This window comes from Papaver somniferum, chromosome 10 (genome assembly GCF_003573695.1).
Source record: "Papaver somniferum cultivar HN1 chromosome 10, ASM357369v1, whole genome shotgun sequence".
In the NCBI taxonomy this organism is placed as follows: Eukaryota; Viridiplantae; Streptophyta; class Magnoliopsida; order Ranunculales; family Papaveraceae; genus Papaver; species Papaver somniferum.
The window spans coordinates 89,425,560-89,497,648 of NC_039367.1; the positions used below are offsets into that span (position 1 = coordinate 89,425,560).

General features: G+C 35.3%; 2 protein-coding genes and 3 non-coding genes across 5 annotated transcripts; all 5 read left to right on the top strand.

Annotated features, from left to right (window-relative positions):
- The first annotated feature begins 16,348 nt into the window (after positions 1–16,348).
- On the top strand, positions 16,349–16,422 carry TRNAK-CUU. Its single transcript has one exon. It is a non-coding gene; the product is annotated as a tRNA-Lys (tRNA).
- Positions 16,423–17,066: 644 nt separating this feature from the next.
- On the top strand, positions 17,067–17,140 carry TRNAK-CUU. The gene has a single exon. It is a non-coding gene; the product is annotated as a tRNA-Lys (tRNA).
- An 11-nt stretch (positions 17,141–17,151) lies between these two features.
- On the top strand, positions 17,152–17,224 carry TRNAK-CUU. The gene has a single exon. It is a non-coding gene; the product is annotated as a tRNA-Lys (tRNA).
- A 1,193-nt stretch (positions 17,225–18,417) lies between these two features.
- LOC113315902 (putative cullin-like protein 2) lies at positions 18,418–19,174 on the top strand. Its single transcript, XM_026564144.1, has 2 exons — positions 18,418–18,717; positions 18,800–19,174. Exons 1-2 carry the CDS (start codon positions 18,418–18,420, stop codon positions 19,172–19,174), a joined length of 675 nt encoding a protein of 224 aa, XP_026419929.1.
- Positions 19,175–23,253: 4,079 nt separating this feature from the next.
- Positions 23,254–24,629, top strand: LOC113315903 (putative disease resistance protein RGA1). The gene is made up of 2 exons (XM_026564145.1): positions 23,254–23,556; positions 23,831–24,629. The coding sequence occupies exons 1-2, from the start codon at positions 23,254–23,256 to the stop codon at positions 23,933–23,935; spliced, it is 408 nt and encodes a 135-aa protein (XP_026419930.1). The 3' UTR covers positions 23,936–24,629.
- The last annotated feature ends 47,460 nt before the right edge of the window (positions 24,630–72,089 follow it).

The window sequence follows — 72,089 nt, forward strand, 5'->3', positions numbered from 1 at the left end:
TAATTAGAGCCATCAAAGACTGGTGGTACGTTAATAGAGATATCACCTCTGTCCATAAAGTCAGATCGCTACAAACACAAACTTGTAAGGTCTTAAACGTGTTTTCCTGCTCTGATACCAATTGAAAAAGTTGGGGTACAACAACCACACCCAATATTTCGCTTAGCAATCTGTATGGAAAAACTCCAATATACTTTCTAGAGAATCAACTACACAGTCAGACTCAATCTAAATAAAAAGTATATCAAAGAGTTTATATCTCAGTCTCTCGATTTGATATATACTCAAGCAAATAGAAATCTGCGAGTCTTTATCAAATACTAGAGAGATAACTTGGATGGTACCAAATATCAATATCCAAGTGTCAATCATTTTAAATCAACAACCAAAAGGTCGGATATTCTAATTGATTGAACAACGCACAACCTGTGATATTTCAATTATATAACAAAATACAATGCGGAAAAGAAATAACACAGACACCAGAATTTTGTTAACTAGGAAACCGCAAATGCAGAAAACCCCCGGGACCTAGTCCAGATTGAACATACACTGTATTAAGCCGCTACAGACACTAGCCTACTCCAAACTAACTTCGGTATGGACTGTAGTTGAACCCCAATCAATCTCACCAGAATTTTATTTCTTTCTTTGTTTGGGATTGTAATAATTTTAGTTTTTTTTTTTTTTTTTTTTTTTCTTGTTTTGTGGGTTTGTAATAATTAGTTTTATTTTTATTTCTTTCTTTATTTGGGCTTGTAATTTATTGTTTGTTAGGCTTGTAGTTTCTTTTAAACTAAAATTTGGGCTTCAAAACCCAACACAAAAAAAAAAAAAAAAAAATTGCTCCTAATTTCAAAAACCAAATTTTTGCTCCCAAAATTAAAACCAAAATTGCTCCCAAATTAAACCAAATTTTTATCTCCCTTTAAAAAAAAAAAAAAAAAAAAAATTATGGGCTTGCTTTTTTCTCAAAGTATGGGCCTTACTTTTTTGTGATTTGTGTGATTATTTCATAAAACAAAGACATGTCTGGATTTTGGTCTGCCTCTGGGAATAAATCTATTAGAGATGCTTACGGGCAAGATTCACCTTATGAGCCTCCCACAGACCATGATGTCAATAGTTATAGGGATTATAATTATGGACCTTTTCAAGGTCATGAGCCTCAATATGCAAACCCGTATAACTATTCACCCATGTATCAACCTAGCCAACCTAATATGCATGTTTGTACCTTTTGTGGTGGTTTAGACCACCCTGATGAATATTGCTATGTTTTGCATGAATTTAGGAAATCTAGGGGATACCATGAAAATCCAAATTATGAAATGCCCACAAATTGTGAGGCTGGTAGTCATTGGGACCATAATCAACCTTTCGAAGGTTGCGATCAATATTTTGTAAACCCTAATGACCATGCACACATGTACCATTCACCACAATTTGAACATGAAGAATTTTGTACTCCCATGAATTTAGACTCCACCGTAGAAGCTCTCAGACTCGTGAGCAAAATTCTGATAGAACTATATCACGCATTCAGGCGAAGTTAGATCAGATTTTGCTTCAACTACAAAAGGAGGAAATTCATGAGGAAATGCATGTTGTCCCTAATAAGTGTCCAGTCCCATTCATCTAAATGATATTGAATATGAACCTGATTTAGAGGAACATGAATCGACTAAGGACACCACCACTTTTAATGAGGACCAATAGGCATGTTACCAGGACCATTGATGATGATGATAATGATATGTTAGAAGAACATGTTTTTGCTGAAAATATTGTGGAACCTTTTGGTTCAATAACATATGGCTTCTCAGCCTCAACCTTCATGAATGTTGTTTCTTCTGATACTCATTGTAATTCATATGATTTTGATTCTAATATGGGGCTTGTACAATTCTTCTGTGAAGATGAACATGACATAGGAATAGTTGAATCTTCTGTAGACACTAATTTTATTATGCATGAGGACGAATTTGATGTGTCTGATTCCTTGCCTAAGTCACAAAATGTTATTTCTTCCGGTGATGATTTGAGTACTTCGAACAATCATGATACTGATTTAGGTCTTGATGTTTTGTTCGATGAATGTGAGCATTTTACCTGTTTCTGATTTAGGAAAGTATGTGTTGGTACTATTGATCGTACCCATGAAAATAATTTAGATGTACCCACTTTCTTACCTAAATCGCAAATTGAGATTATTCCACCCAACCTAGATTTGGTTTGCAACAAAAATTTTAAACCAACTTTTCTGAAAATTCCCAATCTAGGATTGGAACTGTGTGCCTCCCAAGTCCTCTTGGACTATTTTGCTTCAAAATATAACACTTTTAAAGAGCCACAGTTGGAATGCATTTCTTGCCCATCCCGAAAACAGTCCATTATGAGTTAGACCTTTTGAATCCTGAACCCCTAAAATTAAAAGATTTTGTGCTTAAAAGTAAACTGTTGAACAATTTAGGTTTAGGGGTGATTCATTCGGTTTTTCACTCTCACTCCCATTTAAGTCCAATTTTAGTGTTTTGAAACTTTCTATGTTTCAACACTTTGTCTTTTGGGTTGATCCTCAACTCTTTAGACTTTATGTATATAGTGAATTTTTTGTACATAATCCGGTAGGTAGTTTTTGTTTCTTTTCTTTATATCTTACTACCCATGGCGATCGCGGCTGAAATACGTTGGATTCTAACCATGAATAATGGAGTTCGTTTTCTTTCGTCAAATCGGGTATCTCTTCCTTTCTCTCAAACTCAACATGTTTTTCCGATATGTCCAAGTTATGAATATGTTTATCTTTAGAAACATTGAGGACAATGTTTAGTTTAGGTTTAGGGGTGAAAGTAGGTACCACGATATCATGCTATAATTGAAAACAGAACTCCCTCTTTTTGAAAAAAATTAAAAATTAAAAAATGAAAAAATCATAAAAAAATGGAGCTCATTTACCTTGAAATGTTGACTCTTGTGCAAATATGTATTATTATTAGGAGTCTTAGTCTAGATATTTAGGCACCCTGATTCTAGCACAATTCACATAGTGATAAGAAATTTGCACGCGCACGATCTACCAATACATGTATGGCCTCGATCTTCAAGGTGTTTGATAGGAAGTTAGATTGCCAATCACTTTAGAATACTGAATGAGACTTGACTAGCTTGTTCTTTGGTTGGCTGGGATAGAAGTTGGAGGATACGTTAAGAAAAGCAACCATAGAATTTGACCGGATGCATTCGATAAGGGCCACCTCTTGCTAAGAGTCATGTAATTATGTTTTTCTTTTTGTTCATGTATCAAAAGTGTCACTATGTTGTAAAGACCAAAGTTATTAATTTAAAAAAAAAAAATCAAAAAAAAAAAAAAATATCAAGCATTTATTCCATGTTTTGTCATGTTAAAGACAATAGTTCTCTCTTGTTCCAAAAATAAAAGAGAGTAATCAATGTAAATAAGAGTCATGTAAAGAGTCATCTTTTTGTTGTAAATAGTCTTGTAATAAGCAAGGAGGGTGCAGCCATCGATGTATAACGCGGGTAAACTGAAATATCACCAACTCATTGGGTGAACATTCACAATTCTCGTAAAGCCGGACAGCTAGCTTGGCTTAGAATTCGGTTCTTATCCTAAAAACTATCTCTTGGTGATTAGTAGTCATAACTTCAGGTCATTCTAGAAACATGTGTAGATACACTTTACACTCTTATCACGTGTCTTTAGTTGTTATCAGTGCTAGGATTGTGCCTTTGATAGCTAGATTGACATCTCCATTTTGCTGTGAGCTTCTACTGTCTTGCACATGTCACATTTGATGGAATCTGAGCTTATATTTTGACCTAGAACTTTGTAGGTACGTTCTAAGCAAACCTTCACGAGACTTCACTCGTCCACTAGGGACACTTAGTGGTTTAAAAGGCTTAGTGCATACGCTAAATGCATTCGAGAGACCAGCAACAGTGGTATAGGTAGGATTTCCTTAGTTTTGTTTTACTTGAGGACAAGTAAAATTCAGGTTTGGGGGTATTTGATGAGTGCTAAAAAATGTATACTTCTATATATTTTTGTTGGCATTTAACTCATCTTTTGTTCATTAATTCTACATTTTATCCCATATTCTGTATTTTCTTTATTTTCAAGAATAAATATTTTTATTAATTAATTTTGCATTTTTAGGTAATAAATAAAGACTAGATGAGTTGCGGAGCGAAAAGTTCAAAGACACCGAGAAAGCCGGCGGGAACTCTAGAGGAAAAGAAGTGCAGAATGCGGTATAGAAGACTCAAGGATGGAAATGGGCTCACAAAGGAAGAAATTGTTCTTAAAGAAGAAGTGGGCTCAAGATTGTTTAAGCTCAAACCCATTTCCTAAACCCAAACCCATTTTCTAAGCCTAAAATCAATACCCAAACCCGTTTCTCTCCTTCACCGTCAGATTGAATCCATTCCATCATCCAACGGTCGCTCCATCAGAGTCCATGGAGTTTTGATGTTCCTGTCTAACACTATAGCACCAATCTCCATCTCAGACCGTCAGTTTTGATGTATCCCAGATCCAAAGGTCGTTTCATATCCATTTCCATCGAGCCGTTGGATCATTCCTTCATCTTTTCATCCAACATCTTCGCTTCGCTAAACATCAAAATTTGATGAGCCCGATCAACACCATAATCTAAAAAGCCTATACCCAAAACAAACAACGTATAACCCCTAATTCCATCGAGCTTTCCTTCTTCCCACTTTCTTCTTCACTGAACCCTCCATGTCCGCCACCACCAACTCCCTGTTCCCGCTCAACCACCACCACAACCACCACTACTAACTCTCAAATCACTCAACCACTATAACCCATCTCCACCACCATCATTACCATCTATTTAGCCGCCTACTTTCTCAATTTCTACACGTTTCTCTTCCAAAGCCCTAACGTGTAAAATTGATAAATTAGGTCGAGTTAGAAGAGCAAATTGGAGGTGTGGGAAGCATCAGGAGACCATAAGGAAGCATGGGTCGACGTACTCAAGAGTTTTCAGAGATTAGGTAAGGGTCAATTTCACTTTTTGGTGAAACCCTAATTTTCTGATAATTTGGGGATTTTTGGGTTTTTGCTTGCTTGTATAAATAGAAGGTGTTGGGTGTGAAATTGAGGCATGCCTGGATTAGCCAGAGCACATCTCAGGAGGCCTGGACTAGCCAGTGCTCTCCACTGTTAGTCTCAAGTTTAGATTATTTTCAGTATTGTGTTCATCATGTTATAATTTAATAACTAGGGTTTTGATGAAACCCATAATCATATGTTAAGATAATTCATGTTCATGTTGTTGTTCTTGTTGTGCTTCATTGCTTTAGGAATGATAGTTAGCTAATGGATCAAATTAGCCTGTGATCAATTGTACTGTAAGAAGACAGTTGATACTAGGGGTGAGTTAGTGAAGTTGGTTGATAAGTCATCCATTTGAGACCTCTCTGGAGGAAGAAATGTGCTTAATTGATAAAGGAATGACAGTTAGCTAATTGAACCAAATGAGCCTGTGATAGGTTGTGTTGTAAGAAGACAGCTTATACTAGGGGTGAGTTAGGGAGACTAACTGAGAGATCATTCATTGTAGTTTTATCTGGAAAAGAACAAGAACATAATTTGAATAGGCATTGCCTTAGCTTAGGATTATTGGGTGGATTCAAATGCCCTAGTGTTTTTAGTCACTGTCACTAGAAAGATTTAGAAAACAACACCAGCTCCCTCCTTGTCCCTGTGGACTTCCCCTGCTTATTCATTATCTACTATCTGACCCTGTATACTTGCAGGTGTAAATATAACCATAGTTTCAGGTTTAATTCCTTACCTATCATTGGATCGAAAACTTAGTTTGTTACACACAAATGAAATGTCCAATTTTGGGTTTAAGAACCATTCGCAAACATTAACATTTGTTGGTTCAACAATAGTTAACCAAATGGTTATCCATATGATCACTTTCATATCCACCATATTCTTCTTCACCATAACTAGTTCAAATGACTCAAATGAATCATAATATTATTTTTTTTGTTGTAGTAAATAAGATTCGAACTCTAAGACTTGCAAAGATTAAAATTAAAGATTTAATGAAATAATTATTTAAAGCTAGAATTACTGGGTCTAGGATTACACCGAATTCATATCATAAGGTTCAATTATTTATTCTTCAACAATTATAGCTCAATAAACAAAAATATGGACTCTTATTTTTTCCAAGGTAGATTCTCAAAATATTAGTTATAAATCGTAAGCATGGGACATCAAATATTTAAGCAAGCATGACCCATCAAATAAAATAATAACTAATTAAATTAAATCATAAATCAATTAGAATAAGTGCAATAGTCATAAAAAGAATAAAATAAATTCACCCGTGTATGAAATTCGGATTCCTCCGTCGATCTAGTGTTGGGGTTTAGCTACTCATGATGTAGACACTCTCAAAATATTTTTTATATAGCTCAAATGGTGTTTACAATGAAGAAAAGGAGAAAAATAAGATAAACCGGGAATTTGCAATGCTTAGTGGGCGTTACAAACTCACCGTTAAAATGTTCAAATAAGCTCTTACAGAAACTATATTAGGAAATCGTCGTAGAAAAACCGTCTCTAAGCCGAGAACTGTGACAGTTGTAAAACGACAGACCTGTAGCGTCTTCTGTGTTCTTCGTCTTCTACCTCTCTGCAGCAGCAGAGAAGTTTCTGCAACTTCTCCTATTCGTCTGTATCCTCTCCCAACTCTCGATATCCCCTCTCTTACATCCAAGCAACTTATTTATACCCACAAGACCAACAATATCTCCGTGTTAATGCAAATAATCTTCCATTAATCAATATTATCCTCGGCTGCCAGTTAAGGAAATATTTTCTTATTCCCCTCCCTTTCACGCGTTCAATTGCTGCAGACACACTCCACTATACCCGGTTAACATTCAAAAGTGAGTCAACACGCTGTAAACACGCTCAAACTTTCCAAGATAACCCCAACAGAACCCCGTGTATCTTTTCCAATCTGTTTTCTCATTGTCGCACGTTTCATTCCTTTTTTTTCGAAACTAATCCACATACCTTCCCTGTGTAGATGAAACAGGGTCAACAAAATCAACATGGACGAGAAAATCCCTAAAAACACTCAGCAAATCCTCAGGACTTGAATTCAGAAGAACCCGAGTTTCTTTCCTCTATTTTGCCTCCATATCATTATCCATCCCAATTAAGCTCGTTCGAACAGCCATACCATTCTTTTTTGACCCATTCAAGTCTATACAATCAATCCCAGCCATTGAATCTCTTAAGAAAATGTTCAAAAATCGAACCGTAGTTTCCTCAGTTGACTGCAAAACTGTCCTGCCAAAACTTAAAAATCCTGTTTTCTTGAAATCTGATTATCTAGCCAATTCTGGTCGAAACTAAGACTATTACCAGCTCTGTTAATTCAATTAGAGAAAACTCATTTAGTTTCAGCGCTTTAGTCTCATTCAAACAGCACCAAAATCCAAACCCTAATTCTGCTGCCATTGTTCCCGCCAAAAACCATATTTGAAATGGAGAAGATGAAGGGTGCCCCTTAACCTGCTGCTGGGGTGCCGATAATAATTTGGGTGCCCCTTAGTAATTGAGGTTCCCCTTAACCAACAATAAGAGTCCGAATACCACGTGTCCTCCGGGTGCAAATAACATTTTTCAAACCAATTCTCCATAAGAGCTTATTCTTCCAAAAACAACTAAAACAAGTTTATTAGTGATAAAATGAGTTCCAAAAAATGTATTTATGGGTGAAAATGCGTCGCACTTTCGTGCTTATCAAATTTCCCCACACTTACATTTTGCTAGTCCTCGAGCAAATCCGAAAATTGACCCGCTACACAACTGGTCATATAATAAGAGAGAGAGACCCGCTACACAGCTGGTCATAATAATAATTATTATTTTTTTAACCCGCTACACAGCTGGTCATAAAATAAGATAAAGAGACCCGCTACACAGCTGGTCATATAATAAGATAGATAGATAGAGAGAAACCCGCTACACAGCTGGTCATAACATGCAAGAAAAGAGAAAAGACCCGCTACACAGCTGGTCATAACCCTAACAATCATAATTTTTTTTTAAAAAAAAAACCCGCTACACAGCTGGTCATATAATACACCTACAATCCCACAATAGACCTGCTCAACAGCTGATCACTATTTGCAAGAAAATTCCTGAAAAAATAAATTAAAAAAGTTAACCACTCCCCCACACTTAAACATTACATTGTCCTCAATGTAATTGAGTCATCCAACACAAAACTTAAGATGGGAAATTCATAAGATGCAAAAAATAAACGAAAATAAAAAAATAAAATAAAAATACACCTACTGGAATATACAAAAAGGATCCCCATAAACTAACAACCTGAAAATTTGGGGATCAACCCAAAATACAACATTTACAAATGAAAGCTTCACACTTATGTTATAACAATGCGGAGACACTGAAACTATCAAAAACAAAGACTTACCTCCAAACCAAGTTTTTACAACACAAGGAAGTGTGTAAAGAACATAATATGGGGATACTATTGGAACATGAAAATTTTCAATTGGCTCATGCACGGTATTAGAAATAGGCGAATCCGCTGGGTATTTAGATGCAAAGTATTCCAACAATATTTTAGAAGCATACAATCCTAACCCTAAATTAGGTAACTTTTGGAAGTCTAGGGGTCTAGAAACAACCTCTAAGTTGAGTGAATTATCTTGTGAGATAGATTCATCTATGGAATTAGGCAAATCATCTACACAATCATCCACAGGGTCATCTACAAATTTTGTCTGGAACAGAGAGTCACAAGACTGATCATCATCATCATTAAATATTTTTTGGCATTCCAGAATTCTCAATCTTTGTTCCAAACTAGGTGGTGTGTATTTGTAATACTTCTCACATATCATTAGAGGAGATTCTTCACTTACCATTTGTGGAGCAAAAACTCCATACCGTTGCCTATGTTTATATTCACCAAGCGTCATCTCAGATGAGGTTGCTTGATAATTTGAATTTCTACGCTTATATTCCGCTAGCGTCATCTTAGGTGACGTCTCCTTAGAAGAAGTCATCATCTTCAAAAAGTCCCTGAAAAGAAATACAAAAAGAAACGCATAAAAAGAAAAAAAAGAAAATCTAAAATGAAATGAAAATACTGTACAAAATAAAAATAAACCTAAAAATTAATCTAAAAACAAGTCCGCGTCGGCGGCACCAAAATGATAATATTTTTTTGTTGTTGTAGTAAATAAGATTCGAACTCTAAGACTTTTGAAGATTAAAATTAAAGATTTAATGAAATAATTAATTAAAGCGAGAGTTACTGGGTCCAGGATTACACCGAATTCATATCATAAGGTTCAATTATTTATTCTTCGACAATTATAGCTCAATAAACAAAAATATGGACTTTCATTTTTGCCAAGGTAAATTCTCAAAATATTAGTTATAAATCGTAAGCATGAGACATCAAACATTTAAGCAAGCATGACCCATCAAATAAAATAATAACTGATTAAATTAAATCATAAATCAATTAAAATAAGTGCAATAGTCATAAAAAGAATAAAATAAATTCACCCATGTATGAAATTCGGTTTCCTCCGTCGACCCAGTGTTGAGGTTTAGCTACTCATGATGTAGACACTCTCAAAATATTTTTTATATAGCTCAAATGGTATTTACAATGAAGAAAAGGAGAAAAATAAGATAAACCGGGAATTTGCAACGCTTAGTAGGCGGTTACAAACTCACCGTTAAAATGTATGTTCAAAGCAGCTGTTACAGAAACTATATTAGGGAACTGTCGTAGAAAAACTGTCACTAAGCTGAGAACTGTGACAGTTGTAAAACGACAGACCTGCAGCGTCGTCTGTGTTCTTCGTCTTCTACCTCTCTGCAGCAGCAGAGAAGCTTCTGCAACTTCTCCTATTCGTCTGTATCCTCTCCCAACTCTTGATATCCCCTCTCTTACACCCAAGCAACTTATTTATACCCACAGGACCAACAATATCTTCGTGTTAATGCAAATAATCTTCCATTAATCAATATTATCCTCAGCTTCCAGTTAAGGAAATATTTTCTTATTCCCCTCCCTTTCACGCGTTCAATTGATGCAGACACACTCCACTATACTTGGTTAACATTCAAAAGTGAGTCAACACGCTGTAAACACGCTCAAACTTTCCATGAATACCCCAACAGAACCCCGTGTATCTCTTCCAATCTGTTTTCTCATTGTCGCACATTTCATTCCTTTTTTTCCGAAACTAATCCACATACCTTCCCTGTGTAGATGAAACAGGGTCAACAAAATCAACATGGACGAGAAAATCCCTAAAAACACTCAGCAAATCCTCAGGACTTGAATTCAGAAGAACCCGAGTTTCTTTCCTCTATTTTGCCTCCATATCATTATCCATCCCAATTAAGCTCGTTCGAACAGCCATACCATTCTTTTTTGACCCATTCAAGTCTATACAATCAATCCCAGCCATTGAATCTCTTAAGAAGATGTTCAAAAATCGAACCGTAGTTTCCTCAGTTGACTGCAAAACTGTCCTGCCAAAACTTAAAAATCCTGTTTTCTTGAAATCTGATTATCTATCCAATTCTGGTCGAAACTAAGACTATTACCAGCTCTGTTAATTCAATTAGAGAAAACTCATTTAGTTTCAGCGCTTTAGTCTCATTCAAACAGCACCAAAATCCAAACCCTAATTCTGCTGCCATTGTTCCCGCCAAAAACCATATTTGAAATGGAGAAGATGAAGGGTGCCCCTTAACCTGCTGCTGGGGTGCCGATAATAATTTGGGTGCCCCTTAGTAATTGAGGTTCCCCTTAACCAACAATAAGAGTCCGAATACCACGTGTCCTTCGGGTGCAAATAACATTTTTCAAACCAATTCTCCATAAGAGCTTATTCTTCCAAAAACAACTAAAACAAGTTTATTAGTGATAAAATGAGTTCCAACAAATGTATTTATGGGTGAAAATGCGTCGCACTTTCGTGCTTATCAAATTTCCCCACACTTACATTTTGCTAGTCCTCGAGCAAATCCGAAAATTGACCCGCTACACAACTGGTCATATAATAAGAGAGAGAGACCCGCTACACAGCTGGTCATAATAATAATAATTATTATTTTTTTTAACCCGCTACACAGCTGGTCATAAAATAAGATAAAGAGACCCGCTACACAGCTGGTCATATAATAAGATAGATAGATAGAGAGAAACCCGCTACACAGCTGGTCATAACATGCAAGAAAAGAGAAAAGACCCGCTACACAGCTGGTCATAACCCTAACAATCATAATTTTTTTTTAAAAAAAAAAACCCGCTACACAGCTGGTCATAATATAATACACCTACAATCCCACAATAGACCTGCTCAACAGCTGATCACTATTTGCAAGAAAATTCCTGAAAAAAATAAATTAAAAAAGTTAACCACTCCCCCACACTTAAACATTACATTGTCCTCAATGTAATTGAGTCATCCAACACAAAACTTAAGATGGGAAATTCATAAGATGCAAAAAATAAACGAAAATATAAAAAAATAAAATAAAAATACACCTACTGGAATATACAAAAAGGATCCCCATAAACTAACAACCTGAAAATTTGGGGATCAACCCAAAATACAACATTTACAAATGAAAGCTTCACACTTATGTTATAACAATGCGGAGACACTGAAACTATCAAAAACAAAGACTTACCTCCAAACCAAGTTTTTACAACACAAGGAAGTGTGTAAAGAACATAATATGGGGATACTATTGGAACATGAAAATTTTCAATTGGCTCATGCACGGTATTAGAAATAGGCGAATCCGCTGGGTATTTAGATGCAAAGTATTCCAACAATATTTTAGAAGCATACAATCCTAACCCTAAATTAGGTAACTTTTGGAAGTCTAGGGGTCTAGAAACAACCTCTAAGTTGAGTGAATTATCTTGTGAGATAGATTCATCTATGGAATTAGGCAAATCATCTACACAATCATCCACAGGGTCATCTACAAATTTTGTCTGGAACAGAGAGTCACAAGACTGATCATCATCATCATTAAATATTTTTTGGCATTCCAGAATTCTCAATCTTTGTTCCAAACTAGGTGGTGTGTATTTGTAATACTTCTCACATATCATTAGAGGAGATTCTTCACTTACCATTTGTGGAGCAAAAACTCCATACCGTTGCCTATGTTTATATTCACCAAGCGTCATCTCAGATGAGGTTGCTTGATAATTTGAATTTCTACGCTTATATTCCGCTAGCGTCATCTTAGGTGACGTCTCCTTAGAAGAAGTCATCATCTTCAAAAAGTCCCTGAAAAGAAATACAAAAAGAAACGCATAAAAAGAAAAAAAAAGAAAATCTAAAATGAAATGAAAATACTGTACAAAATAAAAATAAACCTAAAAATTAATCTAAAAACAAGTCCGCGTCGGCGACACCAAAATGATAATATTTTTTTGTTGTTGTAGTAAATAAGATTCGAACTCTAAGACTTTTGAAGATTAAAATTAAAGATTTAATGAAATAATTAATTAAAGCGAGAGTTACTGGGTCCAGGATTACACCGAATTCATATCATAAGGTTCAATTATTTATTCTTCAATAAACAAAAATATGGACTTTCATTTTTGCCAAGGTAAATTCTCAAAATATTAGTTATAAATCGTAAGCATGAGACATCAAACATTTAAGCAAGCATGACCCATCAAATAAAATAATAACTGATTAAATTAAATCATAAATCAATTAAAATAAGTGCAATAGTCATAAAAAGAATAAAATAAATTCACCCATGTATGAAATTCGGTTTCCTCCGTCGACCCAGTGTTGAGGTTTAGCTACTCATGATGTAGACACTCTCAAAATATTTTTTATATAGCTCAAATGGTATTTACAATGAAGAAAAGGAGAAAAATAAGATAAACCGGGAATTTGCAACGCTTAGTAGGCGGTTACAAACTCACCGTTAAAATGTATGTTCAAAGCAGCTGTTACAGAAACTATATTAGGGAACTGTCGTAGAAAAACTGTCACTAAGCTGAGAACTGTGACAGTTGTAAAACGACAGACCTGCAGCGTCGTCTGTGTTATTCGTCTTCTACCTCTCTGCATCAGCAGAGAAGCTTCTGCAACTTCTCCTATTCGTCTGTATCCTCTCCCAACTCTTGATATCCCCTCTCTTACACCCAAGCAACTTATTTATACCCACAGGACCAACAATATCTTCGTGTTAATGCAAATAATCTTCCATTAATCAATATTATCCTCAGCTTCCAGTTAAGGAAATATTTTCTTATTCCCCTCCCTTTCACGCGTTCAATTGATGCAGACACACTCCACTATACTCGGTTAACATTCAAAAGTGAGTCAACACGTTGTAAACACGCTCAAACTTTCCATGAATACCCCAACAGAACCCCGTGTATCTCTTCCAATCTGTTTTCTCATTGTCGCACATTTCATTCCTTTTTTTCCGAAACTAATCCACATACCTTCCCTGTGTAGATGAAACAGGGTCAACAAAATCAACATGGACGAGAAAATCCCTAAAAACACTCAACAAATCCTCAGGACTTGAATACAGAAGAACCCGAGTTTCTTTCCTCTGTTTTGCCTCCATATCATTATCCAGCTCAATTAAGCTCGTTCGAACAGCCATACCATTCCTGTTTGACCCATTCAAGTCTATACAGTCAATCCCAGCCATTGAATCTCTTCAGAAGATGTTCAAAAATCGAACTGTAGTTTCCTCAGTTGACTGCAAAACTGTCCCGCCAAAACTTAAAAATCCTGTTTTCTTGAAATATGATTATCTAGACAATTCTGGTCGAAATTAAGACTATTACCAGCTCTGTTAATTCAATTAGAGAAAACCCATTTAGTTTCAGCGCTTTAGTCTCATTCAAACAGCTCTAAAATTCAAACCCTAATTCTGCTGCCATTGTTCCCGCCAAAAACCAGATTTGAAATGGAGAAGATGAAGGGTGCCCCTTAGTAATTTAGGTGCCCCTTAACCAACAATAAGTGTCCGAATAACACGTGTGTTTCGGGTGCAAATAACATTTTTCGAGCCAATTCTCCATAAGAGCTTATTCTTCCAAAAACAATTAAAACAAGTTTATTAGTGACAAAATGAGTTCCAGCAAATGTATTTATGGGTGAAAATGCGTCGCACTTTCGTGCTTATCAACGAACTAGTTAGAGAGTTGTTCAATTGCTTAGACCTTATGTAACTACACAAGATATAATCGAAGCAAAAACGGTTTGATTCACTCCAGTTCATGAACTTTATATCCACGGTTTGCAAAATCATTCCTTAGTTTAAATAAACATGAGTTCAAGAACAACCAATTTTAGATATAACCTACCCAAGTTCGCGGACTGGGTTCGCGGACTTAAGTTCACGGAAGGAGTTCACAAACTCCAGCAGAAGTTCTCGGGTCGAGAAATTCCGCTAGTTTGCGGACTTGGCTCACGCCACATTCCGTTTCTCTTGATCAACAAAGTTCGCAAACTTTGGTTCAAGGAATAAAAACTTATACATATATGTGTTTCCACAACAATCCTTATATCCTACCAACGGTTATGTAATCTAAACTCTCATTTCAATCATTGAAAAATTCTAAGAGGACGTTATGTAGTCGTTATTCACAAACCATTTTTCGTCAGAGCAATTTTCAAAGTGATTGAAACATGACATTCGTCACTAGGTAAAGATGAATTTGGCTAAAGCGAAAGCTTACCAACACATATTTCGATAAATAGATAGGCGAGTTAAACTCGGCTCGAAATAGCAAATGTGTATAATGAAAGGCTATACATCAGCACGACTTTTGTCTCAAGAATAGGAGATAGAATAGATAGACTTTTGAGTGACAGATAAGTTCAAGTCTCCACATACCTTTTAGTCGATGAAGATCCACCAGTTCCTTGAGTAGTCATTCGTCTTGTATGATGATTGGCATGGAGTCTTGAGCTCAACTACACTTTCTATCCTAATCCGAGACCTTTAGATATGTAGGTTAGAAATCAAGACTTGTAGTTTTGATCACTAACATTGACAAACATGCTTGAGATAACAACGCATGCGAGTTCGACCAAGCAATGCTCTAACACTAGGAATTGTCATTCATGTTTCTTTCAGTCTATGCATTTTGTTTTAGTGTATTTCCCATTCTGGTGTGTTTCCCATTTTGTCTTTGTAAGGTGTAGTTCCCTTTATTCATGGAATTTTAGTATCAGTACCTTTTACAATTGGTGGAAATAAATTTGCAAAAAATGCACTAATCCTGTTGCCGCACACTTATCGTGTTTTAAGGACATACTAGGCCGATGTCATATACTTTTCTTCATTACATTATTATGTGGCAGTTATATTACAATGCGAAGAATATTAATATATGTACTCCGTGGTATGTTTATTGAATTGGAAAATAATCGAAGATGAGGATATGGTGTGAAAATTATCGGATTTATTTTCTTACTTATCAGTTCCTTCGAGTTCTGTTAATGTTGCTTTCTTGGAAAAACTATCTTTGATCCACTTGGTGATAGTTGTATTACTCAAATGAATAAATAGACAATCATGAAGTCCCGTGCCGTTATGGCACGGTTAAAGATCTAGTTTAACTAATAAAATAAATAATAAAAAATAAATCCTAAATATAATAATCGGGTTTGGGAGAGAGAAAAGCAGTGGGGTTTTTGCTTCAATTGCTGGAAGTTTTCCTTTCAACTCCAGCTTCCAACGCCAATGATTATGGCACGATCGTCCGGACTTTCATCACACGCACGCTATATGTTTGTTGGTTTTTACATCCATTTTTCATGTTTGTTGAGTCCATAGTGAGATAAAATCAACAAACTTCCAATTTGTTGAGTCCACAGGAACAGATCTAACTTCGTGCCAATTAATCAATTCAATCTTTGCACGTTGATTAGTTTTTTCCTTGTTCTGCGAGATTTCTATATGGAAAGAGAAGGATTTAACTTAAAGAACTAGTATGTTGATAAGTATACAATAATTAGTGGGGAATGCACCCAGTGAAAACTACTGGTATTTGCACTTCATACCAGTACTTCGGTGAAACTATTAGCATTTGCACACAAGGGTGCACTCTCTAAGAATCCACTCGGATATAACTTCAAAGTTTATTTTGCGGGCCGTAAAGCTACAAGGAGTGAAGGAAATTGCCATACTTCGGAGTTTTCAAAGCTGCCAAGTTATTTTTGGTTAAGATGAGTAAATTTTTATTTTTTCACCAAAGCTGGAATAGCTCAGCTGGTTAGAGCGTGTGGCCCTTAACCACAAGGTCACAGGTTCAATCCCTGTTTTTGGTGTTTTTTTTTTCAAATAATTTGGATAACTTTTGTTTTTTCCTTTGCTGTTTTGCAGCTTTGCCTGTGAGTCTATAACTACTGATTCACTGGATCAATATAACAGAAACCCATGTGTAATACATGCGCCTCAGACCGAAGGCATCGAGGCCATCGCCTAAATGTCACATTGCTCATAGAGAGAAAGAACTAGAGAAAAGGATATCTCCTCAAGTATAGATTGTAACCAACAATCTACCCAGATCTGCCGGTGGCTGAATATATAAATCGGTGTCTGAATATGATATGCGATTTTTTGTAAAAGAAAATGTGTCGTCTGGCTGAATATGATTTTTTTAGAAGAGAATGTGCCGTCTATGAGCTCATTTCTGAAACGGAGCTGAATATGAATTTTTTAGAAGAAAGTGTGCGGTCTATGAGCTAAAAGGGAGTGAAGGCAATTGTCATCCCAAAGCCAGTCTCGCACTTTCCAAGATGCCAAAGATCTGTTGCAAGATTGGATGCTGTTTTTACTTTACTGTTTGTTCTACGTTTAGCAGATTTGTGTTTTTTCAATCAAGGAAGCTGGAATAGCTTAGCTGGTTAGAGCGTGTAACCCTTAACCACAAGGTCACAGGTTCAATCCCTGTTTTTAAAAAAAATTTCCCTGTGGAATAGCTCAGCTGGTTAGAGCGTGTGGCTCTTAACCACAAGGTCACAGGTTCAATCCCTGTTTTTAAAAAAAATTTCCCTGTGGAATAGCTCAGCTGGTTAGAGCGTGTGGCTCTTAACCACAAGGTCACAGGTTCAATCCCTGTTTCTAGCGTTTTTTTCCCTGTTTGATCACTCAGCTGGTTAAAACGTGTGGCTGTTAACCACAAGGTCACAGATTCAATCCCTGTTTCTAGCGTTTTTGTTCTAGCGTTTTTTCCCTGTTTGATCAAATTATTTGGTTAATCCACCCTAGTACCCTATTATTTTTGTTATTATTTGGCTAATCCACCCTAGTACCCTACTGTTTTTGTTTGTGAGTCTACGCCTAAGTGTTCCCGCACAGTGGCGGGACTGGAAATTTGGTGTAGGGGTGGCTTTGTGGCTGGACCATTTGTATACACCTGGCTCAAGCGTATTAGATTAGACCTAATTCAACACCTCAACCGAAATAGGTAGTGAAAAACATGGTTATTTGGGATTTTAGGGGTTGCTCAAGCCGAGCAAGCCTGGCTGTAGTTCCGCCCCTATTCCCGCAATTGTCAGATCTTCCGGTGGCTGAATATATAAAGCTGATTATAATTTCTTTTAGGAGAGAGTGTGCCGTCTATGAGCTCATTTCTGAAATTGAGCTGAATATGAATTTTTTAGATGGAAATCTGCCTGCCATCTATGAGCTCAAATATTTTTATGGGATTTAAACTGGGATCTGATATTCTCCTAGTTCTTTTTCTTTCCCTGTACTTAGTTCCGATTTTCTTTCCTTTTCTGTCTACTCTTCTTGTGTAATTTTACTCCTTGTAGATGAGGAGGGCCAAGGGAAATGATTCAGTGGCGCTCTACATAATTTTTTAAGCTATAACTAGATTCGAGTTTGCACATACAATTGGACACTAGCCACTTTTACTGTGGCAATTAGGTGTACCTAAAAGTAACAACAGCTCAGCCAAGCGTGAGTTCTCTCACTTAATTATTGAGCTGTTGTTTAGCCCAGAATGGTTCGAGTACCAAGGAAAACTTAGGAAGTTGGGAGCAACAATCCCGGAACTGCAACGGTTCCACCAAGGCTCAGTTCCGTTCAAAAGTTGAACGTGTCAAGGTTGGGGATACAGTCCCTCGGGTGTGCATACTCTTTTATCGAAAAAGGAATGTCATTCTAAATAGGACTCCCCTTCCTTCCCTATAAAAGCAAGTTCGTGGCCTGAAGTTTTCCTCGTCAGTGTTCTTTTATTATCATCTGTCTTCGGTCTCTTTTTAAAATTCATTCTTAGTCTTTGGAGTTGAGGTATCTTGTGCTCAATGGACAAGATGGAGCTAGATCAGCTGGAAGAAGGATGGGCAACAGTGCAGATGGGGATTACAAAGCTGATTAATATTATTGAAGGTGTTCCTGAATCACCAATGGACTCGGAAACTAGGATGAAGATGTACACAACAGTTTACAATCTGGGATCTCCTCCTTCTGATTATTCTGAAGAGCTTTACAAAAGGTACGAAGGCGTTTTTAATGATTACTTGAGTTCCAAAGTTTTACCAGCTATTCAAGAGAACCGTGACGATGATGTATCAATGTTGGAAGAACTCGTATATAGGTGGGATAATCATAAGGTTATGGTAACTAAGCTTTCTCGAGTTTTCCATTATCTCGATCGCAATTATGTTGTGAGAAAATCACTTCCATCGTTAAAAGGATGCTGGGTTTGGTTGCTTTCGTAAAATTGTCTATGAGGCGATGAAAGTTCGAGTTAAGGATGCTGTTATCACGCTGATTAATCAAGAGCGCGACGGAGAAGAAATCGACCAAACTTTGCTCATGGAAGTTTTAGAGATTTTTCAAAATATGGAATGTTATGTGGATGGTTTCGAAACGGCGTTTTTGGATGACACAGTCGATTATTATACCAAGAAAGTTTCAAATTGGACTCCAGGAGACTATACGGTGAAGGCTGAGGAATGTTTGAAAAAGGAGAAAGATAGGGTCTCTCAATATTTGCGCTACAGTACCAAGGAGAAGCTGTTGAAGGTCGTTCAAGATGTTCTTAATACTGTTTCAACAGTTGCTTGATAAGGAACACTCTTGATGCCATGGACCACTTTAGAGATGACAAGTTGGACCTGGATGATCTCTCGAGGATGTGACGCCATTTTTTGAATTTACCCTTCTTTTGGTTTTCCTTTGCCTTGCTCAATTTACTACTCTATATCTATATCATTGTCAGCACTTTTTTTTTCCTTCATTGTCAGCACTTTAATTATAAAGATTCTTGATTTTTCTGATTAGAGATTTGTTTCCCTATCTATTGCAAGAACGACCATGGAAGGTTACATTAGAAACAACGCTTGGGCTTTGACCACAAATTTTTTTTCCTTGGAAAGTGAATGTAATCTGGTTTGTTCTTAATAACTATAGATCAGCAATGTTAGCCAAACAATGTTGTTAGTCTGTATGCTTTCGTTTGCCTTTGCAGCTTTGCTAGCGAGTCGGTGAACAAGGCAGCCTGAATGCAATATAACTGAAACCCTTTCTTAGTACATGGGCCTATCGCCCAAGGCAGCCTGAATGTATGGATTCATGTAACCACATTTCTCATTTAGAGAAAAAGATATCTCCTTAGGCTCTGACCAGCCATCTACCAAGCAATGATAGTGTTAGCACAATGTGGAAAGGGTTCCAATAAATCACAGATTAAGGTTTCTTTTTCTTTTTTTTTTTCTGCTGAAGAAAATAAAATATGCGCTTATGAGCTAAATTGTTTTTGCTTTAGCCGGCCTTGTGTCATGAGCTCACACAGATTTAGATTTCTGCTGAAGAAAATTTGTGCATATGGGCTTAATTGTTTTTGATTTAGCCAGCCTTGCGCCTATGAGCTTGCTTTAGCCGGCCTTGTGTTAAGCTCAATACTGCTCAAGTAAATGTGCGTCTATGAGTGCTGAAGAAAATGTAAAATGCCTGTCTATCATTTATATCCCGTCTTTGGAGCGTCGACATTGTTCATCTCGCAAATATTGCAAAAATCTTTAATTACCAGAATTATCGGAAGCAATAATATCCGATTCTGAACATTTTTTTCCTTAAAAAGCAGCATTTCTGAATTTCAAACTCCCAATAGTCTTATTCATCGAGCAATTCAATCAGAATAAGCAAACACTGATCTTCAAATCTACTAGTTTCCACAAAAAAATGATTTTAACAATTTCGACTCCTTTATTTGACCAAAGGAAAAAATCTTGTTATTAAGAGGCACACATCAGCGGTTTTGGAAGCATGGCTGGCTGTTTCCGTAATATACAAACTGTACCAAAAATGAGAATTACATTCTAAATGGGACTACCCTTCTTTCGCTATAAAAACAAGTGAATGGCCTCAAGTTTTTCTCATTAGCTTTCTTTTCTTTTTCTTCTTTTCTCTTCGGTCATTTTGTCTTGAGTTAGGGTTTGGAGTTGAGGTAGTTCGCGCACAATGATGGACACGAGGCCAGTGGTAGAGTTGGAGCAAGGGTGGGAAATCATGCAGATGGGGATCACAAAGGTGATAAAAACTATTTATGGTGTCCCTGGTGAAACACCCATGGACGCGGCTTGTTTGATGAACCTGATCACAACAGTTTATAATATGTGCACTCAGAAACCTCCTCATGATTTTTCTGGAAAGTTTTACGAATGGTACGCAGGCGACTACTTGCCATCAAGAGTTTTACCATCTATTCAAGAGAAGAATGATGATGTATCTATGTTGCAAGAACTCGTTAAGAGGTGGGCAAACCATAAGGTTATGGTAAAGAAACTTTCTCAACCTTTTAATTATCTCGATCGCTATTATATTCCTCGAAACTCATTTGCATTTGGGTTTGGCTGCTTCCGTAGAATTGTCTATGAGGAGATGAAAGTTCGAGTTAAGAATGCTGTTATTGTTGGAAAAAAATGGGTTTCACAAAGGATGAATGACACAGAGAAGAAATTGTTGCACTCCAAAACTTTCAAGGCTTGTATAAATTTCTTTTAGACAAATATTTCTACCCTCCCAATAACAATTGGCGATTACAACAGGTATGCGAAATATTGCCTTCAGGATACAATGAAAGCCCTGCAACGAAAACTGAATTCAAGGTTTGTACCCCTTGATTCAATCAAGAACACACAAAGAGATTTCTGATTTCTGATGATGCTTTTTGAAATAGAGAAAACAGATTGATTTTTCTTATATGTTAAACGAAACTGGGAGAAGCTATTTATAAAGGGTTTTGCACCTGTTGGGAATAGGTTTTTTATTCGCCAACAGGTTTCTATTCACGAAACGTCAGGTTCCTTCATCAACAGACATCAATGGTGTCTTTTGGATTCGAAATTTTCGAACAGGCTTTGGTTAGCGGCGTTGCACCTGCATGCTGGCGATGCCCCCCAGGACCCCCCTTTGGTTAGCGGCGTTGAAAATATTCCAACAGTTATCTCGTTGATTAATCAAGAACGCAACGGAGAAGAAATCGATCAGACTTTGGTCAAGAATGTTTTAGAGATTTTTGTCGACCTTGGGAACAAGGATGAAACACAGAATATGGTATATCATGTCAATGATTTCGAAACGCCGTTTTTGAATGATACAGCGGATTATTATCCCCGGAATCAAGAAGAGTATGCAATGAAGGCCGAGGAATGTTTGAAAAAAGAGAAAGATAGGGTCTCTCACTATTTGCACTCCAGCACTGAGGAGAAGCTGTTGAGTAGAGTTAAAAACGTGCTTAATCCTGCTCAAGCAATTGCTTGAAAGGGAACTCTGAACACTAGTAATGCATCCGTCTCTTGAGGATGTCACGCTACATTTCTAAGTTTTCTGTTTTCTTGTTTTGCTCAGCTCAATCTATTGGAATAATAACGTCTTTGACGAGGTTTAAGCTTTTTCTCGTTGTACCTCTCTCTGTTTATGTTTGTTTGGCAAGGTTTAGCAGAACCAAAATAAAAAAAATAATTGTTTGGCTTCGGTTTGTGGAGATGCTGCTGAGTGCTGAGTTATGTCTTGTATGTATTTCAGTATACCGTAAATGTAAGGGAAGGTCGATGTTGCTTTGTTTTTATATCAATCAAGCGTTATAAACTGGAGGTGTGATATCAGAGCTCCTAGGAATTCCAATAATAAAGAGGTTTTCCCTCTTAAACGAAACTTTCTAAAGACTTGGCAAATCAAGATTGTAAACTATACAAAAGTTTTCAGCATGGGTTGTCCCTTGCTCTTGGTCTCATGATCTGTGTGATTCGCTACCATCTAATCAAAAAGTACTAGTTTTTAGTCAACAGCAATATCCTAACAAGATGGCGCCTTCGATATGCTTCGACTGAGAATGAATTCTTTCAATTAATGTTTTGTGAATCTCACTGTCTCAGAAATCGTGCTGTTAAAGCTCACATACCTGGAAGTTTGGGGTAAGTATGCAGTACAAATGGAATGGCGAAAATTGAATATCATCCATTGACAATTAGGCACGGTCAGTAGATTATAACCTGGTCATCTTTCTTCTAAGTTACATGAAAAATGCCACTAGTACTACGCCAGATTTAGATGCTCTTAAAATGCTTGAATTAGCATACATTGCATGATCAAGCTATTCATGCTTTCAAGCAGTTTAATTACTCAAAATTTTGCAATTCATGTTAGTTTTTTCTATAATAAATTTCAATCTATATATATTTTTTTCTTTTTCGCAATAAAAGGAAATTATTGGATTCCATTCTTCCCTTTGATAATTCACTTTTTTGACCTTTTAAGAAATGATATATAGTGCTTCTCCATTGAAAATAAATAAATAGCCAAGTATTATTTTTTCAGAACATGGATTGTTGGAATGTAATTCACAATCAGTGATATGTATTCGTCAAATTTGGTGTACAGTGAATGAGTCAAAAGTACAGGAATACACAAAGTTACATACTGACCTGATAGTGACAAATAGGCCGCCCACGTTCCATATATTTTCACTCGCATTCACTAACCTTTAATAATTGACACCACTGTGTGATTGAAACTATCCATTTGTGGAGAAGAGGCATTCTAAAGTTACAAACTATCCCATTTGAGAAAAACTTATCTTCGCTTTCTATTGTCTCATCATCATCATATCTTCAGTAAATCTTTGTGTTTGATTTTCTTACAAGATGACTTTGGAAGGGACTCTTGTTAATGGCGTGACTGAAATCTTGAAGAAACTGCTCCCGGTCATTTCTCAACAAATTGGTCAGGCATGGGATGTTAAAGATGACCTAAAGAAGCTCGGGAAAACCTTGGAGTCAATTCAAGCTTTGATTTCTGATGCCGAGGAGAAACAAATAACGGATGCTACTGTCAGACTTTGGTTCACAAGGCTTAAAGACGTTGTTTACGATGCCGATGATCTTATGGATGAATTCTGTTATGAATCCATGAGCCGTTGCGAAAGAGGAAGTCAGCTCAAGCATAAGGTACGTGGCTTTATTAGCAAATCCTGCAAACCAGTTGTGTTTAATTTTAAGATGGCTGCTAAAATCCGAGCTATAAACAAAAGCTTAGATGAAATTTACAATGATCAAGTCAGATATATGTTGAATGTCGTTGGGGGTACGTCTCAAGTCTATCAAACTAGGGAGCAACGTAACCGACCAACTACATCTGTTGTAGATGATTCTGTACTTATAGGTAGGGAGGACGCAACATCAGAAATAGTAAAGATTCTGACTGACAAAATGTTGCCTACAGTGTCTCCATCATCATCAACAACATCATGGCACAATTCTTCTCGTCAAGAGAAACTTTCGGCTGTGTCCATTGTGGGTATGGGAGGTCTGGGCAAGACTTCGTTAGCTCGGTGTACAAAGACAAGTCAATAGAAACACACTTTGAACAAAAAATGTGGGTCTGCGTATCTGACAAGTTTGATGTTTATAGGATTTTAAAGGAAATTTTAGAGTCCATCACCGGCATTTCATGTGGAGATCCGTCAAACCTCGATGTGCTTGCGAGGTGAGTTAAGGAGAAACTAATTGGTACTAAATACCTGTTAGTACTGGATGATCTATGGAACGAGGACGTCGGAGATTGGGAAACACTGAAGCGATTCCTTGTCCATGGTGTTGAAGGCAACAAATTATTAGTCACCAGACGCAGCCACAAAGTTGCATCTGTTGTTGGGGGCAAGCTGGCAAGGTCCATAATTTACAAAAATTACCCGATGATGTTTGTTGGTCTATAGTGCAGAAAAAAAATTCATTTCCAGGTGGAGCAGCACTTACTCAAAATATGTCAAATATTGGACGCGACATAGCAAAGAAATGCGATGGCTTACCACTTGCGGCAAACTTTCTTGGAAGTATATTATACTTGAAAAGAGAAGAAAGCTACTGGGTTTCAATCAATAATGATAAGAATTTGTGGGTTCAGCCAGAAAATAAAAAGAGAATTTTAGGCGCAGGCCCGAAAAAATTTATTTTCTTACCGTCAGGTCCATAATTAATTTTGAATACTGTCGCACTCAAAGTTTTTTAGAAAATGCGTAGTTACTCTATTACCCTTAGCGGTTTCTTTTCTCCTTCTCCAAAAACTCTGTAACGGATTTGGAGAGTAAATTTCTTTCTCCATTTAAACCCTAGAAAATCAATTTCATACTCTAAAAAACCAACTGAGAAACTACTTACAGTTTACAAATCCTAGAAACAACATTTCGAAAAAATGAACGAAACACAAACAAAATCAACATTTTATTTTCCTTTGATACTTTCACTTTCAGTTAACGAAAAATAAATGTGCATAACCAGTTATGCAGTACAAAAATAAAGGTGGATAACAAGTTATGCAGTACAAAAAATAAGTGCATAACTAGTTATGCAGTACAAAGAAAATGTGCATAACCAGTTATGCAGTACAAAAAAAAGTGCATATAACTAGTTATGCAGATGCATCAAAGGTTATGCTTATCATAAATCACTGCGGATGCAAAAAAAAAATGCATAACTAGTTATGCAGTACAAAGAAAATGTGCATAACAAGTTATGCATAATAGGTCATGTGTTTTACTTTTAAATAACATATGTTACGCAGGAAAAATAATGTGCATAACTACTTATGCAGTAAAATCAACTATGCATAACTGCATAGTTTATTATGCATAACTGGTTATGCAGTAAAATCAACTATGCAGAACTGCATAACTTATTATGCATAACTGCTTATGCAGTATAAACAACTATGCATAATTGCGTAACTTATCATGCATAACTTGTTATGCAATAAAAGCAAACATGCTGAACTGTGTAGCTTACTATGCATAACTGGTTATGCAGTAAAATCAACTATGCAGAACTGCATAACTTATTATGCATAACTTGTTATGCAGTAAAAACAACTATGCATAACTGCGTAACTTATCATGCATAACTTGTTATGCAGTAAAATAAACTATGCATAACTGCGTAGCTTATCATGCATAACTGCCTATGCAGTAAAATCAACTATGCATGACTGCGTAGCTTATTATGCATAACTGGTTATGCAATAAAAACAACTATGCATAACTGCGTAACTTATCATGCATAACTTGTTATGCAGTAAAAGCAAACATGCTGAACTCCGTAATTTATCATGCATAACTGGTTATGCAGTAAAAGAAAACATGCTGAACAACATAACTTATCATGCATAACTGCTTATGCAGTAAAATCAACTATGCATAATTGCGTAGCTTATTATGCATAACTGGTTATGCAGTAAAATCAACTATGCAGAACTGCATAACTTATTATGCATAACTTCTTATGCAGTAAAAACAACTATGCATAACTGCGTAACTTATTATGCATAACTGCTTATGCAGTAAAATCAACTATGCATAACTGCGTAGCTTATTATGCATAACTGGTTATGCAGTAAAAAAAAACTATGCATAACTGCGTAACTTATCATGCATAACTTGTTATGCAGTAAAAGCAAACATGCTGAACTCCGTAATTTATCATGCGTAACTGGTTATGCAGTAAAAGCAAACATGATGAACTGCATAACTTATCATGCATAACTGCTTATGCAGTAAAATCAACTATGCATAACTGGTAGCTTATTATGCATAACTGGTTATGCAGTAAAATCAACTATGCAGAACTGCATGACTTATTATGCATAACTGCTTATGCAGTAAAAACAACTATGCATAACTGCGTAACTTTGACTGCATGACAAGTTATGCATTGTTTAGAGTATCTGCATAACCTGTTATGCATATAAAGATATGCCTTCCCTGATGAGTGTTATTAAATCATGTTGCAGTTTCTGGAGAACTTTAGAGATGAGAACAGTGCAATGGAGTTGGAACTCTGTGAAATCGAAACTAAAAGATTGAATCGAAAAGATCTACATTGATCGTAAATTCAAAATCAAGCTTAAAATATCTAAAAATCGATTCTAAAACCTAAATTAAACTTTGTAACTTAGAATAATATATCATAATCTTAAAGAAACTAAAACTTAGAATCGAATCAAGATTAAACAAGATCAGAATCCAAGTTAAACAAGATCAGAATCAAAGATAAAACGAACGAACCTGAGCTTGAATTTCAGATTATCTTTGTTGAGTAAATTGAATCTCTCAATCAGATCCTTCTCAACTCTCGATAATTCAATACTTCAGCTCTCGCTCCGGCTCTATCTCAATCTCTCAGAACAAAATCTCAATACAAAATCTCAAAACATAAAGTGAGGTTAAACTTGGAAATAAAATAAAAAGAAAACTGAATTTTGAATTTTGGGTTTCGGCAGAATTTATACGCCGATTTTGGGTGCGCGCGTGAACTTTTACACGCGTGGGTTTGACAGTGGTGGAAGCTGAGAAAATGGCTGTGGCTGTAGTTTTCACAAATAAAAAAGTTTTATCTATTCTGAAACTAAGCTATGATAATTTAACAGCCATTGGATCTTCATGAGTGCCATAAATTTGAAGCGTTGCCAGAAAATATTGGGTTGTTGCAATATTTAAGTTACCTTAACCTTTCGTCTTCATTAACTGCAAAAATACCCGATTCCATAACTTGCATTAGCAATTTAATGACGTTGAGTATTATGAGCTGTAATGAGTTAGATGCCTTACCTGCAGAACTAGGAGATTTGACAAGATTAAGGTGCCTGGATTTGAGAGATACTAAGATCATAGTAATACCCGAATCCTGCATTAGCAACCTATGCAATTTAGAGATAGTGGAATTCGGAGGGGAGTGAGAGCTTCCAAAAGAAATAAAGAATTGGCCGAAACTAAGACGTTTTACACACCACGGAGATATAATGCCCAGAGGTATGGAAAAGCTTACTTGCCTCGAAACGTTGAAGTCATATGTGGTACAAGCAGACACTTTTCATAGTGGGATACAAGAGTTAGCAGTGCTTAATTCTCTTCAGGTGTTGCATATAGCAAAGTTAGAGAATGCGAGAGGAGGAATTGAAGATGCACATAGAGGAAAGTTACAGGACAAGTTACATTTGAGAGAATTACAGCTAAATTGGAGCTACAATAAAGGTAATGCAGATGATGATATGGTTTTAGAAGGTCTTCAACCTCACTCAAATTTGAGACTGCTGGAAATTGATGGATTCTCGGGTTTAAATTTTCCAAAGTGGATGAGTTCACCGTCTAATTGTTGCCTGCTTCCGAATTTGGTTTCGTTATATTTATGGGATTGCAGCAGCTGTGAGAACCTTCCTGCGCTGGGTATGCTCCCTGTTGGAAAAAAACGGGTTTGTTTTTTCTTTTGAATCGATAAAAGCAAAAGTTGTTTTTGGATAAAAGCAAAAGTTGTCTGGTTTAAAACAAAAGATGATTTCTGACAAAAAGCAAAAACTTTTTTTCATGATAAATGCAAAAGTTGTTTTCTGACAAAAGCAAAAATTGTTTTTCTGAAAAGTTGTTTTCTGATTAAAGAAAAAGCATGCACTATTTTTCACTAGACATAACCACTAAATGTGAGAATCTTCTCATAAGGAATTTTGTTAAATCCTTTTACCAAGTTGTAGTAGACATTTTGATTGATACCCTCACCAAATTTCGTATTTTCTAGAATTGTAAAAGTATTTTTTAATATTTTACAAAATCTGATAAAGAACAAAAGTTAAAGTTATATTGAGTTGTAGAGTTTTTGGATTTATCTCTTAACTCAAGAAGAGTTTTGTTGAATTATTTTTACAACAACTAGGAAACATATTTATTGTTCACCCCACCAATTCTTATGATTTTTGGAGTTGTAAAAGTAATTTTTACATATTTTACTAGACTGTAAAATGTTTTTGAAATTTCTGACGGGTAGAAAAAACTCAGCTGAAAAATTAATTCTTTATGACATAACTATGAGTGTTTGGAAATGTTGATCTAAGTAAGATATTTAGTTCTGGATCTTATCTTTAAATCCCTTTTTTATTTATCTAATTTGGATATGCGGTTTGAGAGATAAGGCATTTGGAAAATTCTTGTGCATGTCTGTCTAGAAAATGTGAAATGCGTGTAATCTATTGATTATGTCTAGCAACATTTGATTAGTGATGTGATATCATTTTGAGCATATCATGAGAACCCGTAGTAGTGATTACTTAGAGGATATTTAGTTGAAATTTAATTCTCATGATAAATTAAGCATGTAGCTAGCGAACGATTCCTATGACATGAGCAATAATCTTTTATAGAGGTAATTTTGTATTACTTTGTCAAGGAATAATATGATTTTGACAAGTTGTATATCAACTTTGTTTATGTTCAAAATTACTTGGATCTTATATGTTTTGAGTAAAATCAATTTGCATAAATCACATGTTTGCTTAATAATTGTGATGCAACAAGAAAATTGTGTGTTTAAATTGATTTGCGAATACACAAAGCACATGGTTTTAATTACAAATATTTTGTGACCTACTAATGATTGATTCAATCTAATGTTGAGGTACAATAACTTGATCCAACAAGAAGGTTGGTTAATTTTGGGAGTGCTAGAATGCGTGCTCCAGAAGAAACGTGTATGTCTTCTACCAAAAGTACTAAGGTGTGAAAGCAATTCATTGAGAAACTCAACTATCAAAAACAGTTGAAGGAAAAAATAGTTAAAAAGATTTCAGGTATGGACATCTTCATTCTCCACATGTGCATTATGCTCTAAATATAATTCCCAATGGTTATCTTCCTTACTATGAGATATGATATTTGGAAATAAGTTCATGTAATGCTTTGAAATATTAGCATAATAGAACATGAGGAATTAATAGATAAAGTGAAACTTGTATGCTATTAATTTAAAATGAATTCATGAACATGTTAAGTCATAATGTTGGTAGGATACCATAATTTTATTATGCAGCGTGTGTTAAATAACACAATATAACAACATGTTGAGAAATCTCGGTAACTGTGGGGGTGTAAAATAAATAAATATTTATTTTAATGTTCCAAGAGGATTGTTTAAGGTGCATAACCTATATTTGTGTTCTTGACCTGTATACCTAAAATGTGGGGGGTGTATTGGCTATTTCACCTCCCAAGCAAATCAAAAATTTGACCTAAGATTATGGATTGTGAATTCCTAACCTATCCTAAGCATACTGGTGCATATAGGTTAATGGTCATAAGATTTGACATTGATAACATTGTTATGAACACTGTAGTGCAATCTAGAGATGCTTTGTTTTTTGAACATATATTTTCTTTGAGAATTGGACCTCGAAAAAGGGTCTATGACAGTCTTTTAAATGTTCCATCGACTAGTCAACCCCGTCTCAAGATGTTGAGACCGAACTAGTAGAAGTAAGAGAGTTAGAACTGAGACAAAATTTAGCCCCGTCTTTGTGGCTCTTATGGTAGAGTCTGAACACTGAACCTATAAGGAAGATATGTGTTCTCCTAAATAGTCTTCAAAAGGAAACCTTGGTACAGATGAAACTGTAGAGAAACACAAAGCTAGTTATAGCTAAAGGTTATAACAAAAAAGTAAGGAATAAATTTCTTTGACACTAATTCTCCTATCACTAGAATCACTTATGTTAGGATGATGATTACTATTGCTTAAATTCATGATTTGAATATATACATCAGATGGATGTTAAGACTGCAATGGTGAATCGAATGTAGTAATTTATATGTACCAACCTAAAGGTTTTTGTTGTGAGAACAAAGTATGCAAATTGATTAAACTTCTATATGGTTTTAAACAAGCACCTAAACAGAGGTTTAAGATTAATAAACTTCTATATTTAATCATGTAATGATATCCAATAGTTTAAGATTAATAAATCTGATAAATGTGTTTACATTAAATCTGAGGATGATGCTTATGTTACCGTATGCCTGCATGTTGATGATATGCTCATATTAGACAGTAACATTGTTTTTATTAATACCACTAGAAGCATGTTGAATGAGAACTTTGACATAAAAGACTTAGACCTTATTGATGTAATCTTATGGGTAAAAGTCAGAGACACGTATGATGAATATAGTCTTAGTCAATCTCATTTTGCTGAAACCATATTAAAGAAATTTAATCACGATGAGGCTAAACCTACTTCTACTCCTTGTGAACCCACTTTTAACTTGATAAAGAACAAGGGTGACAGTGTTTCTCAAATTTTAAGTATTCTTGAGTAGTTAGCAATCTTATGTAAATTGTTTAATTGTATAAGACTTGGTATTGCTTATGTTGTGAGTAGTTTTAGCAGGTACACTTGCAACCCTGAGCAGGATCACATGAATTCTCTCAACAGAGTTTTGCACTACTTGAGAGGCACTTCAGACTTTTTCTTAATTTTTGGGAAGAATTCTGCTGCGATATAAGGGTGTTGTGATGCCAACTGGATGTAGGACTCAGATGAGTCAAAATCCACTAGGGGGTACCTCTTCACACTTGGAGGTGCGTCTGTGTCATGAAAATATATACAAACAGACAAGTATAGCTCGATCCACTAATGGAGTCAGAGTTAGCTTTAGAGAAAGCACGAGATAGTGAAGAAACTACTTTCTACTGGTATTATCTCTCTTGACTTTGTAAGGTCCAAGGATAATATTGCAGTTCCTTTGACGAAAGGTTTATAAAGAAAGGTAGGTATCTCCACATCGAGGGGGATGAGACTTAAGATCATAAAATAAATCATCATGAAGGATACTCAATCTTGTGAATGAAGCTCCAAAATCAAGGTTCAATGAGACAACTAATTTATGGTGATGTCGAGACAACACTATCTTTGTCCATCCCTATGGTGTAACTGTGTGATAGTGTTACCTGCATGAGCTAGGATGATCTGTTCAGATCTTAATGGGTTCCATGGCTTTGTTTAAATCGGGGTGTGGCGGGACACTCTTAATGGACTCACCTATGTGGATGTTGGAAGTGGAGCCGCTTACTATGAGAATTTGAGCTGATTCTCTAGAGACATTCATGAAAACCGGGATTTAGCCCACGACCAAAACGGGCACAACCGCAAGAGCTTGGCAGCTTTCCGTAGAGACATCAAGTGTGGTTGTTATTTCTAAAGTGCATTCACTGTTGGCGGTTCAAGACATTGTGTTCACCGTTACAACAAGCAGTTTCGGTAACTTCTCACTAAGTTAAGGTTCAATCTTTGGGACACCTTAGCCTAATTTTGATGCCTTATGTTTTCTCGCATTTTATCGATATGTTTTATCATTCATGTGGGGGATTGTTGGAAAAAACAGGTTTGTTTTTTCTTTTGAATTGATAAAAGCAAAAGTTGTCTTTGGATAAAAGCAAAAGTTGTCTGGTTTAAAACAAAAGATGATTTCTGACAAAAAGCAAAAGTTGTTTTTCCTGATAAATGCAAAAGTTGTTTTCTGACAAAAGCAAAAGTTGTTTTTCTGAAAAGCTGTTTTCTGATTAAAGCAAAAGCATGCACTATTTTTCACTAGACATAACCACTAAATGTGAGAATCTTCTCAGAATTTTTGTGTCACACACATGGGTTTCTCTTCTCTTGTTTCTAATGTTGAGATTCTCTTTATTGTTTTTAACTATTGAAACATTAATAGAAAGAGCGTATTGAGTTAATTTTAAGAGTAGGAGAAGTAGAAGGAGAGAGTAGAGAAAAAAAGAACTTCACTCCTTCTCATGTTTTCAATAGAGAATGAGAAAAACAAAATGAACTCCTTCATGTTTTGGTTTTCATGTTTTGAGAGAAAAACAATTTAACATTAACTCATCTGTTTTTTAGTGGAAAATAGTAGGAGAGAAAATGAGAAAACAAGTTTTATTCTTCAATTTTTCTCTATGAGTTTTCTTTTGAGTGAAACAAGGTGGTTTCACTGAGTCGTTTTTCACTGTCAAGTTCTTAGGGCGTTCTCTTGTATGCTACAAGAAGAAATGCCAACGATAGTTGTATCCTGGAGGCAACTCGCCAATGAAGCTATAGCATCTCTTTATTTAAAGGAGTAACAGGCGATATTGTCTTTAGGACAGCGTATCACATACGTGCCCCTATCAATTCTTGCTAAGCATGCTACTCGCCATGATGCATACACCAAGTTGCTGCAAATCAAGCTAAGTATCACTTGTGCTTATTCAATTTATTTTCATTGTTGTTGTCAATAACCCCAACAATCCCAATCCCAAGTCTTAGAGATCTCAGGATTCGGTCACTGAAGTCAGTCAAGTGTTTTGGTAGAAAATTTTACTACCAGCAACAACAGAACTCTACAACGACAACATCATCATTTTCCCGGCGTTAGTCTGGCTGAGAATCTCTGATATGTTAAATCTAGAAGAATGGGTTGCTCCTACTCCATCTTACATTTATGTTGATTCCTTCCCTCTCCTAGAGATGCTACATATTCGAAGTTGCTGAAAATTGAGAAGCGCACCGAACTCATTTCCTTCTCTTAAGGATATGCAATTAGACAGAACCAACGGCAACGCAGTAAACTCAATTTTATCCGCCAGAGGAGGAGCATGTCTGACGTCTCTCACATCCATTTATATATTTGAATCTCCAGAGCTAACATACTTCCCACTGGGCGTACTACTGCAAAAAAATCTTCATTCTCTAACGATCAAGAGTTGCCATCATTTTCAAGGTTTTAGTGTTGAAGAACTAAACAACAAGAATTCTCTCCACAAGTTGGTATTATGGTGGTGTCCTGTATTAACATCTCTACCGGATTTACGATTATGGACTTCTCTCCGGGAGTTGACCATATTCAAGTGCGACAAATTGAAGGAGCCTATACTGTATGATCTCAAGTCATCACTCTACTTTATTGAATCACTCAAAGTGGATTTTTTTCAAAGAGAAGACGAGCAGCTAGAAGATCCAGATGATTTTGGAGGCAACTTGATCAATTTGTTGGAGAAGTAGATATAGATATGTTCGCTGCAACTCATTCATCTGTTTCCAACAGGATTCAGTCCAGCATCAACTTATGCGGCTAGATATTTTCTCTTCACCTAAAATCTTGTTTTTTTGCTCTGAAACGCATTGCATAAGAAATTCTCTCCACGAAAACTTGCTCTAGACAGATGCAGTTGGTTTTGATACTACGGATTAACACAATTGCTCACATTATTCCCTAAAACTTAAGGATAAATAACTGTCAAGGGTGGCTAGGGACTCGAAGGCATAAACCACTTTGGGCTAGGGACTCATGGGCCGGACTGTCACTCGGTTTGTACTTTGTATACTTGTTTTAGTCCTACTCGGCTTTGGAACCATGGTTATAGATGGCCATGGGAAAAATGGAATTATATTCTAGATGGGACTCCCCTTCTTCTTTCCCTATAAAAACAAGTTCATGGCCTGAAGTTTTCTCATATCAAAGAAGAGGGTAAATATACTTGATAAGATACTGATTATCGAAAAAATATATTTGCTGTTAAGACGCAATGAACACGAACATTGGGTTGGAGGAAGGATGGGAAATCATTCAGAATCAGATTACGAAGCTGATTAATATCATCGAAGGTGTACCTGAATCACCTATGGACGGCTCGATGTACACAACAGTTTACAATCTGTGCACTCAGAAACCGTTAAATTTTCCTACTATTTTTAATATAAAGGGTAAATATGATTTGAGTAAGCGATGCGAACCCGTCATAAACAATAATAAGGAGCTTTATGAGAGATATCAAGGCGTTTACAGCGAATACTTGTGTTCTAAAGTTTTACCAGCTATTCAAGAGAAGCATGACGATGCATCTATGTTGCAAGAACTCGTCAAGAGGTGGGAAAATCATAAGGTTTTGGTAGGTAAGCTTTGTCGATCATTCAATTTTCTCGATCGCTATTATATTGCACGTAGAGAACTTCCAACGTTAAAAGATGTTGGGTTTGGTTGCTTCCGTAAAATTATCGGCGCGGAGATAAAAGTTCGAGTAAAGGATGCTGTTATCTCGTTGATTAATCAAGAACGCGAAGGAGAAGAGATCGACCAAATTCTGCTCAAGAATGTTATAGGGATTTTTGTTGAACTTGGCGATGGGGATGATACACAAAATATGGAATATTATGTCAATGATTTCGAAACAGCGTTTTTGGATGATACAACGGATTATTATACCCGTAAAGCTTCAGATTTGACTCCAGAAGAGTATAAGGTAAAGGCTGAGGAATGTTTGCAAAGGGAGAAAGAAAGGGTCTCTCACTATTTGCACCCCAGTACTGAGGAGAAGCTGTTGAAAACAGTTCAAGATGTGCTTAATACTGCTCAAACAATTGCTTGAAAAAGACACTCTTGATGCCATGCATCTCTTTAGACACTAATATAAATCTTTATTAGAATAAATAAATAAAGAATTTTCGGATTTATTGGTATATGTTTCTTTTTTCTTTTTTATTGGCCTAGCTAGTATTTTGTTTCTCATCAAGTGCATTTTTTTTAAAGCGCATTGCGTAAGAAATTCTCTCCACGAAAATTTGCTCAAGATTGGTGCAGTTGGTTGGATAATTTTGATCCCTGCATTGAAATCAAGGATGATAATGTCTATAACAGCCCCCAAAATAAAACTATGCAACCCAAAAAGATGGTTTATTTTCAAATTATTCCATGCAGGATCCCATTAGAACCTAACCAGATAAGCATCTAACATTTTTGTTCCCTTTTTCTAACTCGCCGTTCCACTTGTTTCTAATGGACTGTTAACATTAAACTATGTTACAGTTAACAGTAAAAAGTCCCTTTAACTTGCTAGTTAGAGATGACAGTTCTCCTGATGTGCAAATATGAGTCGACAAACCATCCATCAATACTATTGATATATTATAGAATTCGTGGAATGTGCTTTTTGCGTAGTATATAAACCCATTCATCTCATTTCACTTATTTTCATCCCAACCTAACTGCACCCCTATCTTGAAACCTGTCAGAATATCTCTTAGACTTTGCTATAATTAATATGGCGAAAGTGATTAGCATGGTACGAACCTTTCTTAGATTAGGATTGCTTGTACTAGTTTTGATTGGGATGACCCAAATTGTTGGGGCTCAAATTGAAACTGAAGTAAAATGTTCTGCAGACAAGTTATATAATATGTTTAGGCACAATATGATGCAACTGAGTAACTGACAACAATTTTCCCTAATTACTTCAAGAGTGTCAAAATTGTTAAAGGTGATGGTAAAAGCTTGGGTTCCATTAGGCAATGAAAATATGTTATACCGGGTAAGAAATTGGAAGCAAATCATAATATTATTTTGTTTAATTAGTCTTTATAATGATGATGAACTAATTTGGTTTCATATGCATGAATAAATGTATAGAAGCATCTTCAAAGGTAATGGAGCTTAAGGAAACTATTAAATCCGTGGACGAGGAAAACAGGTCAATCACAGTCAGTGTTTTGGGAGGAGATTTATTGACTCATCATAAGAGTTTTGATGTCACAATGGCCGTAACTCCTAAAGATATTCATAATATTGAAGAGTCTGGTAGCAAAGTTAAATTGTGGATACAGTATGAGAAACGAACCGAAGATGCTCACAGTCCAGATGCACATATTGGCCTTATAGATCATGTTACTAAAGAGTTGGGTAATTACCTTCTCCAGTAGTAGCCTACTTAAAGATCCACTGACAAGCTCGTAGTTTTTGTTTCTTTGAAGTGTGCATGGTTTTTTATTCTTATAGTTTGCATCTGCTAGGGGGTATCTGAACTGTAACGTATCATGTTTTTTCTTTTATTGAAATGCACGTAATTAGATGTGTATATTAAGCAGTACGGGCTTTGCTATTACCATTTTCCTCTTGTTCTTGTTGCTCCAAAAGAGCCCGCAAATTAACCTTAATTTTCCTCTGTGTTCCTGGTGATCCGGCACAATAAAATCAAATTCAATCATTTCGTTGAAAGATTTCCAGAGAACATAGCACTGACACGAACAGATCTTAGTATTTCCATCAGCCCCTTGGAGGTAGACAGCCCAAACGTATTTGTTAAGTTAGTAATCAACAAAGGGAAGTCCGGTGTCAATTTTCTTAAAATGATTGTCCATTAGAACGCCGATATTCTAGTACTTCCTCCGTTCTTTTTTAATAGGCCAGTTTTGTTTTTAGCGAAATTTAAGGAAATTAAGAGGACTAATCACTGAAAGTGGTCCTCATGACACTTGTCAATAAAAGAAGTGAAGTGAAATGGTCTCCATGATACTTATTAGCAAAAAAAGTAAAGTGAAGTGGTCCACATGACACTTGTCATCAAAAGAAGCTAAGAGAAAAGTGGTCCCAAAAATTAAAATAACATTTGACTTTCCCAATTAGGAAACTGACCTATTTTTTTTGAAACTTTTATTTATAGAAACTGGCCTATTAAAAAAGAACGGAGGAAGTATTAAAAAGGAATTTTAAAACTTCAAACACTCAAGATACATGGCATAAGAAAATTAAAAAAAAAATTTCTAGGAAATATTAATTTTTTTTAGTATTTCCATCAGCCCCTTGGAGGTAGACAGCCCAAACGTATTTGTTAAGTTATAATCAACAAAGGGAAGTCCGGTGTCAATTTTCTAAAAATGATTGTCCATGAGAACGCCGATATTCTAGTATCAAAAAGGAGTTTTAAAACTTCAAACACTCAAGATACATGGCATAAGAAAAATAAAATTTTATTTTTTTCTAAGAAATGTAGAAAATCTGATATCAAAGACTTAATGAAAAACACACAAAGTTAGCTGAAATAAAACTCTCTCTTCTATTGTATTCGTTTCATGGCTCAACAACCTATTTATATGAATAAAAGACTTGACTCTCAAGCAATAAAGACTTCCAAAAATAACCAAACTCTAACAAAGAAACTTCTAGACAATTCTTACGTAAACCGACTCAGTTACCAGTAAAACTTGCAACTCAAGTTTACTTCACGGACACCATACCATTGGGTCAACAATACATGTTGATTCATTCACTTTGGATCAACTACAACAGTTGATCCATACCCTTTTTCCTTATTGGATCAACAACACTTGTTGATCCACTTGTAACTTGTCAACTCTTACAGTTGATCCATATCAACTGTATCAACAACACTTGTTGATCCCTCTTGTCTTCTTCACAGTATCTTGGTTTATTCTTCAACATCCTCCCTTAAACCAAGATACTCTTTTCTAATCATTCCCAATTTTCCGCGCAAGTATATGAAAGTGTTAGACTTCAAAGACTTGGTGAAAATATCAGCCACTTGATCTTCACTTTCAACAAAATCCACAGCTATCTACTTTTTACTTACAAGCTCTTTGATGTAATGATATTTAATATCAATGTGCTTACTCCTTCCATGAAACACAGGATTCTTAGTTAACGAAATTGTAGACTTGTTATCACAAACTATTGTTGTTGGTGTCTTCTGTTCTTGAAACAATGACTTCAGCATCATTCTCAACCACACAGCTTGTGTAGCACAATTGCTAGCAACTATATACTCAGATTCTGTTGTAGATAATGCAACAACTTGTTGCTTTTTGATGACCAAGAGAAAAAACCAGTTCCCAACTGAAATCCATAACCTGATGTGCTCTTTCTTCCTTCTGTATCACCAGCCCAATCACTATCAGTAAATCCAACCAATTTTGGATCTTCTGAAACCTTATAGAGAATTCCAAAACTAGTTGTTCCTCTAACATATCTCAGAATGCGTTTTGCAGCATGTAAATGTGATTGTCTAGGTTCTTCTATAAACCTACTAATCAATCCAACTGCATACATGATATCTGGTCTCGTAGTAGTCAAATATCTCAAACATCCAACAAGACCTTTAAAGTCTGTAGAATTCACAAGCTCTCCTGATCCTTCTCTTGTCAATTTCACTTCTCTCCTCTACTGGTGTTAATATAGGATTACAATTATCCATCTTGAAACGCTTTAAAATTCCTTCTGCATACCTTTGTTGATTGATAAAAATTTCTTTCTCAGATTGTTGTACTTTAATACCAAGAAAATATGACATCAAACCAAGATTTTTCATCTCAAACTCCTTCACCATATCCTCCCTGAATTCCTTGATCATTTCAGAACTATTTCCAGTAAATATAAGATCATCCACATACAAACACACTATAATATGATTTCCAAGACTATAAGCTTTCAAATATAAAGTATGCTCATGTGGACATCTAGTAAACCCTTTCTTGATGAAGTAAGAGTCTATTTTTGTATACCAAGCTCTTGGTGCTTGTTTCAAACCATACAAGTCTTTATTTAGCTTGCATACTTCATTCTCCTTCCCCTCCATAATGTAGCCAGCTGGTTGCTCTACATAAACTTCTTCTTCTAATACTCCATTCAAGAATGCTGACTTCACATCCATCTGAAATATCTTCCACTGTTTTTGTGCAGCTATAGCAATGATCATTCTTACTGTATCAAGTCTTGCAAATGGTGCAAATACTTCTGAGTAATCTACTCCTTGTCTCTGTCTATATCCGTTAGCAACTAACCTTGCTTTCAATCTATTTATTTCACCATTTGACTTGCACTTTGTTTTGTAAACCCACTTAACACCAATAGGCTTCTTTTCTGGTGGTAATTTAGTTAATTCCCATGTGTCATTCTTCTCAATTGACTTTAGTTCTTCATTCATAGCTTGAATCCAACCTTGTTCTTTAGATGCTTCCTCATAAGTTACAGGATCACAATCTCCATATAATGCAAACTTCACCACATCATCATCAGTTTCTTCATTATCTTTTGATAAAACATAATCATTCAACCTAGCAGGTATAATATATTTTCTTCTTCGTCTTGTACTTTCTTGTTGAGGTATTGCTTATGTTCTTGCTTCTGTTCTTGCTTCTTCATGTTGTTCTTCAACATTTTCTTGAGCTTGCACTTCTTCCTCAGCTACAATTGGAACTGTTCTGACAACAGTAGGTGGATCATCCAATATTATGTGGATCAACATCCCTTGTTGATCCATTGATATGAGGATCAACATTGATTGTTGATCCATTATTCCAAATCCATTGTGAATCTTCATCAAATATCACATCTCTACTTATAACTATCTTTCTAGTTTCTGGGTTATATAGCTTGTATCCTTTAGTCACTGAACTGTAACCAACAAGAATACATTTTTCACTCTTATCATCCAGCTTGTTGCTCAATTCTTTTGGCACATGTGCATATGCAATGCACCCAAAAATTCTCAGATGTCTTACACTTGGTCTTACTCCTCTCCATGCTTCTTCTGGTGTCTTGTTATTCATACTATTTGTAGGACATATATTAAGTAGATATACTGCTGTATCAACTGCATAACCCCAGAAATTCTTTGGTAAATCTTTTGTTCTGCTTATAGTTCTTGTCATCTCCATTATGGTTCTGTTCTTTCTTTCAGCTACACCATTATGTTGAGGTGTATATCTTGTTGTTAGCTGATGTAGAATACCATGTTCTTCCATGAAACTATCAACAACAGTATATTCTGTACCTCTATCAGTTCTTAATATCTTGATGCTCTTACCAATATGTTTCTCAGCATAAGCTTTGAAACTTCTAAAAGCTTTAAAAGCATCACTCTTTTATTTAAGTAAATAAACCCATGCTTTTGTACTAAAATGATCAATGAAAGTTATAAAGTAATTATTACCTCCATGTGATGTAACTTCAATAGGACCACACAAGTCACTATGAATAATCTCCAACTGTTGCTCAACTCTTCTAGCTTTGTTAACTGGAAATGGATCTCTGTGCTGCTTGCCAAAGATGTAGTTTTCACACCTTGATTCTGGTACCTCAATAAAAGGTAAGTCTGACACCATCTCCTTCTTTTCTAAAGTTTGTAAACTGTTAAAGTTCACATGTCCCATTCTCTTGTGTCATAACTAAGTATCATTAGGAACACTGCTACTGTAACAACTTTCCTTTTGATGTTGAATATTCAAAGGAAATAATCTGTTTCTAGTCATCTCCACCCTTGCTATCAATTTTCTTCTTCTATCTCTGATAAAACAAACACCATTAAAGATATTCATACCATATCCTATTTCATACAATTGTCCCATGCTCAACAAGTTTTGATGTAATCCTAGTACATAGAATATATCCATGATGTAATTCTTCACTCCATTCTTGAGAACAATCCCAATTCTCCCTTTTCCCATAACTGGAATGGTAGAATTATTACCAAACTTCACTGTGGATCTTACAGATTCATCTAGACTCTCAAATAAGTCTTTCTTCCACACATGTGGTTACTGCAACCAGTATCTAAATACCACTTATGTTGAGGTTGTTCTTCAGGTGTATGACAAGCCAACAACATATTTTCTTTCTTTTCTTCTTCTTGTTCTTCTTCTTCTTCTTCTTGGCTTTCTGCAATATTAGCTTTGAAATTGGCCTTGTAGTTGTTATCTGTTGTATTTCTTGGTTTTTTACATTCAGCAGAAAAATGTCCAAAAATTCCACAGTTATAACACTGAACTTTTGATCTATCAACTGGTTTTCTTCTTGATAACCCTCTGTGTTAGATCTCCCTCCATTATTATATCTTCCTTGAAAACCTCCAGCATTAGGTTTTCCTTGATTGCTTCTCCAGCTTACTTGACTTTGAAGTGCTTCTTCAACTTGTTTTGCAGCAACTGTTTTCTCCAACAATCTTTGTTCATAAGCTTGTAAAGAACCCAATAACTCATTAAGAGTCATAGTTGCAGCAGTGTTACACTCTTCTATAGCAGTTACTTTTGCTTCATACTTCTCAGATAAGCTTCTTAATATCTTTTCAACAATTGCTGAATCTTCTACAGTATCACCATTGGCTTTTATCTCAATGAAAAGATTCAATGTCCTTGAAAAAAAAATCTGATATTGCTTCATTAGTTTCCATCTGCAACAGTTCATACTTTCTTTTTAGGGTTTGTAATCTAACCTTCTTGACCTTGTCAGATCTTGTGTAATAGCTTATCAAACCATCCAATGTTGTTTTAGCTTTCTTAATATATATAACTTTGTCGATGAGAGATTCATGAACACCCTGATGAAGAATATATGTAGCTTTAGAATTCTTCTTTCTGTTTTCAGTTAATAGAGTTTGCGCAGCTCCTTCAAGTACAAATCCTTCTACTGGTTCCACATAACCATCCCTCACAATATCCCAAACCTCTTGGAATATGAATATATTCTCCATCTGCAACCTCCAGTGTACAAAGTTTTTACCTTCAAACACCGACACCTTGATTGAACTTAAACTTGTCATCCTCTTCAACTGAACTTCTCATACCCACAGTCCTAGAACTTGACACCAGTGCTCTGATGCCAGATGTAGAAAATCTGATATCAAAGACTTAATGAAAAACACACAAAGTTAACTGAAATAAAATTCTCTCTTCTATTGAACTCGCTTTATGTCTCAACGGCCTATTTATATGAATAACAGACTTGACTCTCAAGCAATAAAGAATTCCAAAAATAACCAAACTCTAACAAAGAAACTTCTAGACAATTCTTACGTAAACCGACTCAATTACCGGTAAAACTTGCAATTCAAGTTTACTTCACGGACACCATACCATCGGGTCAACAATACATGTTGATCCATTCACTTTGGATCAATTACAGCAGTTGATTCATACCCTTTTTCCTTATTGGATCAACAACACTTGTTGATCCACTTATAACTTGTCAACTCTTACAGTTGATCCATATCAACTGTATCAACAACACTTGTTGATCCCTCTTGTCTTCTTCACAGTATCTTGGTTTATTCTTCAACATGAAATATCAAAAAAAAAATTGTTTTTAAGGTATAAGCATCGTCTACAATGATGAGTTGAAGCACACGGAAGTGTGTTTAGGGCAGTGGTAAAGACCTAAAAAAATCTTTTCCGTGAGCCTTTAAAAAAAGAATAGAAAAAAAAAGGTGTAGGCATCGTCGGTGAATGCATAATATTGCTCCTACTCATAATATACTACTCATAGTTTTTCTTAAGAATTTTTACTCCTTATAAAGAAAATGAAAATGAAATCAACAACTACCATCCCATGATCGTAGTAATAAAGCATAATGTCGCCAAGTGAAAAATCAACTTTTTACTCTTTCGAGTGAAAATTCGAATTTCCACAGGCGAAGAATTAGTTTTTCACATGCCACATCAAGGGTGAAAAGGATAACTGACAGGTAAATTTTTTTTCACAAAATATAAAACTCCTTTTTCATTAGAAGATTAAGCCAATCAATCAAAGTCATGTTTTGGCTCCCACATAGAACTCTTCAGAAGCTAATGGTATCACTAAGAAAAAACGGGGAAAACTTCGTTAGTATGAAGAAAGAATTTGAGTTCAATATTCAATTGACGGTAACAATTTTTTCTTACTCGGGCCAGTACATTTTTTCTTTTTTTTTTTGTAAATTAAAATGCATTCAAACCGACTAATTTAGGGAGTTAGTAACCCTTACACCAATAATAGTAGAGCCATTTAATGCTGGGCTAATAGTCCCAACCCGAAAGCATTAGATTTATCTGCTTCTAAGGCTTGCAAAATACAAGATGGAGGTACATTCCTCCAATTAACGAGAGTTCGAAAGTTTTTAGCCTCCATAGCAAGTATATCGGCTACATTGTTTGCAAGTCTAGGAACATAAAAAAAAAAAACTAAAAAGTTTTGGCAAAGATTAAACTCTCTTTTTACTTCATCCATGATCTTCTGATTTTTCCAAGTAATTTGAGATGGTTTCCCGTTCAGATAATCAAAAAGATTCTTACAGTCTGCTTCCACACTGAAATTCGACAGTCTTTCCTCTTCTGCCCAAGTTGCTGCTTGCAATAGCCTTAGAGCTTCTGCTTCTTCTGCGGATGTGGCCGTGATGGGTCCTTCTCTGCCCTGCTCGAAGTTCCCTGCATCATTTCTGAGAATTAAAGAAAAACCTGCTGGTGCACTCATAGAAATCCAGGTTGCATCCAAATTAAGCTTCTTTTGTTAGGATCTAGGTGCTATCCATCTACAGTAGAACCTCTGTAAATTAATACTCGCTAAAATAATAGTCTCGCTAAAATAATAAAATTTCTTAGTCCATTCTTGGGCATATAGTGCTAAAATAATAATTTCGACAATATAATAATTTAGTACGTTTCAAAAATCTCCCTTAAGTATTTATAGGTCTCAATATTATATAAATTGATAATTATTAATAAGAAAATTGAAAAGTTTTTTATACACATCAAACTTTAGGAAAATATGAATCAATAGTTGCTTGTTTTTCTTTGAAGTTCAAATCTAACTGTATTTAATCCCTAATAGTTCGTAATGCCAAGTGGTCCCGGAGACAAGTCCCAGAGTCAAATTCAATTTATTGACGTTATCAATAGAAAATATTCTCTAAATTGATATATTATTATTTTATCTTTAAAATAATAAATTATTAATTTATCGATAATTTAATATCTCTTTAAATTAATAAAATTTAGTGGCCCCAAGGCTATTAAATTATAGAGGTTTAACTGTAGGTGTTTCCTTTAAACTTGTTGGGACATGTTTAGTCAGATAGTTGTCTTTGTACCATAAGTTCAAGTGTCTTCGAATTTCTAAAGCTAATTGAGTATGTGTTTGCTGTTTTTTGTCGAAGGATCTGTTACATCTTTCCTTCCAAATAAATCAAATTTCTGTCAAAGTAATTTCTATGGGAATAATTGGATTTTCCTTACCTATCCAATCTTTACAGATATCTAGAAACCTTATTGATCTATCAAAGTTTAAATCTATTGGGAAAGGTTCAGTTGCCCAAACAGACTTAGCATAAGGACAGTGAAGAAAGAGACGCTCTATGGATTCGTGTTCTAGATAACCAAAAGTACAGTTAGGAGTTATATCTTTCATAACTCTAGATAGTTTTAGATTGGTAGACACAGCATTTTGCAAACACTTCCAAATAAATATCTTAATTCTTTTAGCCGCCCTATATATCTTTTAAGTTTTTTTGTTGTTCTTTGTTCTGTTCATAGGTTTCTTTCTACTTCTCCTTATCCGTAATTCTTAATTTCTTTTGCTTCTATCCTTTCTTCTGTGTTCCTTTCTGTTTCCCTTTCCTTCATCAATTGGGGATAGTTATAATTTATATAAACATCTCAGCGGTCTCTCTGTATCTCAGTGGTATGCAAACTATACAAATATATGTCTTTTACCAACTCCTCCGGGTTTGCTAAGAGACTATGGTATAAAAGAAAACAACATCCTGGCTCGTATCTTCTCTACTGAGATTTATTCACCAGAAGACATAAGAGGAGTTTTAAGACACTTCTGGGGGTACTGAAATTGGTTTCCAAATTCGTGAGATTGATCCAAACTTATTCATCATAACCTTTCATTCAGCTGAAGACTTGAAATGGATAGCTTTGAACGGGCCTTGGTACCCATATGGCAATGTTCTCTCAGCTACTACATCCTTCCCGGGAATGCGAATTTCTACTGATACTGTAAAATAGATTCCTCTTTGTGATAGCATTTCTAATTCTAAGCATGAACACGGAACTGAAGAAAGACTAGGTTTAATAGCAAGTAGGGTAGGAACATTAACTAGAGTTTGCAAAGGAAGTGAATCCCCTAGCTGTCTACCAAGAGTGTTGGTTTGGGTTAATATAGAGAAACCTTTAGTTATGAAGTTGCTAGTTAAAGTAGATAGATATCCAGTAAGAGAATTAGTTTTCAACTATCATAATCTCCCTTCAAGATTCTGTTCTCATTTCTGTTCTCATTGCTTTAGGTTTGGTCATAAGGTAAACCAATGTGTCATCTTGCAAAATCATCCCCTAGTAGATATATATGATATTACAATGGCTTATCCTGCTCCTGGAACAACATATACTGGTTAAATAATACTCTTATCCAGATTTGGAACCCTAAAGACAATACAGATGCTCATGGGAGCTCAGAACCTGTGGAGAAGTTTTTGGCAGTTCCAGGGAATAGGGAAACTTTGTATAGCTTGTTCAGAGAAGAACATCATACATATGAGCAGTCCAACCTCATGCACTCTGTTGAAAAACAATCTTATGTGGTCTTAGGCCCTGTTACTTATAATTAAGATATGCCTCTAGCCTCTATCTCTATTTTGGGTAAAAAAACTTTTCCTTCCAACCTCCCTGAAAACTACATTCAATTGAATAGCTCGAGTTCTGATTCCTTAGAACAGTTAACTCGGAAACTCACTGAGTGCTTGATTCCATGGAACCGATTGAAGCTAGTTCCGAACCGGCTAATGAATTAATTCAGGATATTGTTAATCCATTCCGACCTAGAACCGAACCATCGAGTCAATTAGTTAACAGAAGACTATCTTTTACTTCTTCCTCTCCTTTTGAAGACGCTAAAGATAGTTTCAGTTCTCCGTTTTCTTCAGATTCAGTAACATATGTATTTTCTTGATTTCATGATAATTCTAATCATTCTAGTTTGCATTTCATTTATGCATCATTAGCATCTCCAAAAACACAACCAAAATCTTCTTTCAAGATTTCTATCCCGGATTTCCCTTCCTCCTCTTCATCAGAAGGGATTTGTATTCTGGCTTGTCAAAATGGCAATTTACTTCAAATTTACCAGTATGGATCAAACCTAAAAGAACAAAAATAGGCAAAATATGGTGTTCTACCAGTCCCTTTCTTATTGGAATCTCCATCTGAGCAACATGACGAAATTTAGGTATACCTAACTTTATTTTCTAATTCAATTTATTTTTCAATTGATAGCTTTTAGTTTACACATAAATTTTAGATAGAACAAAAACATTACAATATTAAGAACATTGCCTCTTAGGAGATCTATTAGAGCTTCTTCTTTTCTCTTTATTTCTTAATTATTAGTCACAATTGCTATCTTAATTTCTTGATTTAACTCCTCAATTTCCTGGATTCTGCATTGCTTGTCAATTGCATTTAAATAAAATTAGTCTTGAGTAGTCCCCTTTACTAGTGCCTTACAATGAAAATTATAGCATGGAATGTGCAAGGGTGTGGTAACCCCTTCACACAAAACCACCTAAATCAGCTAATTTCAGTTGATAAGCCTGAGATCTTATTTATTTCAGAAAAAAAATCCCAAAAACATGTAGTTAAACCTCTTCTTAAGGATTATCCTAATATTCATATAGTTGAACCAATAGGTTCAGCTGGAGGTCTATCCTTAGCTTGGGTGGATGGCTTTTCTTTGAAATTGTGCACTAGAATGTTAACATGATTAACATTTTAGTCCAAACTAACTCTGATTCTAAGAAATGGCTTCTTACTTGCTTTTATGGTAGTCCTTATCCTTCTAATAGAAATATTTCTTGGGATTTCCTTACTAAAATCTCAGAACAAGTGGACAAGCAGTAAATGCCTTGGGTTCTTTTAGGAGATTTGAAAATGATTTTCAGCTAAGAGGATAAAATAGGGGGTTTTCCCTTTAAGAATTCTGATAGTGACTATTTCCACAATATCTTAAGAAACTCAGGACTATTAGACTTAGGTTTTATAGGTTACTAGAAATAACCCGTGCCGTAAGGGCACAGTTGTAACATTTATCTTCTATCACGATGAACCCTGAACCTAACTGAATTACGTATACTATGGTGTTAATGTTCGATAAAAAGATTAAAAAAATGGTTTATCTAATTTAATCTTCTATCTCGATGAACCCTGAACCTACCTAAATTACCTATAATATGGTGTTAATGTTCCGATAAAAAGATTAAAAAAAAGGTTTATCTAATTTAATTATTGCTTTTAGTGAAAATATAGTTGACCTCTAATATATCCTCAAAATATGGTTAGGCTGAATCTTACACATTTCGTATTAGTATTTTAAGATATTCTTTGTAGGATTAATTAGGATGGTCTATACATGTATATACAATTACCTATCCTTCCGCTTTCCCTATCATTCCAAAAATGTGAAAAATTAGAAGAAAAACAAAGATCTGCACATAAGGTATTAAAATAAATACGATATTTCAGCCCAAAATATATGCGAGTATATATTTTCCGTCTCCTAAAAATACTGACTTTCTCAAAACTAATAACTTCCCTCAAATATTCATCGATCTCTGCTAAGTCTTTGGTTTTCACTTCAGATAAGTTAGTGAAACCCTTCAAATTCTCAGGTGATGCAGATCAACTGAACGAATTTTAAATCCATTCTTTGATTTTCCATTTCATATCTACTAAATTTTTTTGAAAGGGCGATTTAGTGATTTCATATATCAAATTTGTGGTATGTACGTGGTTGAGGAGAAAACATGTAAAACTCGTTATGTAACTATGATTTGTACATGTTTATTAATTGAAGGGTTTGATTCATAGGAACATAAATGTTGGTTGTGATTCTTTGTTCGCACCAAACGTCTTCATATCATCAAGGTCATTTACAAACAATTTTGTGCTTTTATTTGTTTCCTTGTTTCTAGGTATGTTATAGGTTTTTGTTATTTATAAATATTTGTAATTTTTTTTTGATGCATGATTTAACCCAAAAAAAAAAAAGGAAAACTCGTCATCACGGATTTTCTCTATAATTGATTTTTTATGCACAATCCTGCAGTGGCCGGAGAATAACTTAGTTTTCATTTAATTTTGTAGATTTAATTGAAATTTTCTATTATTAATTTTGGGAAATTATTTGGTTATTCATTTATTTATTTATTTCTAGACGGAGAATACATTGAAAAAAAAAATAATGACATAATTAAAGCCAAAAGTATTAATCGTTTTTGTTTAATTGAATTTAGTTTTTATTTACGATCTTAATTATGACAAAATCTAATTAATGTATATTCATAATGATTATAGGTTACAACTCTTGCATTCGTCAGATGTCTTTCGCTAAGATGAGACTGGGATGGTCGGATGCAACGTTTGTCTCTCAAAATGTTATTCGACCGTCCAAAGATCAAAAACCATTCTGTTTTGTATTATAGATGAATAAACTTGGAATAATCATAGGGATGGTACAACTAATATTCAAGAAAGATTAGACAGAGCAGTTGCAAATGCTGAGTGGAATATCCAATTCCCTAACACAGAGCTTTCCCATTTAGTTGCAGTAGGTTTTGATCATAGTCCTATAGCTCTAAGATTAAATAAGAGCTTTATCAACTAGAGTATACCTTTAAATTTTATGATACATGGAAAAACGAAAGCTATTGTGTCCAAATCATAAGAGACTTTTGGACCCATGTTATCAGGGAAAATCCAACTAATAATCTGATTCTTAATCTACAAACTCTTAAAACCAATTTAGATTTCTGGAAAAGAAAAACATATTTGGCCTTCCTTCTAAGCAAATTAAGAAAATCCTCTCCCCAATAGATAATTTGAGTAATTCTAGTTATGTTTATAAGAAAGAAGATAAAATAAAGGAAAAGCTAGTATAACTGGAAAAACTATATGATACTTAAGAAGCAATAGCAAAACAACAGTCTAGAGATTACATGGTCCAATTAGGGGGAAAAAATACAAAGTTTTTCCACACAAAAACCTTAAAAATAAGGAAATTGAACAACATAGAGTGTCTAAAAATGAAGAATAATGAAATCACTTTCAAGAGACCTGAAATGCATAAAACTCTCACAGACTTCGTTTTAAATCTTTTCTCAGCCCCTTCTGATCCATATTCTCATAATATTTCTCTATTTCAAAACATCCAACCTAGTATATCCTTAGAGGAAAATGTCAACCTAATCTTTATTCCTTCAGCTGAGGAAATTTGGTCAGTTATCAAAAAGCTAAAACCTAATAAGTCTCAGGACCTGATGGCTTCCCAGCTAGGTTTTTCAAACTTAATTAGGAAACTATAGGGGGAAAGTTACAGCTGCCATTCAGAGTTCAACAAAAATTTTCTTTTTTTTATTCCTAAAAGTAGGCACCCTAAAGACCGTAGTAACTTCAGACCAATTGGATTATGTAATACCATTTATAAGATAGTAGCTAAAATCTTAGCCAACAAGATGAAACCCATCCTAAATTCTATAATCTCTTCCTATCAGGCTGCCTTTCTTTCCAAAAGGCAAATATCTGACAATATAGTAATAGCTTAGGAGCTTATTCATTCCTTCAAGAAGAAGAAAGTAAAACATGCTGGTATAGGAATAAAAATCGATATGTCTGAGGCCTTCGTTAGAGTGATCGGGATTTTTTACTTTCATCCATGAAGGCTTTTGGTTTTGACAAGAATTTTGTAACTTAATTTACCAATGCATGTAGGCCAGGAAGTTTTTTCAAACCAACTAGAGGCCTTAGACAAGGAGACTCTCTGTCCCCTTACGTTTTCATTATCTTTATGGAATATTTTCTAGATTACTCTTATCCAGCGAAGAAGAGAAGTTAATAAATGATATTAAGTTAACTCCAAAGAATAGTACAATCTCCCACCTTTTCTTTGCTGATGATTGTGTCCTATTCATTAGGGCAGACCTTAAGGAATGTCATAATATATTGCAACTTATATACATCTTTAGTAAAGCATCAGGGCAGTTAATTAACTTTGATAAATCAGGAATCTTTTTTAGCAAAAAAGTTCAACCAAAACATCAGAGAATGATTAGTAAACTTCTCACAATCAAGAAGATTGATATAAAAAATTCTTATTTAGGAACTCCCCACTTCATAGATAAAGCTAAAATAAAACTCTTCGAAGGCATAATAGAAAAGATGGAACATAACGTTCAAGGTTAGATAGATAAAGTCTTAGCTCAAGCTAGTAAAATGGTAATAAACAAAGCTAATATGACAAGTATGGCTAGTTATCAAACGAGTTGTTTTATACTTCCTAAAAAAATTACAAAAAAAGTGGATGCTCTACAAAGGGACTTCTGGTGGGGAAAAGAAACTAACTACAGAGGATACTACCCTAAATCCTATTCCTGTCTTTGCAAACCTATTAGTAAAGGTGGCCTAGGCTTCAGAAATGCTCATTAATTCAATCTTGCTCTGATAGCTAAACTATCTTGGAGACTCTTAATGAACCTAAAGCTCTTTGGGTATCTCAACTCACACCTAGATATTTTAGGAAATCCTCTGCCTTTAAAGCTAAAATCCCATCTAATAGTTCTTGGTTTGGAAATGTGAAAAAGAAGGGGTACAACAACCACACCCAATATTTCGATTAGCAATCTGTACGGACTAACTCCAATATACTTTCAAGAGAATCAACTAGACTCAATCTTAATAAAGTATGTCAAAGAGTTATATCTCTCTTTCTTGATTCAATACTTACTCAAGCAAATAGAAATCTGCGAGTCTAATTGAATACAAGAGAAATCACTTGGACGGTACCAAAGACCAATGTTCAAGTATCAATCAATTTCAATCAACAACCAAAGTTTGGATTTCCCAATTGATTGATTCAAACGCACAACCTGTGATATGTCAATTATAAAGATAAACAATATAATGCGGAAAAGAAATAACACAGACACCAGAAGTTTTGTTAACGAAGAAACCGCAAATGCAGAAAACCTCGGGACCTAGTCCAGATTTAACACACAATGTATTAAGCCGCTACAGACACTAGCCTACTACAAACTAACTTCTGTCTGGACTATAGTTGAACCCCAATCAATCCCACACTGATCCAAGGTACAGTTATGCTCCTACGTCTCTGATCCCAGCATGATACTACGCACTTGATTCCCTTGGATGATCTCACCTACAACTAAGAGTTGCTATGACCCAAAGTCGAAGACTTTAATAAACAAATCTGTATCACACAGAAAAGTCTACGATAATAGATAAATATGTCTCCCACAGAAATACCTACGAGTTTTGTTTCTTCTTTTGATAAATCAAGGTGAACAGGAACCAATTGATAACCTGGACTTATATTCCCGAAGAACAACCTAGTATTATCAATCACCTCACAATAATCTTAATCGACGTGGCGAAAGAAGAAATTGTGGAATCGCAAACGATGAGACGAAGATGTTTGTGATTACTTTTATATCTTGTCTATCAGAGATATCAATTTCAAGCCAATCGTTACGATTGTACTCAATACGATAGAAACAACCAGATCATATCACACAACTAGAAAGTAGTATCGGTCTAGCTTCACAATCCTAGTGAAATCTTCAAGTCGTTAACCTACAGGGTATCGGTAGAAACCTAAGGTTAAATGAGAATCACTCTAGCTTATACAACTAGTATCACATAAGAGGTGTGGGGATTAGGTTTCCCAGTTGCTAGAGTTATCCCTTATATAGTCTTTCAAATCAGGGTTTGCAATCAATGTTAGCTTAGTAACAAAGCATTTAATATTCACCGTTAGATGAAAACCTGATTAGATTCAAGCTAATATCTTTCAACCGTCAGATCGAAAACTTAGCTTGTTGCACACAAATGAAATGCACGTTTTAGGTTTGTGTAACCGTACCCAAACATGTACATTTGTTGGTTCAACAGTAGTTAACTAAATGGTTAGCCATATGAGCACTTTCATATCAACTATATTCTTCACCATAACTAGTTCAAATGACTCAAATGAACTAGTTAGAGAGTTGTTCAATTTTTTAGATCTTATAGAAGTATACAAGACACAATCGGAGCAAAAACGATTTGATTCACTCGAATCGATTCATGAACTTTATAGCCACGGTTTGTAAACTTGCATTCCTTAGATAAGTATAAGTTCAAGAATAATCGTTTTTAGAATATAACCAACCTAATTACGCGGACCAGGTACGCGGACTTAAGTACTCGGAATAAGTTTGTAAATAGTTCACAAACTCCAGCAGATTTTCTCGGGAAGAGAACCTCCGACAGTACGCAGTCTGGATACGCGGACTGGGTTCGCAAACTGGGTTCTGGGTTCGCGGACTGGGTTCATGGATTGGGTTGGCGGACTCTTGTTCCGGTTTTCCTGATCAACAAAGTACGCATACTTTGGTTCAAGGAATAAGGACTTATACATGTATGTGTTACCACAAAATGCTTATATCCAACATTGGTTATATAATCTAAACTCTCATTTCAATCATTGAGACATTCTTAGAGGACGTTATATAGTTGTTATTCACAAACCATTTTTCGTTAAAGCCATTTTAAAGTGATTGAAACATAACATGACTTTCTTCACTAGGTAAAGATGAACTTGGCCAAAGCGAAAGCTTACCAACACATATTTCGAGAAATAGATAAGCGAGATAAACTCGGCTCGATATAGTAAATGTGTATAATCAAATTATATACAGCAAAACGACTTTTGTCTCAAGATAGGAGATAGAGTAGATAGACGTTTGAGTGATAGATAAGTTCAAGTCTCCACATACCTTTTAGTCGATGAAGTTCCACCAGTTCCTTGAGTAGTTCTTCGTCTTGTATGGTGATCGCCATGAAGTTCTTGAGCTCAACTAAACTTTCTATCCTAGTTCGAGACTTAGCTATAGTAGACTAGAAACCAAGACTTATAATTTTGATCACTAACATTGACAAACATGCTTGAGATAGCAACGCATGCGAGTTCGATCGAGAAGTGCTCCAACAATCTCCCCCTTTGTCGATTTTAGTCACAAAACTATCAATATATATGGAATACAAAAATAGATAAATAACTTTTGTAGCTCTTCTTCCACATGCCTAATCTTCAACATTAATCGAAATCTTCGTCACTTCCAAGTACTCCAATGATTCCAAAGGTTGTAAGTTTAGCATCATCGTTGTTGAAAATCCGTAGCTATAACAATGAGGAAACAAGAATTCTCAATCATTGCTATACAGTGTCATAGTATTATTATACAACATCAAAGTTCAATTGTATCACAATTTCGACAACAATACTATGGTATATCACTCCCCCTTAGTCAATACTCCATCTCACATGGAAACCACTCCCCCTTACATAATGATCCGAAAACCATATGTATTTGTAATGTGAACTACACATTAATTCTCCCCCCTTTTGTCAACAAAATTGTCAAAGGTACGAAAACGGGATCCTAATGAAAATTTCCATAGAGACATTTCATGACCAAAAGAAAGCACATATCAACTTGTTTAGATGCAATCATATAGCCGAAGCTAAATGCTTTCATCAAGGAGTTTATAAAGATACATGATAACTCCTATAATATTCCACAGCCGCACTCCCCACGAAGATTTGGCAATTAAGCACAAGTTCAATCTCTCCCCCATAATATGTCATTCCCGAAAGAACAACAATGAAAAAGTGGGGGTATAACAACCACACCCAATATTTCGCTTAGCAATCTGTAAATATACTTTCTAGAGAATCAACTAGACAGTCAGACTCAATCTTAGATAAAATGTATATCAAAGAGTTTATATCTCAATCTCTCGATTTGATATACACTCAAGCAAATAGAAATTTGCGAGTCTTTATCAAATACTAGAGAGATAACTTGGATGGTACCAAAGACCAATATCCAAGTGTCAATTAATTTAAATCAGCAACCAAAAGGTCGGATATTCTAATTGATTAAATAACGCACAACCTGTGATATTTCAATTATATAACAAAATATAATGCGGAAAAGAAATAACACAAATGAAGAAAAACCTAGTCCAGATTGAACACACACTGTATTAAGCCACTACAGACACTAGCCTACTCAAAATTAACTTCGGTTTGGACTGTAGTTGAACCCCAATCAATCTCACACTGATCCAAGGTACAGTTATGATCCTACGTCTCTGATCCCAGCAGGATGCTACGTACTTGATTCCCTTAGCTGATCTCACCCACAACTAAGAGTTGCTACGACCCAAAGTCGAAGACTTTAATAAACAAATCTGTATCACGCAGAAAAGTTTACGGTAATAGATAAATCCGTCTCCCACGAATATAGCTACAAGTTTTGTTCCTTCTTTTGATAAATCAAGGTGAACAAGAACCAATTGATAAACCAAAATTATATTCCCGAAGAACATCCCAGTATTATCAATCACCTCACAATAATCTTAATTGACGCAGTGAAAAAAGATATTGTGGAATCACAAACGATGAGACGAAGTGTTTGTGATTACTTTTATATCTTTCCTATCGGAGATATCAATCTCAAGCCAATTATTACAATTGTACTCGTACGATAGAAACAACAAGATCAGACAACTACGAGAAAGTAGTATCGGTCTGGCTTCTCAATCCCAATGAAGTCTTTAAGTCGTTAACCTGGTTTAGAAGAAGAAACCAAAGGTTAAAGGAGAATCGACTCTAGCTTAGCACAACTAGTATCACACAGAAGGTGTGGGGATTAGGTTTCCCAGTTGCTAGAGTTCTCCCTTATATAGTCTATCAAATCAGGGTTTGCAATCAATGTTAGCTTGGTAACAAAGCATTCAATATTCACCGTTAGATGAAAACCTGATTAGATTCAAGCTAATATCTTTCAACCGTTAGATCGAAAACTAGCTTGTTACATAGAAATGAAATGCACGTTTCTAGGCTTGTGTAACCGTACCCAAACTTGTACATTTGTTGGTTCAACAATAGTCAACCAAATGGTTAGCCATATGATCACTTTCATATCAACCATATTCTTCTTCACCATTGCTAGTTCAAGTGACTCAAATGAACTAGTTAGAGAGTTTTTCAATTGTAAGGAAATCTTATGTAACTACACAAGACACAATCGAAGCAAAAACGATTTGATTCACTCAAATCGGTTCATGAACTATATAGCCATGGTTTGCAATTTCATTCCTTAGTTTTTATAAGAATAAGTTCACAAATATCGTTTTTGGATATAACTTACTCAAGATCGCAGACTGGGTTCGCGGGCTTAAGTTCCTGGACGGAGTTCACAAACTCCAGCAGAATTTCTCGGGACGAGAACTTCCGCCAGTTCGCGGACTTGGCTCACGCCACCATGCCGGTTCTCTTGATCAACAAAGTTCGCAAACTTCGGTTCAAGGAATAAGGACTTATACATATATGTTTTTCCACAACAATTCTTATATCCTCCAATGGTTATATAATCTAAACTCTCATTTCAATTATTGAAACATTCTTAGAGGACGTTGATGTTCTATAGTTGTTATTCACAAACTATTTTTCGTCAAAGTAAACAATTTTCAAAGTGATTCAAACTTGTCATGACTTTCGTCACTAGGTAAAGATGAACTTGGTTAAAGCGAAATCTTACCAACACATATTTCGAGAAATAGATAGGCGAGATAAACTCGGCTCGAAATAGCAAATGTGTATAATCTAAGCCTATATAGCAAAACGACTTTTGTCTCAAGATAGGAGATAAATAGACTTTTGAGTGATAGATAAGTTCAAGTCTCCACATACCTTTTAGTCGATGAAGATCCACCAGTTCCTTGAGTAGTCCTTCGTCTTGTATGATGATTTCCATGGAGTTCTTGAGCTCAACTACACTTTCTATCCTAGTACGAGACCTTATCTATAGTAGACTAGAAATCAAGACTTATAGTTTTGATCACCAACATTGACAAACATGCTTGAGATAGCAACGCATGCGAGTTCGACCGAGCAATGCTCTAACAAACAAGAGCGAACTTAATTTCATAAGAAAATAAGCATTTCTTTGGACATAACAAATCACATATGGATATGAATTTGAATCCAAAAATACTCAATTAGATTAACCACAAGAGAACCTATAATTAATCTAATCAGAATTGCTCAACATAAGAGAACTTACAGAGCCTCATAGTATTTACATAAAATATGGATCAGAGAAGATCAATACTGCGGAATAGACAAGGATTCATTCTATTTTTCCATCACTATTTGCACAATGACATACAATAGACATAATCCTCGTAAACAAAAGTTTTATCCTTTCTTCCATCAAAATATGACATAAAAGGCTTTTAACTTTTGTAATGTCAAAAGTTCATTCATTCTTTTATCAGTACATGCATATCGACATACGAAAGACTTAACTTTTGACAAGGTATGGGACAATCATAGTTCACGGACGCAAACACACATGTCCCATAACAAATTTTAATATATAGAATCATAAAGATTATTACTGCAAAAATCATCTTCCAAACAATTTTAGAATTTAACCAAATAAACCTAAAACATGAAGATGAAAACGTTTGACATAGCTATGTGTAATCACATTAATGGCTATTCCAAACTCTAGTTATTATTCTAAACAAAAAAAAGAAAAAAAAAATTCTTAATACAAGATTTACTAGGCAAATAATTTTAAATTACTCATCATCTTCATCATCGGAAACACTCCAAGATGATTGAATCATGTTCAATTCTTCCTTGAGTTCGGGAAATTTAGTTGCAACCAATGACAATTGTTCTTGCACGCACTTCATCCTTGAATTTACCTTACACACACCCTTCTGATTTTTTTGAAGAAGACTCAAGGTGGTAGGGTCACAATCGTCAAGGGAATCATCTTTTTTCCTTTTGCACACATTCTCCCTTATACGTTTGAAATTACAGGGACGAACCGGTTTGGGAAACCCAAGAGAATTTCCAATTGAATCAATACCACGTTCACGGAAAATTTGACCAATCAAGCAAGGGTAACCTAACTTCTTGTTGGGTGAAGTCATCGAAGTCATTTGAGAAATGATGAAATCACAAATATCGAGACTCGGAACACCCAATTCAAGGAAATAGACCAATTCCGCAAACTCGCGACTCCACCGAGAGTTCGCAATTGTGGAGGGACAAAGATTAGAGATACCAAGTTTACCGAAAGCCATCAAAGCAACACTAAGAACATTAGTATGAAACTTCCCTTAATTCCAAGTGACCTTCTTACCACAAAGGCCAAGAGAGATATCCTCACACGATGGTCGTTCATCACTTGGTCTAGGTAGACGAACATTTCCCAATGGAATTTTGGTAATCTTCGAAATCAACTCTCTATTAACAAGAAATCTTTCTCTATTTATCATGGTTTTGAATTCCATTTTACCAAGATCAACATCATGAATGTTGGCATAGAAAATTCTTGTGAGAGTATCAAATCTTTGACCAAGACCATCAAAGATGTTTCCAAGATTGAATTTTTCAAAGCAAACTAAATCCTCTTTATGTCCACTATAAGAATCTAATTTCTTTTCTAAAATAAAACCCATAGATGAAATCCTTTCAAAAACATTAACACAAGAATCATTGACAAATCTAATTCTAATAGAATTTTGGTCTAAAAGAAGATTCATGCTAGAGGAACCCAAATATTTTGAATTTCTTTTTGAACCCTTGAAATTCATCATGAGATCTAGAAATTGGAAGGAAACAATAGGAAATCACTTACTTGGAATAAACTTTGACCACCCCTTTGTCTTATTTTTCTCCAAGGAAGTTTTAATGGAGGAAAATTATGAACCCTAGAAAGTTCATGTACGCGGACAGATAGGAGGAAGAAAAAGGTCCGCGTACTTCTTCTTTATAGGCTCACTAATGGGCTTGGACCCGTTTATGAACAGTGACCCGCAAAAGGAATGTGGGGTTTTCTTTGATGTTCGCACATCAATGATGTGCATTCCGTGACAACACAATTTGTGAGAGGAACCGGATGCAGTAGAAAGATTATTCGAAAATTGACCCAACTATACACAAATCAAACCATTTCTTTCCCCATCTTAAGATATATACAAATGGGGTAGTGCCAGGCCTATTACTAAGAGGCATGATGTGCATAGAGATCCTCATGCAGCATTTCTGGTTGATATTTGTGAACAGTCCCAGTGATATAATCAAAGTAATGATGATAATCAGGGTTTTCAGAGCTTTCTATCTTCCTTTTTAGATGACTGGAAAGAAGATTCTTCTGACTTTTAGTCCGTACATTATTATTCCATAGTTTTACATGTACAAAACTTTTATCAGGTTGATTCTTAGACTTAACTGAATTAATTTTTTTAAGAATCTAAAAACGCTTTCAAAAGCTCTGAATAAATCTTTGTCAATTGATTCATTACGATAGTATTTCTCAAAAAGATTAAGAGTTAATCTAGTGAGGGTTCATACCTTTGAGCGTAACGAACGTTTCCTCAATATTCCCTTCTTTTTATTTTTTCCTTTAGATTGTTTCTCATCATCTAAATTTTCATTTTTAGATGAAATGAGATTATCATGAGACACCGAAGGTTTCATCCATAATAATCTTGGAGCAATCTTTAAGGATTCCTAGTGTGCGTTACAGATGCCAAGAGGAAGTTTTCCAAAGAAATTTCCCATGGAGCAATTTTTAATAATCGAACAAACACAAACTTATCAGGTTTACAGTGTTTTCCTGGTCTGACACCAATTGAAAAAGCGGGGGTACAACAACCACACCCAATATTTCGATTAGAAATCTGTATGGACTAACACCAATATACTTTAAAGAGAATCAACTAGACTCAATCTTAATAAAATATATCAAAGAGTTATATCTCTCTTTCTTGATTCAATACTTACTCAAGCAAATAGAAATCTGCGAGTCTAATCACTTGAGTGGAACCAAAGACCAATGTTCAAGTATCAATCAATTTCGATCAACAACCAAAGGTTGGATTTCCCAATTGATTGTTTCAAACGCATAACATGTGATATTTCAATTATAAAGATAAACAATATATTGTGGAAAAGAAATAACACAGACACCTGAAGTTTTGTTAACGAGGAAACCTCTACAGACACTAGCCTACTACAAACTAACTTCAGTCTGGACTGTAGTTGAACCCCAATCAATCTCACACTGATCCAAGGTAAAATTATGCTCCTACATCTCTGATCCCAGCAGGATACTACACACTTGATTCCCTTAGCTGATCTCACCCATAACTAAGAGTTGCTACGACCCAAAGTCGAAGACTTTAATAAACAAATTTGTATCACACAGAAAAGTCTACGGTAATAGATAAATCTGTCTCCCACAGAAGTACCTACGAGTTTTGTTCCGTCTTTTGATAAATCAAGGTGAACATGAACCAATTGATAACCCACACTTATACTCCCGAAGAACAACCTAGTATTATCAATCACCTCACAATAATTTTAATCGAAGCGACAAAAGAATATATTGTGGAATCACAAACGATGAGACGAAGGTGGTTGTGATTACTTTATATCTTGCCTATCGGAGATATCAATCTCAAGCCATTCGTTACGATTGTACTCAACACGATAGAAACAACAAGATCAGATCACACAACTACAAGAAAGTAGTATCGGTCTGGCTTCACAATCCCAATGAAGTCTTCAAGTCGTCAACCTACAGGGTCTCGGTAGAAACCTAAGGTTAAAGGAGAATTGACTCTCGCTTATACAACTAGTATCACACATGAGGTGTGGGGATTAGGTTTCGCAGTTGCTAGAGTTCTCCCTTATATAGTCTTTCAAATCAGGATTTGCAATCAATGTTAGATTAGTAACAAAGCATTCAATATTCACTGTTAAATGAAAACCTGATTAGATTCAAGCTAATATCTTTCAACTGTTAGATCGAAAACTTAGCTTGTTACACACAAATGAAATGCAAGTTTTAGGTTTGTGTAACCGTACCCAAACATGTACATTTGTTGGTTCAACAGTAGTTAACCAAATGGTTAGCCATATGAGCACTTTCATATCAACCATATTCTTCTTCACCATAACTAGTTCAAATGACTCAAATGAACTAGTTAGAGAGTTGTTCAATTGCTTAGATCTTATAGAAGTATACAAGACACAATCGAAGCAAAAACGATTTGATTCACTCGAATCGATTCATGAACTTTATAGCCACGGTTTGCAAACTTGCATTCCTTAGTTAATATAGGTATAATTTCACGAATAATCGTTTTTAGAATATAACCAACCAAAGTACGCGGACTGGGTTCACGGACTCTTGTTCCGGTTTTTCTGATCAACAAAGTACGCATACTTTGGTTCAAGGAATGAGGACTTATACATGTATGTGTTACCACGCAATGCTTATATCCAACATTGATTATATAATATAAACTCTCATTTCAATCATTGAAACATTCTTAGAGGACATTATATAGTTGTTATTCACAAACCATTTTTCGTCAAAGCCATTTTCAAGTGATTGAAACATAACATGACTTTCGTCACTAGGTAAAGATGAACTTGGCCAAAGCGAAAGCTTACCAACACATATTTCGAGAAATAGATAAGCGAGATAAACTCAGCTCGAAATAGAAAATGTGTATAATCAAAGTCTATACAGCAAAACGACTTTTTTCTCAAGATAGGAGATAGAGTAGATAGGATTTTGAGTGATAGATAAGTTCAAGTATCCACATACCTTTTAGTCGATGAAGTTCCACCTAGTTCCTTGAGTAGTTCTTCGTCTTGTATGATGATCTCCATGGAGTTCTTGAGCTCAACTACACTTTCTATCATAGTCCGGGACTTAGCTATAGTAGACTAGAAACCAAGACTTATAGTTTTGATCACTAACATTGACAAACATGCTTGAGATAGCAACGCATGCGAGTTCAACCGAGCAGTGCTCTAACAAAATGTATAAGTAAGGGGATCAAGTTAGTAGAACAAAACAACATTTGGGAAGTAGGAGATGGTAATAACATCAATATCTAGGATGATAATTGGATTCCTAATTTGAATGAAAATCTTAGTGATTACAAAACTACTTTTAACTTTTTTTTAACACTTGTGAAAGATCTAATTAATCCAATCACAAAAAAGTGGAACTCTCCCTTAATTGCTGATCTGTTTCCAGGTCATATTGCTAGACAGATATGTAACATAAGAATAGCCTTAGATAGCAATTTGAATGCTAAACTAGATATCTTTAGTTGGATCCTAACTAACTCAGGAAAATTCACAGTAAATTCTATGTATAACAAGCTAAATGAAAGAACTATGAACAACTATAATCTTGGGCAGCCGGACTCTTTCGGGCCAGTACATAATTTCCGCATTTTCAAATAAAATAATTCCCTGCATGAGCCTCCTAGAACCCTACCAATTGCATGGTAGGTATCTGATATTTTTTGATTGGTTTTTTCTTACTCAGTGTTCCACTTGTTTGTTGGACCACATAAATACTAGATGACCGCTGCCACGGGGGATGGTCGACCGAAGAAATCGGAGTGAAAGTATCATTTTTCCTGAAATGGAAAATTAGCTGATGCAAAACCAAAATATGGCTGCATAATGTGTTATACATCCTTTGTGGTGGTTTGCATAATGGCTATGCATTCAATTTTTGAAAATTGTGCCTAAAGTGAAAGTATCATTTTTCTTGAAACGGAGGGAGAGTACATCGTTTTATTAGTTGCAACGGAAAATAAGTTGATGCATAAACCCAAATTGGATACATAAAATATTATGTATCCTTTGTGGTGGTTTGCATAATAGATATACATTTAATTTTCGAAAATTGTGCCTAAAATGATAAACACCTTCGTAAAAACTCTAAATTTGATAGTGTTGTTTGTATTCATTGCGTAGATTTTTTTAAAAACCATTCCAACGAGATAAAATTTATAAAATTCCGATGCACAAATTTTTAGATGTGCTATATTATTAAAGTTTGGTTGCCAATTATATCGCTAAAAAAATAGGATACATAAAGAGTCAACCATCTTTGGTTACAAATCCAATCTTTTTGCTTCAAATTGAAAAAAAAATCATGTTTCACATTGACACAAAGTCACCATATATAAAGTCCTCCCTCATTTCGCTCGGTCGGCCTAATTATCATAAAAAAAAAAAGATAGTAATGGACCGTGGACATTACACTATGTTACTGACAGTTAACTCTCAAAAGTCTTGAGTTAGAGATGATAGTTATCTTGATTTGCGAATACGAATCGACAATCCATCATCATACAGAACCAAGTGGAGATCAAACCCACAATTTTCATCTTTCTATTGGTTGTTCCAGTTTTATGCATTGATGAATCTTGATGCATTATCCATTATGTCGTATAGAATTAGTGATACGATACGGAGTATATAGAGCATCTCATTTCACTTATTTTCATCCCAACACAACTACACTCCTATCTTGGAACTCACTAGAATATCTCTTAAAATTTGCTACAATCAATATAGCAAAAGTAAGTAGCATGGTACAAGCTTTTCTTAGACCAGGATTGCTCGTACTATTTTTGATTTTGGATGACCCAAATTGTTAAAGCTCAGATTGAAACTGAAATCAAGTGTTCTGCAGACAAGTTCTATAATTTGTTTAGGCATAACACGATGCAAATTCTTACAATTTTCCCTAACTACTTCAAGAGGGTCAAAATTATTAAAGGTGATGGCAGCTTGGGTACCATTAGGCAATGGCAATATGTTACACCACGTAATTAAGAAATCAGATCAAACACATCCTGGTACTCCCTTCATTCCAAAATAGATGAGCTAGTTGTAGTTTGCACAATTTTTAAGGTAAGGAAGAAAGGGGAATATATTTATGTATTTTTCACAATTATACCCTTATGGATAATAACTAGTAAAACTAAGAAATGATTTATCTTTTAAACTATACCACGGTTTCTCGTAAATTTTATACCGTTGAAAAGCACTTTAAAACACCTATTTAACGAATATAAAGATGGTATACATATTTTTTATAGTCACAATAAGCAATTAAAATGGTAGTTTTTAGAAAAATATCCCCTTGATTAGAGAGATAGCTCATGTATTTATGAGACAAAATTTAAAACCAACTAGCTCATCTAATTTGGGACGGAGAAAGTATTATTTTGTCTAATTAGCCTTTATAATGATGACCCAATTTGATTTGATATGCATATGTATGTACAGAAGCATCTTCCAAAGAAATGGTGCAACGATATTGTTAAATCTGTGGACGACGAAAATAGGTCAATCACATTTCAGTGTTTTGGGAGGAGATTTATTGACTCATTATAAGAGTTTTGATTTCACTTTGACTGTAACTCCTAAAGATATTCATAATATTGAACAGTCTGGTAACAAAGTGAAATGGTGGATACAATATGAAAAACGAACCGAAGATGTTCGCATAATAGCCTTGTAGCTGCTATTACTAAAGAGTTGGGTCATTACCTTCTCCAATAATAGCTTACTTAAAGATCGGCTGACAAGATCGTTACATGGATTTTTTTTTGTTTCTTCTTTTTTTCTTTCTTTGAAGTGTGCATGGTGTCTTATGGTTTGGATTTGCTTGGTGATCTGCAGTTGAACTGCAAGGTGTGATGTTTTTTTTTTCTTTCTTTTCTTAAAAAGTTAAAATGCATGTACTAAGATATTTATCATGTATCGTGGGCTTTGCTATTACTATTACAAGAATTCCAAAAGAGCCACAAAATATCCCTAGTTATACTCTCTTTGTTCTTGGTGATCCAGTTCAATAAAAATCGAAATAAATTCAACCATTACGTTGAAAAGATTTCCAGAGAACATCGCAACAACATGAACAAATCTTAGTATTTTCATCATCAGTCGTTTGGTAAGAAAATTGTGTTCTTGAAGCTTTGAAGGAACTATGTTTGCTCTTGTGTTAAGAGGAACTTTAGCAATGGTGGATTCCATATTGAATAAAAATAAAAAATCAAGAAAAATTGCAGATTTTAACGGCGGAAGTAGTGAAAGGTTATCAGGCTCTGATCGACTCTAATACCATGAAGAAATGGTTTATTAAAAGAGAAATTAACTTGATAACAAAACAAATGCAGGAGAGGACCTTATATAAGATACATACACCATGACAGACTGGCAGTGATGCCGACTAAACAGGCTGTCATTAAAGACAACTGTAACTAACAACAGAAACAGAAAAGGTGTCCGTACAAGTACAGTGTGACTGACGCAATGATAAAGACACACAATAGACTTGTTTTTTTTTTCTCTGATGCAAAACACCTTTCATTAACTAGAATAATTTACATAACTTAGATTGACAGACGATTGTTCTGCCCAGATAATTTGTCTGAATTTATCCGGGAACAAGTATAATCAAAAGAGGATCTGTCAATCCTGGAAGTCTTTGCTATACTATGATATACATTGTTATCCAATCTCTTAACATGATTTACAGAAAACCAAGAAAGACTAGAAAGCAGATGCCTTATTTTATCTATAATCCCTTGGTTCATCCAGAGAACTGAGGAGGTGGCCTGCTTGATAGAGTTAATTACATTCAGACTATCACTTTCCAACGTAACCTTCTGCAAATTGTATTCTCTAGCCCATAAAATAGCTTCTTTCATGGCTAGACATTCAGCTTATTCTGGATCTATTCCTCCATTGAAGTATCTCCCCCTGATGGCGCAACCTTGTCCTGTTGAATCACGAATTATCAGTCCAATTCCAAATTCAGAAGTGTCAAGATTAAATGAAGCATCCATATTAATTTTAAACTCATTCTGTGGTGGAGGAGACCAATTTTGAACTACTTCTTTATGAAGTCCAGAAGTGCCCACTAAACATTGTTCTACCATAATTAATGGAATGAACCGTATAATACAGATTATGGTTTTTATTCTCAAAGACTTTAGAGCATCTATTTTTCTAGAGAAACCATGTGGTAACCATAAGAATTAAATTCCATATATTCCATTCCTCTTGAGAAGAATTAGTGTTATCATGAAACCAGCTAGCAATCCAATCAACAACATCAATATTCTGGTTAAGCACAACAACCACATTAACATTCATAGCTATCCACACAAATATAGAATGATCATATTGAAGTAATAGATGCAGCAGTGATTCCTCAGCTTGAGAACATCTTGGGCATAAGGTATCAATGGTAGGGTTATAATTATGAAGCTTGACTTTAGTTGGAACAATTCTCCTTAGACACTTCCATATTAACAGTTTTACTTTATGAGGCGCTTTAGATTTACACAACTTTCTCCAGTTAACATTTATATTAACTGAAGGACTTTGTTGAATTCCATTAGCAAGATTTGATAACGCCTTATAAGTAGATTTCACAGAGAAGACGCTTGTTCTACTTGGTTCCCAAACTAACTTATCATTCCCATATTGAACAAGATGCATTCTAAGTATTAGTTGTGCTGTATCAGTTGTGAAAAGATCTGTAACAAGTTGAGTGTTCCATCTTCTCGGATTCTCTAACATTAAGTCAGAAACATACACAATTCTAGCCGGTTCTCTGAAAGTATCATTTGGAACATGAGGAAAATCTAATCCTGTAACCCATTTATCACACCAGACTGAGATGCTCCTTCCATCTCTAACATCCCATCTACTAAACTTTTTCACATAAGAAAGTCCCAATTCCAAACCATTCCATATCCATGAAGAGTTATAAGGAGATTCCTGTAAGTGAAAAAAACTAGTATACGAAGAGTATTTGGCTTTCATAATTTGTGTCCAAGGTTTATCTAATTCAGTACATAGTCTCCAAGTCAGTTTTATAATCAAAGCAGTATTAAACCTTTCAAGATTCCTAAATGCCAAACAACCTTCATCTAAGGGATAACATAGAGAATTCCAAGCTACCATATTTAGGCCATGATTGGATTTATGACCCCACCAAAATTTTCTTTGGGATGAATCTAGTTTAGTAATTATATTTTCTAGGCAGTCTAAAATTACTCATGTAATGAGTAGGTATGGAATTAAGGACCGACTTAACTAGTGTTGATCGAGCTGCTTGGTTGAGAGTTTTTGAACACTATCCTTGAAATATATGTTCGTAAGCATCTTGGATAGACCCAAAAGAACTCGATTTAGACTTACCCAACAGAATATGCAAACCCAAGTATTTATCTGAGGAGCTAAGTTGTTTGACTCCAAGAGTATTTCTAATACTTATCTTAGCCTCTTATGATAAGTCACCCATAACAAAAGCTGGTGACTTGGAGAAATTTACCAGTTGGCCAGAGATATTACAAAAATTATGCAAACAAGATTGAACCTGAGTAATACTTGATTGATCTTCCTGAAAGAACAGTAAGCAGACATCCGCAAAAAGGAGATGATTGATAGATAGGAATTCTTAGCTACTTGTATACCATTCAGTAACTTACTTACTTCCTCCAACATCAAGGATCGAGCAAGATATTCCATTGAGATAATAAACAGATAAGGGGATAATGGATCCCCTTGTCGAAGTCCTCTAGAAGGTGTGTATGACTGAAAAATACTACCATTTAAACGAATTGAAACAGTAGTAGTAGAAATGCATTGAAAAATCATAGTAAGCCAATCTTCACAAAAACCTAGAGAATGCAGCACCTTGTCTATAAAAGACCACTCTACTCTGTCGAATGCCTTCGACATATCTAATTTAAAAGCTATCAGACCCTACTTCTTCTTGGATTTCTTCATGGTATGAATTAATTCATGATCCATAACTATGTTATCATTAATGTATCTCCTAGGAACATAAGCTGCTTGGGTTGGAGATATAATTTTCTCCATCAGTGGCTTCATTCTAGTAACTAAAAGTTTTGAAATAATTTTATAAGTGATGTTACAAAGACCAATGGGTCTGTAGTCATATGGTGTTGAAGGGTGATGATTTTTAGGAATTAGGCAGGTAACAGTATTATTGATACCCTGTGGCATTCTCTTAGTTAAGAAGAATTGTTGGACTAAGTGAACAACATCCTTGCCAACAGTACTCCATTGAGATAGAAAGAATCCACCAAGAAACCCATGAGGACCCGGTGAATTCTAGCTAGGCATACTATCAACAACTTTAAAAATTTCCTCCTCTGAAGGAATTGAGACTAAAAAATCATTTTACTCTGGAGAAATAATCGGGGAGATTATATCAAAACAATCCTCTTTGAACTGCGGATTCGAAGACTGAGCTACAGTAGAAAAATGTCTAGTAAGAAGAAGCTCCAAGTCCTTATGAGTATGATACCACTGGCCTTGATCATCTCTTAGTGCAGATATATGTTTTCTAGACCTTCTCCTATTGGCAAAAGAATGAAAATAAGTTGTGTTGTTATCCGAATCTTTAAGCCAATGGACTCTTGACTTTTGATGCCAAAAATACGCTTCCATTTTCTTCCGATAATGCAACCTTTGAATAGTTAGATGTATCTTATTAGAGATAGCATCACTATATATATGGTTGATTCTGAAGAAAGGACAACTGATATTTAAGATATTTAACATGAAAACCAATTTTACCAAAATATTCTCTATTCCACCTAGATAGCTTGCTCCTAGCATTACCCAGTTTTGAGATAAATTCATATCATTGATAAAAGAATCCCAAGAATTTGCAATGACTTCAGAGAAATTTGGATCCCTAAGCCAGCACCTATAAAACTTCCACACATTCCTTGGCTTGAAAGAATCAGATTCAGAAATGAGAAGAATAAGCCTATGATCTGATCCCAAAAAAGGTAGGTGTAGAAGTTTAGAGTCAGGAAAATCTCTAATCCAGTTAGAGTTGTGAAAGGACATATCAATCCTCGCTCTTTTAAACCCTTTTCCATTGACCCTATTTGTCCAAGTGTGGTAAGAACCAGCATACCCCAAAAATCCATTAAACCAGCATCATTTAAAAGATTGCACACCCAATTATCTAGAGATCCAACACTACTTGAAGCATCATTTTTTGAGACATGGATATTAAGGTCACCTAATAGGACCCATGGATGAAAAGCATTTTTACTAATCTCCCTAATAAACTCCCATTGTTGTTGTTTCAACCCATAATGAGTAGACCCATAAACACACGAAAGCAACCATTCTTGCTTAGATGGATTACTAGTAATTAACAAATGAATCATATTATCCTTAGCACAAACAATGTCACAAGGAAATCCATTTTTCCAAAATAAAGCTATACCACCAGAAAGTCCAGTAGAACTTATGAAATGCATATTAGGATAATTAAATCTCTGAGTTAGAGATTTTTCTTTGCCTAACCCAACTTTAGTTTCAATCAAGAAAATTATGTCAGGACTTTGAGTTTTGATTATTTCATCTAAATGGTCTCTAGTTTCTTTCCCAGCTAATCCTTGGATATTCCATGACAATATTTTCATACTTACAAAATCAGAAGAAACTGAAGGAATGAACCTAAAATGAGTTAAAATACCAGAAAGACAGCTAACAGGCAATAAGTTGAAAGTAAATGAGATTCGATAGTAAAGATTTGAAAGTGAAAAGGTAATTACCTGGCCATCAGTGCTTGAAGATGTTGCTTTGAGCCTTTTGTGAAGGTTTTGCTCTGAAACAGTCCCATGGAATGAAGCGAAAGAGTTAGGAGATGGAGAATTCACATCTAAACTAACATGCTCATTTGCTGATGACTCTACATTGATCCCAGTGGAGTTATGACTTGACATATTATCATCAAAATGGGCTATAAGAGCTTGAAGATATTGCGAAAAAGCTCTAGTTACATTAGGACTAGCTGGATCAGTATTAGTTGTATTGAAATCATCAAAAGTAACATCCAGGTCTCCTAAAGCAATATAGGATTTTAAAAGATCCAGATGTGAACCAAACCCACTACCATGACCATGGATGATTTGAAATCCTGCATTCGAAGCTCCGTATTCTCATCATGCATATGTTCTAAATTATCATTATTTACAATAACATTATTAGGACCAGTAACTAACTTCTTTGGATAACTAGTTTGACCCTCTTCAATTCTGATTCTCTTACTCTGTTTTTGGACCACTTTCTCTCTCACATTTGTACTACTAAGATTAACGCGTATCATACCTTGAGCATTACATTCAACCGCAGCCACTGGAGAAGAAGAGGACAAAGGAATATTTCTGATATTGTTATCTGCAGACTGCTCATTTAAAGAGACCCTCTCCTTTGATATTTCCACCATATATTGTGCAGGCTTAACTACCAAAGACTCAGCGTGCATGCAAGTAGACTGATTTACCATCACTACATCTTCCGGTTGGTGCTGAATAGGGAGTTGAGGCATATCAGTAAAACTTGGATCTTGTGGATTGATTATTGCATGATGGTCCTCCGGATCCTGTTGAATATGAGTACTTGCAGAACTGCTATCTTTAACTCCTCTCATATCTGGATTAGTCCATGAAGGAGGATCAAGGATGGAGGTAGAGGAAACATATCCACATTGCTGCTGAAGAAGATAAACCGCAATAGTTCCACACTCAGCTTCTTTATGGTCAATAGTGTAGCAATATCCACAAAGATTAAAAGGTTGTTTTTCATAAAATAATCTGATCCAAACTTCCTCACCCGCTGCATTCTTAATCCAAAATCCTTTTCGAAGTGGATATCAAACATCTATGAGAACTAAATCTTTTTGCACTTTTCCTTTAGGTACTATACAGTCAGGAGGATCCAGTTCTTTAACTTCTCCCATTGCTGAAGCTATACCATCAACAATAGTAGGATCAACAAAACCAGGTTGCATGTTATAAAGACATAACCAGAAGAGTTGTTTTGTGAGATCCACTGCAGATTTTGGTATTTTGGGATTCCAAGATTCAAGCACCAACAAATCACCTTCTAGAAACCAAGGACGGAATTTTAGAACAACTTCATATTCCTATAAAGTATGAAACTTTATAAGAAAAGTGTCATTTTACTCCTTTTTGATAAAGATATCTTTACTTTTGGACCAGAGTTGCTTGAGTTGTTTATCAAGTTCACCGACTGTTAAAGATTTGGAAGAATAGGGTTTACCCAAAAAAACTGAACTTGAATTGCTCTGCACCCAGAATCAGATCTTCTGTAGAAAATTGAGGTACCTTTAGAGCTCTGAGACGATCAGTTAGCGAAGTAAATTCCATCCTTGTTTGAACTTGAACTATCTCAGAATCCATTTTGGAAAGACTTAAAGAATAAGAAAAGAAAAGGGAGAAGAGAACAAGGTACAAGAAAAATATAAAGAAAATTGAACCGAAATTCTGATGAGTGAATTTAAAACACCTGGTAGCAAACTTCTTACACCCCATTATATTAATATTGAAAACATTTAATAGGCGGTTGTATTGAATATAACAGCGAGTAAGAGAATCAAATGGAAGATTTCATCGCGTGCAGATAAAACATCAAAAGTAGAGCCATAATCAAGACTTGAAGAGAGATTACCGGGACCATTTGGCAAAACCACTCAAATGATCTAGCAACCTTCAAACACGAAAGCCAGAACCTAGTGAAAAGAAAATTGAAAAATCATTAAGACCAATTCTTAAAGGATTATAACTTTAGAATTAATAGAACTTGTATAAAAGCATAAATATTGAAAATTTGTTGAACAGAAACAAGAATTAAGGTTGAGAAATTTTCTGAGTCATTCCGATTCTATCGCCGAGTTATTCGCCCGATTCATCCAGAGACTTCTCTTAATTTCCAGTTGCTTTCCAGTAGACTTGTTAAGGCACTATAATGTTATTACAATTATAAGTGGCCACCCCAAACATACTTGTAAAGTTGTACTACAAGTATTATAGAAATCAAGAAAGAAAGTTCCAAGCAGATTTTTAAAAGTCAAATAGAGTCTTCGACAGTCACCGTTGGTCCAGGTACTATCCTCGGTAGTCGGGTGTTTGTCCAATGACATCCACTTCGGTGCTAAAGGGGCTCATGGGTCATGCCCATGGGTACTGTCCCGTGGTTTGCTTACCTTTTTTAGTCCTACTCCGTTTTGGAAGCAGTATAAAGATATACCAAAAGTAAGAATTACATTCTATATAGGAGTCCACTTCGTTCCCTCTAAAAACAAGTTCATGGCCTGGAGTTTTTCTCATTAGCAATTCTTTTCTTTGTTGTTCGTTGTTTTCGTTCTCTTTTTTTGCCGCTGAGTTAGGGTTTGGAGTTGGATAGTATGGCCACCATGAACAGGGAAGTATTGAATTTTGAGGAAGGATGGGCAGTCCTGCAGAAGGGGATTACAAAAGTGATTAATACTCTTGAAGGAGTCCCTGAAGAACCCATGGATGGGGCGTTTAATTCGGAGATGCACACAGCAACTTATATTATGTGCACTCAGAAACCTCCTCATGATTATTCTGCACAGCTTTACGAAAGATACGTAGGTGCTTACAATGATTACTTGAAATCAAAAGCTTTACCAGCCATTCAAGAGAAGCAGGATGATGCATCTATGTTGCAGGAACTCGTCAAGAGGTGGGCAAATCATAAGGATATGGTAAAGAAACTTTCTCGATTTTTCAATTATCTCGATCGCTATTTTATCGCAAGAAGGTCGCTTCCATCGTTAAAAGATGCTGGGTTTCGTTGCTTTCGGTAAAATTGTCTACGAGGAGATGAATGTTCGCGCTAAGGATGCTGTTATCACGTTGGTTAATCAAGAACGCGAAGGAGTAGAAATCGATCAAACATTGGTCAAGAATGTTTTAGAGATTTTTGTTGACCTTGACCCAAGTATGGCATATTACGTTAATGATTTTGAAACGGCGTTTTTGAATGATACAAAGGATTATTATACTCGGAAAGCTTCGAATTGGATTAAAGAAGAGCAGGCGCTCAAGGCCGAGGAATGTTTGAAAAAGGAGAAAGACAGGGTCTCTCACTATTTGCACTCCAGTACTGAGGAGAAGTTACTGAAGGTTGTTCAGGATGTGGTTAATCCTGCTCAATAAAGTGCTTGAAAAGGAACATCATTGTCATAGTAGTTATTCTTAATTTTTTTTTTTTTTGTTAGATGGATGTTCAGTTTATGTTTGGTTT

Coding starts and splice junctions, on each gene's coding strand:
- LOC113315902 (XM_026564144.1), top strand. CDS start 18,418: ATGGAGCTAGATCAGCTGGAAGAAGGATGGGCAACAGTGCAGATGGGG. Junction 18,718..18,799: donor ATAGGTGGGATAATCATAAG/GTTATGGTAACT, acceptor CATCGTTAAAAG/GATGCTGGGTTTGGTTGCTT.
- LOC113315903 (XM_026564145.1), top strand. CDS start 23,254: ATGACTTTGGAAGGGACTCTTGTTAATGGCGTGACTGAAATCTTGAAG. Junction 23,557..23,830: donor GAAGTCAGCTCAAGCATAAG/GTACGTGGCTTT, acceptor TGTTGCCTACAG/TGTCTCCATCATCATCAACA.